Source organism: Pan paniscus, chromosome 8 (genome assembly GCF_029289425.2).
Source record: "Pan paniscus chromosome 8, NHGRI_mPanPan1-v2.0_pri, whole genome shotgun sequence".
Classification (NCBI taxonomy): domain Eukaryota; kingdom Metazoa; phylum Chordata; class Mammalia; order Primates; family Hominidae; genus Pan; species Pan paniscus.
This window is the reverse complement of record NC_073257.2, coordinates 41519722-41591810: the sequence shown is the minus strand read 5'-3', so window position 1 is coordinate 41591810 and position 72089 is coordinate 41519722. Positions and strand designations below refer to the sequence as shown.

General features: G+C 42.2%; 2 protein-coding genes across 2 annotated transcripts; one reads left to right on the top strand and one right to left on the bottom strand.

The window, feature by feature from the left end:
• Positions 1 to 15410: 15410 nt before the first annotated feature.
• On the top strand, positions 15411 to 15951 carry LOC100987807 (large ribosomal subunit protein eL21-like). The gene has a single exon (XM_034929793.3). The coding sequence runs from the start codon at positions 15479 to 15481 to the stop codon at positions 15920 to 15922; it is 444 nt and encodes a 147-aa protein (XP_034785684.2). The 5' UTR covers positions 15411 to 15478; the 3' UTR covers positions 15923 to 15951.
• Positions 15952 to 33570: 17619 nt separating this feature from the next.
• Positions 33571 to 69072, bottom strand: LOC130540520 (putative uncharacterized protein C10orf126). Its single transcript, XM_057298835.1, has 5 exons — positions 69017 to 69072; positions 68217 to 68361; positions 67114 to 67264; positions 42165 to 42200; positions 33571 to 35338 (listed from the first exon to the last, which is right to left on the bottom strand). Exons 2-5 carry the CDS (start codon positions 68237 to 68239, stop codon positions 35030 to 35032), a joined length of 519 nt encoding a protein of 172 aa, XP_057154818.1. The 5' UTR covers positions 68240 to 68361; positions 69017 to 69072; the 3' UTR covers positions 33571 to 35029.
• Between the last annotated feature and the right edge of the window lie 3017 nt (positions 69073 to 72089).

Below are 72089 nucleotides of genomic sequence, written 5' to 3'. Positions count from 1 at the left end.
GTACTTGTGTGTACATGTGAAAGTGGTATTTTTCCATGACTCTCGCCATGGGAGCTGATTAAAACAGAAGCACTCAGAATTAGCCCAGCAGTCCAAGCCAGCATCCAAACTATTTATTCCCTCTCTCCCACCCCCACCGTTTCAAGTGCCAGGCGTAATTGTTATTTGATATAATGGCTCATCAACCTACAGCTCTCACCCAACCCAAAAAGAGTTTGGTGGCTTAAGGTTTCGACCAAAGCTCCATTTCATCCTGTATAAAAGTGATTTGGAAATCCTTTTTATCCTGGATTTCTGACAAGAAAATCCAGCTAACAAGGTCATCTGAGATGCCACCAAAACAATATGCAAGGCTGGGTATGGTGGCTGATGCCTGTAATTCCAGCATTTGGGAAAGCTGAGGTAGGAGGATTGGTTGAGCTCAGTTCAAGACTAGCCTGAGCAACATAGCAAGACTCCATCTCTACAAAAAGTAGAAAAATTAGCTGAACGTGCTGGCAGCTGGTTTTTAGCATTTACAGGCCCAGCTACTCAGGAGGCTGAGGCAGGAGGATCACCTGAGCCCAGGAAGTCAGGGCTGCAGTGAGCTATAATTGCACCACTGCACTCCAGCCTGGGTGACAGACAAAGACCTTATCTCTTATAATAAAATTAAAAAATATATATATACACTATGTATCTCTTATCACAAAATTCAAAAAATATATATATATTTGCTTTATTGACTACTGTGTTCCAAGCTCTGCTGGGAGTAACTGGAGGCAAATTTTAATGCAACCCAAAGTCCCAATGCTTTATACTTGAGGATGCCTTCTCCAGTGCTTGCTGAGGAGACCTGTGAATCAGGAAAATGGCACCAGCATGCACAATCCCAAACTAAGACACTTCTGAAGATGCCAGGCCCAAAGCCATAAACATGGACCACCTTTGGTACCAAGTCATCCAGTCTTTCTTGGCATAAGCAAATGATGAGGTTTTGAATACAACTGAGCTGGCCATAAATGCTGGCTCTGCCAATGTCTAGTGATATGGACTTTGACAGTTGATTTAATACTGCTCGGAGCATCTGTGAAATGGTGACAATAATCCCTGTCCCCGTGGAGTTGTATGCAGATGAAAGGAAAGAGGATGTGAAGAGCTGCCACACAGTAGGCAAGCAGCGCTAGTTCTCCTTGCTTTCCTGTTTCACTTACTCATCATTAGACATCTGGGACAAGCAGTGACTTCTGCTGTCTTGAAGTTCACTTACTATTAATTCAAACAAGACTTCCTGACTGCAGTCTGCCCTCATTACTGGCAATGTCCTGCCTGATCTCTAAGGCAACAATCACTCATTTTGTAAATACAACCTTCTCATCTCTTAGAAATTAATGAAAATTCCATGAAAACGATTTTCAGGCACTGTAGTGACATGAAACTTCAGGAACTCATTACCTTAAATGTCTCACCCAAGGAGTTGAAATATTTCAAAATCCACATGCATATAATGTTAATGCAAGAGTGTATAATACGCATAGTCTTCTCCAGGGCAAGTAAGCTTTTAAAATATACTACCCCTAACTTTCTTTGAGTGTTCTTACTTGACAAGTTATTCTCTTTGCTTATTACTTTCTACCCGTGTCTTTTATCACTACTCTAGAAAAATCAAGAACAAACTATATTGGGTTGAACCCTATGAAATTCCTTATATTTGGTCATTTTTGACCTATGGGAATGACAATCTCATAAAGGTTTAACCTGCTAGAGCCAGGCCAAGGATAAAGGAAATCAGAGCAGTTCCTGAGAAAATGTGGTTGGGCTGCTCCCCTGCCCAAGGAGACCTTCGCTTTCCAAACACAAGGTCATCACATCATTGGTGATGTCTGCATTGGTTAGGTTGGGTAAACTTGACATTATTATTTGGGTTCTCTCTCCCCACTGGTAGGGCAGGTGCTAACTGAACAGATGAGTAATTATGACTGCAATAAAAGTCACTGTTGGAGGGGGTAAAACCATTATCTCCACACCCAGACTGAGGACAGCTCGCTTGGTTTGCACAGTTCTTACAACCCACACCACTGTGGGCGCCATACCCTCTTGGGGAGTTGCCATCACATTCTGAAGCTAATGACATTAATCATTAGCCAACTCAGAAAGGTTAATGGGCAGCTCGAGGGAGAGGAATGTTTTTATGGAGTTGATGTTCCTGGGAATTGGATCAGAAGAGCATAAGGGGGCCCTGGATGGGACATGAGCATTAACAAGTCCCTCCACCCACCTCATCCCACACAGCAGGACTCTTTAGGCTCAGCAAAGTGCTTCATCCAACACTTCATGAATGAGCCAGAGGACGGGAACCAGGCACGATTCCAGATCCAGCTTCATAATCCCTTCCCAGAATATAGTTTTCTCAAAGAGTGTCTTGTAAATTAAAAATGTGTTTGCATTATTTTTATGTATGTATGTATGTATTTATTTATCGAAGACAGGGTCTTGCAATGTCACTCAGGCTGGAGTGTTGTGGTGTAATCATAGCTCACTACAGCCCTGACCTCCTGGGCTCAAGTGATCCCATCTCAGCTTCCCAAGTAGCTGGAACCACAGGCATGCATTACCACGCCTGGCTAATTTTTCTACTTTTTGTAGAGACAGGGTCTCACTCTGTTGCCTGGGTCAGTCTCGCACTCCTGGGCTCAAGCAATCCTCCCACCTCGGCCTCCCAAAGTGCTGGGATTACAGGTGTAAGCCACCATACTGGCAGATTTGAGAAATCTTTAACTCACCAATGGATTAGCTGTTGGGGAGTGAGGAATATCAAGGTCAGAGTAAGAGGGATTATAGCAGAGAAAATCAAACCACTGGCTGAAAACTAAACATTTCAGTTACATTGTGACTATTTCACCTACGTACATAATGAGAACCTCTAAAGACATGTAAAATATGGAATTGTTTCAACTTTTAAGTTTGCTTTTTAAAAAATGGAAGGTATCTTATAGACATAGTAATGCTTTGCACTTATCCCAGTTAGAACTAGTAAGTCCCCAGACCTCACTCACCTGTAATTACCAAAAAGATCGTGGGGCTTCGAGGTGGGGAGGGGAGTTGTTTTGTTTTTTTGAGACAGGGTCTTGCTCTATTGTCCAGGCTGGCGTGCAGTGGTATAATCATAGCTCACTGCACTGCAGCCTTGAACTCCTGGGTTCAAGCAATCCTCCTTCTTCAGCCTCACGTGTAGCTGTGACTACATGCGAGCCACCACTCCTGGTTAATTTTAAAGACAATTTTTTATGTAAAAATTGAGTCTTACCATGTGGCCCAGGCTGGTCTCAAACTCCTGGGCTCAAGCAATCCTCCTGCCTCAGCCTCCCAAAGTGCTGGGATTACAGCTGTGAGCTACTGTACCCAGCCTGTGTTTTCTTATTATCCAAATAATCATGACTTTGAGGCCCAATTCCATAACTCAAGAAAGTTATGCTTCTCCCTGCTTCTCCTTCATGAACATGTTGGAGAATTCTGGAGAGATGCTGGATGTGCCACCCACCCATCCCAGTAGTCACTCATCCCTCCAGCCACCCTGACTCCAAGGCCGGTGCTGCAAAGCCCTGCAAGGAAATTCCCTTGAACAGGCTCAACACTGGCTTCCTCAGGCTGCTCTGCCATCCCCATGCAAGACACTCCAAGTGCAGACACAAGCTCTGCCTGTACTTCCACAATGCAAAGAGAGGAGCAGCCCAACTGTTTAATAAAATCGTACTGAAGGCATGGGGCTGACACAATTACAACTCCGAGAAACATTCCCATGCTTATCAAAAGGGGTTCCTCTAGAGGGTCCCGGCTCTGAAAGCCAGCCTTGGGCCTTTGGCCTAGCTCCTGGCTACCTTTTGCCTGGCTCAGCCTCCTCTCCACCAGGCTCCAGGTCTCTTTCCCACCTCCGAATCCAGCTGGAGCCTCTCAGTCCCAGAACTAAGTGGCAGCCTTGCTTATTCCCATCCCAAGATGACTGGGAGCTTCTCCTTCCTAAAAGGGGGACCCTTCAACCACCCACCAGCTGCAATGCAGCCTCCTTGGCCCCAAACATCAGCCCCAATCACCAATGATTCATTTCCATCTGCTGGTCTTCATAACACCACGCCTGGTGCTGTCGCCTAGATAGCCAGGGTCAAACCTGATTCCATTTCTTTTTATTTTATTTTATTTTGTTTTATTTTATTTTATTTTATTTTTTGAGACAGAGTTTCGCTCTTGTTGCCCAGGCTGGAGTGCAATGGCATGATCTCAGCTCACTGCAACCTCCGCCTCCTGGGTTCAAGCGATTCTCCTGCCTCAGTCTCCCAAGTAGCTGGGACTACAGGCCCCCACCACAATGCCCAGCTGATTGTTTTTGTATTTTTAGTAGAGACGGGGTTTTGCCATATTGGCCTGTCTGGACTTGAACTTCTGACCTCAAGTGATCCGCCTTTCTCGGCTTCCTAAAGTGCTGGGATTACAGGCGTGAGCCACTGTGCCCCGGCAAACCTGATTCAATTTCCTTTCCCAGTCTTTCATCCAGTGTGGAGTAAAGAGAGGGTCAAGATACTTTCTGGGTTAGCTCAGGGTTTGCACTGTCCTAAAACAAATATAATCAGACAAATAGACAAAATATACATGCATTTGTACATACAAAAAGATATGTACACACATGTGCATGCACACACACACACACACCTTCCCAAGACAGTTTCAGAGACAGTCACTAAAATCTAAATCCATATTCAAAGATGCAGCAAGGACAATGTCCCACTAAAAATGGACTCTATTTATGTTAAACAGAACACATTACTTCTCAGCCTACATTTAAAGTAACATTGAGGATGACGCTCGTTACACAAATTATTGTTCTTGGACAAACTGAAGTGTTTATTCTGCTAACTTTTCCCAAAACAAAGGAAGTCACAATCGTGAATTGGTTGCTCAGCCTCTCGTAACTATGAGTAACTTTTAAGGAACAGTTCTACTGCTTTAAAAAATATTTTTCCACTGGGCATCACTACACAATGATGCAGTCATAGCTCAAAATATTTTGGAAATTCCTCCTTTGGAATTGCCTCCAGAGCCAAGAGCACATTCCTTTAGAATAGTCTCAATGGTTATAAATCTTTATACCAAGAAGAAGGTGTATTTGATTCTTAAAATAAACCAAAAATTATTTTAAAACAGAGCTGGTGAATGTAGGTGATCAAATTGGGTGACACTGCTTTGGTATACAAAATGTGGCCCTAAAACATTAGGCAAGTTTTCCTGTGCGAGTCATAAATTATCTGTGAAGGCCATTCACTCAACACACTTTAAACATTTTTTAATGCAATACATTTTTACTCTGTACCAATCCTTGATGGGGCACAAACCCCGAAAACAACTAATTTCAATGTTAAATGGAAATATTTACAATCGTAATATGTATGAAACCTCAAGCGTCTCAGAAGAGCGGTGCACAGGAGGAGAAGAAGGGTTGGGAAGGGTCTCAGAAAAGGCTTAAGAAACATGTGTCATAATAATTAGAGTTTTCGTCATGGCCATCTTGAAGGCCACAGCATTTATTTAGATACATTCATTCAGATATATTTGTTGAAGCCATTACTCCATTGCTTTATAATCATGCTTCAGAATAAAGGAGCATGAACTTCATTTCACCCCCAGAGTTATTGTAGCAGGCCCCAACAAGACATTAATTTTGCCCGTGGTTTTTGACCTTTTTTTGCTTCCTAACACACTTTCAGTTATGATCTTGGGCTTTCTTTGAGCAAAAACCTCTTGGATTCCATGCACCATCGTTATTTAGGAAATCCCTTATGACTTCCAAAACATTCACATGTTTTTCCTGGAATAACATTGCACACATTTATATGCGATCACGTTTTCCTGCCCCATGTATGTTTATGAACCCCAGCGCATGTTAAGGCCAGCCCTTACCGTGTAGTGATATTGCAGAAGCTGCTGAACAGCACCCTGCTATTACAGCCCTGCATCCTGGTGAGGAAGGGAAGAACCCCAAGGATGGGCTGGGGAAGTGGAGGCACACAGGCAAAGTGGGGTTCCTCCAGATGGCGCTCCATCCCAGCTCTATGACTACCTGAGTAAAGAGTGTCTTGGGGCTTTGGGTGGCAGGTTTTACTAGTCAGGCCTCCATTTATATCTCCCCTAAAAGCCTGAAACACCAATGGCTACTCTTGAGTTTCTCAGTCACAGTGGAGAGTGGCTCCAAGGCCCTTTCCCAGGAAAATTCAGAAGGGGTAATGACCTCAGAGTTTTCACCTGTGGCACCGGCCTGAGTTTCTCATGAGGCACCGGACTGTCATTTCTCATCAAAATCGTCTCTTGAACTTCTAAAGTAAACACCAGGAGGAAAAGGAATGAAATGGCTTTGCAACTGTGGAAATTGTACTATGTCTGGTCTACAGGGTGAAATGAGTTGCTATTTCACCAGGCCAGGTACCTATACCCTTATGAATCAAACAGCAAAAGAGGTGAAAAGGAATTTTAGCCACGTCAAAATTTCACCTAGACCCACTGTTTTATACTTTTCTTTGACTTGCTCTATAAATATTTTACTACAAGTTTCAAAGTTTATAGGATCCTTAAGACTTGTAAAAAGGTTGAGTAACTAGAAACCAATGACTGATACCTACCACAGGGATCTTGGTTTTTTTTCTTCTTCTTCTTAAGATTCCATGGAACAGATTTCATTCTACCCAGGATTCCTTGAAAGGTGGCTTGAAACTCATCTCCCAATTGAAGTCATGAATCTGCAGGGGACAAAGAAAAATGGCATCCACATATCAACTCTAGTTGATTTGGGGGCACTCTCCAGAGAGTCAGGAATCTGGTTTAGGCCCCAGACCTATAGCTTCCAGGGCTCAGACTCCTCAGAAGCTAAGGGTATGTGCCCCAATGACCTGGATCCCTGGTGCTGGCATCACATCCAGATTCCCCAAAGCAGAGAGGGCCCAGTCACCTGGTCCTACTGCATTCTGGGAATGACAGACATGCCACTGGTTTTAAAAGGATGTATTTCCAATGGACCCTTCACCAAGTTGCAAATTTTAATTGTATAATAGAGCAATATGCATGAGTGTCTTCTGGTTTCCAGTGACTTGAGTTTTGTTGGTTATTGAACTAATTATCCTGATTCCTAAATCCCATAAAAGTACATAGGACTATAGTTATCAGTCTAGGCAAAATTAATTCACTTGTACATTTGGATACATTTGTTCTAATGACTGAATCTTGTATCTCTTTTCTTCAAAAATACAGAGTTTGGCCAGTGCACGGCAGCTCACACCTGTAATCCTGGCACTTTAGGAGGCTGAACTGAGAGGATCACTTGTGTCAAGGTGTTCCAGACCAGCCTGGGCAACATATCGAGACCTCGTCTCTGCAAAAAGTTTTAAACTTAGCTGGGCATGGTGGCGCACACTTGTAGTCTTATCTACTCTAGAGGCTAAGGCTGGAGGAACAGTTGAGCCCAGGAGGTTGAGGCTGCAATGAGCTATGATACCCCACTATGATTGCCCCACTGGGTGACAGAATGAAAGCCTGTCTAAAAAATTTTTTAGAAATAAGAATAATACAGGTTTATAGATCAAAATGTGGCTCCTGAAACATTAGTTTTGAGCTTCAATTCAATAAGAAAGCCATCGTATTAGTCCATTCTCTCACTGCTATAAAGAAGTACCTGAGACTGTGTAATTTATAAAGGAAAGAGGTCTGATTGACTCACAGTTCCAAAAGGCTGGGGAGGCCTCAGGAAACTTACAATCATGGTGGAAGGTGAAGGGAAAGCAAGGACCTTCTTCACATGGCAGCAGGAGAGAGAAGTCCAAGCTGAGGAGATGCCATATGCTTATAAAACCATCAGATCTCGTGAAGAGTCACTCCTGTCATAAGAACAGCATGGGGAAAACCACCCCCATGATCCAATCACCTCCTACCAGACCCCACCCTCCACACATGGGGATTATGGGAATTACAATTCTAGATGAGATTTGGGTGGGGACATGGGGCCAAACTATATCAGCCATACAGGAAGGGAGCGTGAGAAGCTGAAGGTTATGGTTCTTATGCTTTCTAAGTGTCTTCCAGGCCCTGAGCCCACTGTCTCATCTCCACAGTGCAGGGATGCCTTAAACACAATTAAAACTGAAACCAACATTAAACAGAACTAAATGTAAGAAATTAACAGAAATTAATTACCACATATCAGAGAGACAATCGCCTGTTTAAAGCTTTAATATGAAAGATACTTCTTTGAACATAAAAACCCCAACTCTCACATATTTTCAAGGTAGTTTTGTACATTAGAAAATAATTCTCTGTATTCCGTGATGAACGATTCATCGTGGAATGCCTTTTAAAAAACAAAGACATTGAAAATGTGGTTGCAGGCTGGGCACAGTGGCTCACGCCCATAATCCCAGCACTTTGGGAGACTGAGGCAGGCAGATCACTTGAGCCCAGGAGTTCGAGATCAGCCCGGGCAACATGGCAAAACCCTGTCTCTACAAAAAAAATTTTTTTAAAATTAGCTGGTCATGTTGGTACATACCTGTAGTCCTAGCTACTTGGTGAGGCTGAGGCCAGAGGATTGCTTGAGTCTGGGAGGGAGGCAGAGGTTGCAGTGAACTATGATCATGCCACTACACTCCTCACCCTGGTCAACAGAGTGAGACCCTGTCTCCAAAAACAAAAAAGAAAAACTGTGATTGCAGACACAAACACTTAAACATAACTCTGCAAACTTTTCTGTTACCTTTGAAAACCTATTTCCATACAGGGAGGAAAAAAACCCTCAGCCTTGTTTTGATAGGGAAATTTGATTACTCATTTGAATAGACTGAGTATGATAGTTATTTGACTTTTGAAAATGTTTCAGGTCTCCTTCCTCTCTGCTATCTTAGGATCTGAGCTTCCTGAAATTTTGAACCAAGGGCCATGAAATACATTTTCTTAGCCTTTGCTATAACATTCAGCATTAAACAGAAGACATGAAGTGTGGCCGGACATGGTGACTCATGCCTGTAATCCCAGCACTTTGGGAAGCCAAGGAAGGCAGATCACTATAGGCCAGGAGTTCCAGACCAGTCTGGGCAACATGAGGAAATACTGTCTCTACCAAAAGTGCAAAACATTAGCCAGGTGTGGTGGTGCGCGCCTGTGGTCCCAGCTACTCAGGAGGCTGAGGTGGGATGATTGCTTGAGCCTGGGAGGTGGAGGCTACAGTGAGCCAAGATTGATCGCCACTGCACTCCAGCCTGGGTGACAAAGTGAGACTCCATCTCAAGAAAAAGAAAAAAAAGAAGAAGAAGAAGAAGGCATGAGGTGAGAGGCAGGGAATATTCTTACAAATCCAGGATGGTTTCTTGGAGGAAATGGTCTTTCTGTTTTCAGTCCCTTATTTTATTCTTATTATGACTCAGGGACACGCTTTCCTTTGTATATTTGATCATCAAAAGATCCTTTCCATATTTGGAAAATTCTGTGCTTATGTTTGACTTTCTTGTTTTACATGGAGTGGGGGCGGGCGGGGAGGCAATTCCTGAAGTACAACGGGCCTCATCACAGAGGTTATACTTGCTCAGTGGAGTGTGATATTCATGTCTTTCTGTGATGGATGCGTTTTTTCTTTTTAATATAGACATAAGCACTTTGAATTTCCATATGCATTTTGACTAGGTAAGTAAGACATAAGATTGGCCACTTTCACATTTTTTCTGCTTCAAGCAACTTAATTGTACACGCTATACTGACGACAGGCACAGCTTGGCACCAAACTGGATGTGAGGGGAAGATTTGGGGTGTGTCAGAGAAGCATCCGCAGACTTCAGAGCCTGCTGGTTCTTTTGAAAATAATCGCCGAGTTTCATCTGCTATCACCTGCTTTGCCTGCGTTCCTTTTGATAACTGCCTTCCTTTCAGGGCTGACTGAATAAGAGTTATTGATTTAGTGCTTCAAGATCTCACAAGATTCAGTCATGAAAATGAGATCTGGCCTCGGGGGAGAAAGCCGCTTCCTGCCCAGCACAGAGCCCAAGCAGGGACAGTGGCCGGATCTGTTCAGTGCTCATTAACGAGGTAACTTTGCCATTTATCAAAGCGCAGGACCAGTCTGGTGAGCCAAAACCAGAATATGAAAATAGATCTTTCTTCTGAAGTTCAGATGTAAAATATTTTCCGTGTTTCCAAGAATTTTTTTTAAAGCCTCAACTTTTGTCCATACCATAATTTTCTGGGAGTTTTCCTAATTAAAAATGCTGATGGGTATGGACTGTGTCCTTTCATAGAGAAGGCATTTAAGGGCATCTACAACTCACAAGTTCAATAAGATCACCCAGCATTAACATGCCTTTGATGAGGCATTCGTTTATTATCTCTAGTTATTTCTCAATAATCACACAACTGGCCTAATGACACAATGGGCTTTATAATAATGAATTTTCAAAAGAAAGCAAACATTTCCTTTGAGGCTATATTCTCCAATGAATTTGGCATGCCCTGGTTTAAAGACTTTCATCTCCAAATAGGCTGGGGTTTCTCTTTTATCTAGCGGCCTGCCTTGCTGAAACCTTCTCCGACACACAAAGGAAAGTCTAAAAAATGTCCAGTTCTATCCAAGACTTCAAAAGTGCTCAGGGAGCCAGATAAAATCTGTCCCAGGATTTTTTCTCTCCCTGACAAACGTTTAGGAAAACCTTACTTCTGAGTCCAGGGCTAGTTGGCTAGGACTGAAGATGCTAATGAAAAAGTGTTTCACTTAGGAACCTTGAGTGAGTCAAAATTAGAGAAGGCTTGTTACCCAAAGGCCTGTGGTTTTATTATACAAGGCCCATATACTTCACCAAGGCTGGTAAAGTCATTCAAACAACGACATGTCAAAAGACAGAATATAGGCAAAAGTTCTGACCCATCTGGTTGGTTGTGGCATCTCCTAACTCAAACACCTTTGAAAAAACCCTCGTAAAAGGTGAATATAAGGCCTGTTAGGCCTCAGAACACAGTGGTTGTAGGACAGAAACCTTCGATCACAGGACACTAGAAACACTCTCCAGATCAAAGTCATTCTAGTAATTGTCATTGTGCATTATGGAAAACCGAGTCCTGGGTTTGTGCCTTCCTTCCCCAGAACATGATTATTACTGAAACAGATGCATGTTGGATTTCCAGATTGTGAAGCTAAGCTGTAAGGGTCTGCCTTGTCATGACCTTACTGGCTGTGCATGGTCTAAACTCAACTACCTCCCAGTCTCCAGACTGAACATCTTAATGTATTAACTTAGAATATACTTCTTGTAAGCTTTCTTCCAACCCGGGTTTTACTCATTTTGTTGGTCAAACAAACAAACAAAAAATTCAATCTAAAATCCACAGTTACACAAGGATATGAATGTAAGAAAGGCTGAACGTGAATGATTCCAGGATAGAAAAAGTTAATAAACCAATTAACAAAATCTGTGAGCATTGTTGACCTTCAAAAGAGGAGGATAAGGTTACATTTTGTTTAAAGACAAAAAAAAAAATCCTAATTAGTATCATGCTCTAAAATATACCTTTTATTGAAAGCTAAGTTTTTATTTTTAATTAGTTCAATAAATGGCAATGGGCAGCCTTCTCCTACTTAGCGAACTCACCAGGCTGTAGAATTGTTGTAGGAAATTAGCTCCATTTCAGTCTTTGATCCTTGAAGACCAAAGTGTGCAATTTTGCTGGAGTAGTGTCGGTCGTTTGCAAGACCTTAGTGAAAGAAAAGTCTTAGTGTCCCTTAAAACTCCTTTAAATATGTAAAAATGCACAATGTCAGGGACCAGGACCCCATCTACATTAAACAAAGAACAAAGTCGATCAATTCCCATAAAGGGAAGGATTTACATTAAACTTTCCCCAGCAGAAAAAGAAAACAGAAATTAAAAAGATCAGACTGTGTTTTCTAGGGAAATCTCTGCATCTCCTTTTGTGCCTAATAATCTTCATTTACTGGGACACCAAAGCTTCTTTGTGACTTTTCATCTAAATATATATCCAAAGTTGTCTTCGCTGCCTCATTAAAGTAAAATAATATCACAATGTAACAAGTGTTTACATTAAAAAAAGTTTGTTTGTTTTTTAATCCCAGGCAATGACTTTTTTTCAAGCTATGCAATAATAAGACACTCCCTGAAAGTTTGTTTTATTTGCCTCTGGGCTTGTCCTTTTCATTTTCCTGCCCTTTGCTTACTTTTCTGTTGCTACTAAAAGGTAAACTTATTCAGGCATCTCTGTGTGTGTGTGTGTGCACGCGCGCGTGTGTTTATATTATTTATTGATATACATCTTAAATAACGAACTTTGCAAAATAAAATCACATTATGATGAGTTTTTTTAATCCTATTCTTAATTCTCTAATGGCATTTCCTTGCTTTGCTTAAAATAAGTGGACCACTGTTTGCCTTTGAATTTCTTTTCCATGAAAATATTCTTTTAAATATATGCTTGCTTTAATAGCATTTAACCTGGTAATTTTGTTGTGACTGGTGCTAGCTAAAATTTGAGAACAGCCTCATGTCCACAAATGTTATATACCTTTATGCAGCTAGAATGGTTTGCCAAACATTTGCTCTATATTCCAGATTTATGATCTACCTTCATTCCTCTGTGGCCCCTAGTTTTCAGCCGTATTTTCACATCATCCTTCTCTCCTCCCCACACAGGTTCAAAGTTCCATTTTCCCAGGATTCTTCTCAAAGCTCAGCAAGTATATCAAATTTCCACTTCAGCATAGTGGGACTATCTCATACAATCTGCAACTTTCAATCTCATATACAATGATATTTTAATTGTGTGTCTTATTTGCAAGATATCTGATCATGCGGTATTAAGCAAGTCCCTATATTTACTTTGGAGCAATATTTCTTTCCTGGGGCTCATTTGGCCGGCTTCACGTGCTAGTGTAATAATATATCATACACAAACTTAGGGAAGAAATTAGAAAAACAGTCTATTCAGAAGAAGTATTTAAGAAGTCTACTGGGTTGGAAGACTTTCTCCCCTAGTTGAGATCATTTTATTTTTCTTAAAAAAAATTAATCTATAAATTATGTCCTAGGAAAAAACCTCACAGTGGATATTGTAAGCACCAAATCCCTTTGTACCCTTTATTTGTGTAGCAAACCATCTCCATGCCTTGTGAGAACCATATTGTTCTTCAAGATGGCAGGCTCTGGAGCAGAATTCCCTGCCTCTCAATGGCTGGGCCCTCCTCTGAGTTGGGACTAAGCCACCCTGCCTCCTGTAGTTCCATGGGCCTCACCTGGCCTGCACGCGGTATTCCTGGTTTGAATTCATCTGTGCCATTCTCCTCCCCTGCCAGATACTCAAGAGGATACCCATTCCCATAGTCCATATAGAAAACAGTTCTTAGCTGTTAGCTAAGAAACTGATCTCTATCTCTGCGTTTACAAAAACAGAATCCCCATCCCTGAACCTTCAGCTTTTATAAAGGTACTTTTGTTGAGGTGGCCACTGATTTGCTGGCATCGTATTTATGTTCAGACTCCCATAAATGGCTGCTTGGAGCAGTCGACCACAAGAATTCCTCCCTATCTCCTCCTCCTTCCATTGTAGCTGCATAAAGGAATATAACATTGGTGGATGTGAGGTGATTCTCCAGTTGCTTTTTTTCTTGGAGACGGGGTCTTGCTATGTTGCCCAGGCTGGTCTTGAACTCTTGGCTTCAAGCGATCCTCCTGCCTCAGCCTCCCAAGTGGCTGTGATCACAGATGTGAGCCACCATGACTGGCTGCAATTAGTTAACACCAATCACAAGAAAACTACCAGGTTAAATACATATCTTTATATTTAATATATATATTTATATACATATAAATATATAGATATTTCTATATATAAATATATCTATATATAGAAATATATATAGAAATTTATATATAGAAATATAGATATTTCTATATATAAATATAGCTATATTTATATATAAATATATAGATATTTCTATATATAAATATAGCTATATTTATATATAGAAATATAGATATATTTATATATAGATATATTTATATATAGAAATATATCTATATTTCTATATATAAATATAGCTATATTTATATATAAAAATATATTGATATTTCTATATATAAATATAGCTATATTTATATATAAAAATATATAGATATTTCTATATATAAATATAGCTATATTTATATATAAAAATATATAGATATTTCTATATATAAATATAGCTATATTTATATATAAAAATATATAGATATTCCTGCTTCACTCAATCCACTCGTTCAAATGTGAATTTCACCCAGAGACACCCTCCCAGACACACCCAGAAGAATGTCTAACCAAATATCTGGGACTTCATGTCTCAGTCAAGTTGACACATAACATTAACCATAACATTCACAAAGATATAGGAACCTATTCTCAAATTCATACATTTGTTCATTCACTAAACAAATATTTATTAATGTTTAATGTGCCAGGTATGGTGATATATAAGCTGAGAATACAATGAGAAAAAAAAAGCAAAGAAGTAATACAAGGACATATTTCCTATCTATATCAACCTATTTCATCTCTGATAAGTCTAGATTATAAAATAGTATAATAATAGTACAGTAATTAAAAGTGAAATTTTGTTCCTTTTAACCTGAAAATTGGGCCATCCTCTAAGTTGAAGAAAATATTTTTCTACCCCATGTTATCTGAGAAGTTACACAGCAGCTTCTATTTTGTACTATTAATCTGAAATTGGGAAAAATGTACACAAAATTCCCAAGTACATATTCATATTTAATTCACTCTCCACATGCCTATGTGCCATTAATGTCAAAGGTTTCATTTCATTTCAACTGGTAATAATTTAAAGCCCACCAAGAGATGGAATGGTTTGAGAAATACCATAAACAATGTACAATTATGACTGCCTATTTTTCCCCAATTTTATCATGCCATAATTGGCTAAAGACTTTTTTTTTTTTGAGATGGAGTCTCGCTCTGTTGCCCAGGCTGGAGTGCAGTGGTGTGATCTCGGCTCACTGCAAGCTCTGCCTCCATGGTTCACGCCATTCTCCTGCCTCAGCCTCCCGAGTAGCTGGGACTACAGGCAACCACCACTACACCTGGCTAATCTTTTTTGTATTTTTAGTAGAAACGGGGTTTCACCATGTTGGCCAGGATGGTCTTCATCTCCTGACCTCATGATCCGCCCACTTTGGCCCCCCAAAGTGCTGGGATTACAGGCGTGAGCCACCGAGCCCAGCCGCTAAAGACTTTTTAAGAATCAAATCTACAGTGAAAATTAAAATAAATGGGAATTTTTCTATTTTAAAAGCTCTCCTGTCACAGTTATTTTAACACATATAAAATGCAAGATAGAAATTTCTGCCTTTTGGCCGGAACCGCCATCTTCCAGTAATTCGCCAAAGTAACGAACACAAAGGGAAAGAGGAGAGGCACCCGATATATGTTCTCTAGGCCTTTTAGAAAACATGGAGTTGTTCCTTTGGCCACATATATGCGAATCTATAAGAAAGGTGATATTGTAGACATCAAGGGAATGGGTACTGTTCAAAAAGGAATGCCCCACAAGTGTTACCATGGCAAAACTGGAAGAGTCTACAATGTTACCCAGCATGCTGTTGGCATTGTTGTAAACAAACTAGTTAAGGACAAGATTCTTGCCGAGAGAATTAATGTGTGTATTGAGCACATTAAGCACTCTAAGAGCCGAGACAGCTTCCTGAAACGCGTGAAGGAAAATGATCAGAAAAAGAAAGAAGCCAAAGAGAAAGGTACCTGGGTTCAACTAAAGCGTCAGCCTGCTCCACCCAGAGAAGCACACTTTGTGAGAACCAATGGGAAGGAGCCTGAGCTGCTGGAACCTATTCCCTATGAATTCATGGCATAATAGGTGTTAAAAAAAAATAATAAAGGACCTCTGGGCTACAAAAAAAAAAAAAAAGAAATTTCTGCCTTTTAGATACCTCTTTAATGGTGTTACAGTCATCGTCACAGTTATAAGTATGTTGATATCAATAACAATCATTATTTGGATATTAATATGTATGGTGCTAAGTAACTATTTCCATTCTCATTCAATTCAGAAACATGAGTCAGGTTTTAAACGCATCTATATTTCTAACTGGTATGAGTATATAGGAAAAATATCTAATGCATCAATGTGTCCATAGAGCTTTATCATCTATCATATATTTATAAACATATAAATATCAATATATATGTACAGAGAGAAGGAAAGGGATTTTTAAGAACATAACTATATATATTACAATGCTTTGTAAAGGACATGATCCATCTGTTCATACATATTTGGGGTTGAATAACATTCTAAAGATTATATGAAGAATGTTCCCAATTTACAGTCAAGGCAGCTGAGGCCTTTAAAAGTTAAATTTCTACCCATGTTTTTTCTCATCTGCTGCTTTCCCCAACACTCCTCAATGTTTCTTTACAACTGTATGTTTTCATAAAAGCAAATAAAAAATATAAAATTTACATTTGCTTTAATCACAGTGTACAGTATACACAGTGAACGGTATTCTTCTAGCACTGAGTAACTTGGAGATCACCTTGCATCATTTCTAATTTCCCCAAATAGGCAAAGTCAACGTCAAGGTTAAAACTATCACGTATTGAACTTCCTTTCTGTGTTGAGTGAGTGCAAAACATGCTCCTTTTTGAGAATTCCCAGAGGTTATTCAGGGTTATTGAGGCATAAAGAAAACAGGGCTCACAACCCAAAGCCATTGTTTCCTTCCCTGAGCTTCATTAAGACTTTGCTGCCCATCAGCCCGGTACCAGAGAGCCAAACTCGAGAGCTCAGGCTCATAGATTTGGTATCAGTCCGGAAAGCACAAGTGTGAAATGGAAGCCACATTCACTTAGTTCCCTTTACAGAGGTGTCAGCTCCACTCAGAAACCGACTGTCTTCCCTGCCAGCGAAGGAGAGGAGAGTGCTTTGTCTCGTTCATTCCATCACACAAAACCATTTGATGAGCTTGACAGCATTGCTTGCTAATTACGGGGCAAGCTTCTCAGCACGAGGTTTGTTGCATCAACAGGTCCCCGAACAATCCAGCAATTGTCTGGGGGAAGCTTGGCCACTCGGGGTTGAGCACTTTTACGTCAATTATCCCCACCGGTTGTCATGACTTGGAGCCGCTCTAGTGGAATGAAGGGAACAAAACGATACGGAACGCTGAGGCCTGCACACAGCAAATTGGCTCCAGAAAACATTCCGGTTGTATCTATGTTTCTGGCTGTTGACGATATGATGAGAGGTCGCTGTCCCACACCACCCCTGCTCCAGGAAAACATGAAAGAGCGCCCATTTGGGAGAGTCTAGCATTTAGATAGAAAGGGCTCATTCCATAGAAATGTAATTATTTTCAACCCAGTCTATGTCTGCTAGGAGTTTGTGATTTTTGAAATATGAACAAAAAGGTTGAAAAAATAAATTCTCTTTCATTCTTGGCTTTTCTGTTTTTTGTTTGTTTCTTTCTTTCTTTTTGGAAAGAGAGGGAGGTAGAAGTAGGGGAAGATGGGAAACAATATACTATTGAGAGGTGACAGCGTGCTGGCAGTCCTCACAGCCCTCGCTCGCTCTCGGCGCCTCCTCTGCCTGGGCTCCCACTTTGGCGGCACTTGAGGAGCCCTTCAGCCCGTCGCTGCACTGTGGGAGCCCCTTTCTGTGCTGGCCAAGGCCGGAGCCGGCTCCCTCAGCTTGCGAGGAGGTGTGGAGGGAGAGGCGCGGGCGGGAACCGGAGCTGCGCGCCGTGCTTGCGGGCCAGCGCGAGTTCCGGGTGGGCGTGGGCTCGGCGGACCCCGCACTCGGAGCGGCCGGCAGGCCCCACCGGCCCGGGCAGTGAGGGGCTTAGCACCTGGGCCAGCAGCTGCTGTGCTCAATTTCTTGCTGGGCCTTAGCCGCCTTCCCGTCGGGCAGAGCTCGGGACCTGCAGCCCGCCATGCCTGAGCCTCCCCGCCCCTCCGTGGGCTCCTGTGCAGCCCGAGCCTCCCCGACGAGCACCGCCCCCTGCTCCACAGCGCCCAGTCCCATCGACCACCCAAGGGCTGAGGAGTGCGGGCGGATGGCGCGGGACTGGCAGGCAGCCCCATCTGCAGCCCTGGTGTGGGATCCACTGGGTGAAGCCAGCTGGGCTCCTGAGTCTGGTGGGGACGTGGAGAACCTTTGTGTCTAGCTCAGGGATTGTAATTACACCAATGGGCACTCTGTATCTAGCTCAAGGTTTGTAAACACACCAATCAGCACCCTGTGTCTAGCTCAGGGTTTGTGAATGCACCAATGGACACTCTATCTAGCTACTCTGGTGGGGCCTTGGAGAACCTTTGTGTGGACACTCTGTGTCTAGCTAATCTGGTGGGGAGGTGGAGAACCTTTGTGTCTACCTCAGGGATTGTAAACGCACCAGTCAGCGCCCGGTCAAAGCTGACCACCACTCGGCTCTACCAATCAGCAGGATGTGGGTGGGGCCAGATAAGAGAATAAAAGCAGGCTGCCTGAGCCAGCACTGGCAACTCGCTTGGGTCCCTTTCCACACTGTGGAAGCTTTGTTCTTTCGCTCTTTGCAATAAATCTTGCTGCTGCTCACTCTTTGGGTCCACACTGCCTTTATGAGCTGTAACACTCACTGCGAAGGTCTGCAGCTTCACTCCTGAAGCCAACGAGACCACAAACCCACGGGGAGGAATGAACAACTCCAGACGCGCCACCTTAAGAGCTGTAACACTCACCGCGAAGGTCCGCAGCTTCACTCCTGAGCCAGAGAGACCACGAACCCCCTCAGAAGGAAGAAACTCCGGACACGTCCAAACACCAGAAGGAACAAACTCCGGACACGCCACCTTTAAGAACTGTAACATTCACCGCGAGGGTCCGCGGCTTCATTCTTGAAGTCAGTGAGACCAAGAACCCACCAATTCCGGACACACTATCTTGATGGATATGGAGTCATAGCGTTTGAAAAGAAAAAAAATATTAAGAACTGAGAAAAGGCACTTTGGGAGGTCGAGGTGGGCGGATCACCTGAGGTCAGGAGTTCAAGACCAGCCTGGACAACATGGTAAAACCCCGTCTCTATTAAAAATACAAAAATTAGATGGGCGTGGTGGCAGGTGACTGTAATCCCAGCTACTTGGGAGGCTGAGACAGGAGGATGGCTGAACCCAGGAGGCAGAGGTTGCAGTGAGCCGAGACCATGCCATTGCCCTGCAGCCTGGCAACAAGGCATACCATTGCCCTGCAACAAGAGAGAAATCCCCCCGCCCGCTACCAAAAAAAAAAACTCAGAAAAGGAAAGGAAGGTATAGTGGAGAGTGCCGTTAGTTCACTGAAATTCATTTTCCATTTCTTCCTGAGCACAGTCTAGACTACATTTTCCAGCGACTTTTGCAATTAGGTATGGCGTCCAGTCCAGTGGATCATGAGCAAGCAATGAGGAACCCAGGCCTTCAGGGAGTGGGCATGTCTCGTCCATGCTCTTTCCCCTTCTCACAATGGAAACTCAGACATGCCTCTATAATCAGCTTCAGCCATGCAGAAGACAATTCTCCCAGAGAACAGGGGGCAGGGGAGGACAGAGCAATGACTCAAAAGAAACCTGTGTCCTTAAATAATGGTGGAACAGAACAGGCTGCACCTGGAACATTTATTTTGGATGGTTATACAAAAGAAACTTCTTCATCTTTTAAACTTCTATACTGTTGAGTCTGTGTTACGGCAGCTCAGCCTTTTACCCTACCTAATATAAAAATGATTCTCAAATCAGATCAGAAAGAGATTCTCCAGGTCCCATCTTTCCTTTACCAGCTCTCCATATGTCACATGTTGGCTGGGCAGGGTGACTCACGTCTATATCCCAACACTTTGGGAGGCAGGTATGGGAGGATCACTTGAGTTCAGGAGGTTGAGACCAGCCTGGGCAACATGGCGAAGCCCTGTCTCTACAAAAAATAAAAAAAAAATTAGCCAGGTATGATGAGGTGCACCTGTAGTCCCAGCTACTCAGGAGGCTGAGGTGAGCTGCACTCCAGCCTGGGCAACAGAATGAGACCCTGTCTCAAAAAAAAAAAAAAAAAGTCACACATCACTGTGCGGAAAGCCAAACCTTGGCCAAGAGGAGGGCCAATGATTCCCCCAGCCCCTCAACTCTTTCCTCAGGCAAGCAGCTCACTCGAGCAGCAGTGATGAACAGTGATGATCTTCAGCTCTCCCTTTGGAAGAGTTTGTTGCTGTCATCTTAAGGCGGCAGCCAAAGGTTCTCAGGCTCGCGAGGGCTGGGTGACCTTCCTTCTGAGCAGGGGCAACCCAGTCCATAGTTCACAGAATCTCTCTCCTACCCAGAGGCCAGCAAGGAATTGTGAATGCAGGAGTCAAGTGAAATATGTGGAAACAGCCCGAATGCCTGCGTCTTTTAAGACTCACATATGAGAAGGAAATAATCATTTTTCCAGAGAGAATTCTGTATGGAGGATTATTCAGAGTGAGGTGTTACCCTACTGCTCAGAAGCAGGCAATGAGTTTAACTCATTCCCTGAAGTGATTTTTACCTTTGATTTTAAAAAGTGATGGAGATCAAAGAACATGATATGTTTGGGTTGTGAGTAGATTTATACACAAGATTAATGTGTTACTGATTAATACACTAGATTTTCATTCATATGTAGGTTTAAAGTGAACTTTCTGTAATGGTGGATATGTTCTGTATCTGTGCTGACCTATATGGTAGCCACTATCCACATGCGGCTAATAAGCACCTGAAATGTAGCTAGTACAAATGAAGAAATGTGTGTGTGTGTGTGTGTGTGTGTGTGTGTGTGTGTGTGTGTGTGTGTGTGTATAAAATATATATAAATTTTTTCTGTTGCCCGGGCTACAGTGCAGTGCCATGATCTTGGCTCACTACAACCTCCGTCTCCCAGGTTCAAGCAATTCTCCCACCTCAGCCTCCCAAGTAGCTGTGATTACAGGCGCCTGCCACTACGCCTGGCTAATTTTTTGTATTTTTAGTAGCGACAGGGTTTCAGCATGTTGGCCAGGCTGGTCTCAAACTCCTGACCTCAGGTGATCTGCCCACCTTGGCCTCCAAAGTGCTGGGATTACATGTGTGAGCCACCGTGCCCGGCTGAAGAAACGTATTTTTAATTATATTTAATTTTAAGACATTTACATTTGAATAGCCACATGACACTAGTGGCTGCTGTACTGGATAGCATAACTATAGACAAAGGATCAGCAACTTTTTTTCTCTAGAGGACCAGATAATAAACATCTTAGGCCTTCTGAGAAGTGTGGTCTTCATCACGATGAGTCAGTTCTGCCGTTGTAGTGCCAACAGCAGCCATAGAAAATATATAAATGAATGGACATGGCTGTGTTCCAAAAAAAACTTTATTCACTAGAGTCACTGACAAATTTGTAAATACTTTCCATATTTTCAGCTACTAAGGCTAAGTAGATTTCCACCAGAGTGTTAGTGACAATATAATTCAGTATCTGGATTTTTTTTTCCTTCTTCGGTAAGAACCCAAGGAAAAGAGTGTTTTACGTGGAAGATTGAATCTCACATGTTAGCATTTCAGACCCTGTTGGACTTGATGGGAGAAAACTTTGGGGCAGAATGGTTTTCCTTCCTCGTGCTCCCACAAACCACATTCCAGAATGAACGGGCCCTTGTTCTGCCTCCTTGAGGAGCTCTGCTCTGTGCCCCAGGCCTTGTCATGAGTGTCAGCTCCTATCAGACCTGCATCTTTACACAGCTCAGAAATGTAGGAAAAATCGCCCTGGCCAGTTTCTCTTCCACAACCAAATCTGTCCTTTCAAAGCTCATTTTTCATGCCACCTTTATTTTGTGCCAAGATTTGAAGATTAAAAGGTAAATAAATCAAAAACCCTTTTTACCACATGGTAAAGACAAATCAATACACTCAATTTCTCAGAGTCTCAGAGAAGCCATGCATCATTTTTTTTACATTTCACCTCAAAAACCATTACCGGCAAATATAGGATACTTTACTTCCTGCACACTAGGGCTCAGCAAGGAAGAGAAATGGAAAAAAGAAAGTTTTGAGATGAAAGAGTCACAGCAATTAAGGAATCTGGATTAGCCTCAAAATGAAATGCTTTGCACAATCAGACATGTGGTTTAATATTAGTTAAAGAAACGTTTAATTTGAGTAAACATTTGTGCCCTAAAACATTGCTGTGTACCTTAGAGAAAAACCTTCTTCCCCCGGCCCAAGAGTGGTGATGATCATAGCCCTGAGAATAAATGCTGCTCGATCATTAGGAAAGCACGTAGTTAGATGTATAATATCATCAAAGTTATATCACTAATTGTTTCCAATTGTGGTCATTCTGCAGGAAAATGAGTTTTTCTATGCAGCCATAATATTGTCAACATTAAGTAGGAAATGCTTCCATACATATGACACCCAGCACAGAATACATAACAAAGTTGGGCAGGGCGCAGTGGCTCATACCTGTAATCCCAGCACTTTGGAAGGCTGCGGCAAGAGGATGGCTTGAGCCTAGGAGTTCAAGACCAGTCTGGGCAACATAGGGAGACCTCACCTTTACAACAAAATTTTTAAAAATTAGCCAGGCATCGTGATGCTTGCCTGTAGTTCCAGCTACTTGGAAGGCTAAGGTGGGAGGACTGCTTGAGCCCAGAACGTTGAGGTTGCAGTGAGCCATCATCGCGTTACTGCACTCCAGCCTGGGCCACAGAGCAAGACCCCATCTCAAAAAATAAATAAATAAATACAATTAAAAATCAAAAACAATAATCCCAGCACTTTGGGAAGCCAAGGCGGGCTGATCACCTGAGGTCAGGAGTTCAAGACCAGCCTGGCCAACATGGTGAAACCCCGTCTCTATTAAAAATACAAAAATTAGCTAGGTGTGGTGGCTAGCACCTGTAATCCTAGCTACTCAGGAGGCTAAGACAGGAGAATTGTTTGAACATGGGAGGTGGAGTTTGCAGTGAGCCAAGATTGCGCCACTGCACTCCAGCCTGGGTGGCAGAGTGAGACCCTGTCTCAAAAAAAATTTTTAAAAAAACAAAATAACCAATGTTGATGGAGGCAACTGTGTATATGCTTTTGCCTTTTCTCTGGTTTGTTGCGTCACCTTCTAAACTTAGCACTAAGTGTCAGCAGAGCATGGCCTAGTTGTGGTGCTTCTCGGAACACACGCAGAAGGGCCTGAGGATGACAGAACAGAGTTTAAATGAGGAACTGCTCATGTCTGCTTCTTCAGATTGTTTCCTAGTTCTTTGCCTCTGTTTCTCGGTACCTCTGGCTTTCCAGTGCTCCACACTAGCAATAGCAAAGGCCCTGCTAGCATCTACACCCCAAGCTTCACCTAGCCTTAGTCAGCAGCTGCCAGGCTCTGTGCACCATGTGGCTAATGACTGGGCTTGTCTATTAGAAGGGCCAGCTTCGGTGTCAGCCAGCCAGGGTGCACTAGAAGCCAACTGTGTAACTCTCCAGGATGAGTCAATAGGTGCAGGTAGAAGGGATGGGTGGGGAAAAGAGAGCCCTGAAGACACCACTCCCTTCTAACATTCTGGCAAAGAGAAAGAAGAGGAAGACCACAGAGGAAGGAAAGGAGAAACACCACGAAGAGGAGAATCCAGTGCCCAAAGGAGACCCAGATGGTTTTCTGCCCCCTGCAGACCCTCAGCTCTCAGGGCCCTGCCTCAGGAACTATCTGGGAATGTGGTCTCCAATGCAGGTCTCCTGTCAGGAGATTTGTCTGGAATATCCCACAAAGATTTTGAATGCACAGTTAAAACCATACCACCTCTGTTTGATGTAGGCAAGAGACTGCTCAAGCCCTCACTCCGAGGGTGAAGAAGGCTCTGGAAGTTTCTCATGCCCTGGTTATGACAGCTGCAAGGGCCTCTCCCAGAGCCACAATGTGCCCAACTGCATTCTGTAACCTGAGCAACAAAACATTTTCCCCAGCCCCCAGCCAGGGGAAACACATTCCCCACCTCAGGCTCCACAAGGGCTGCCTGGGGCTCTTGGCAAATCCTTAGGGTTGTCTTCAGGAGGAGAGTCCCAGTCCCCCGATTCTAGAGGATATGAGGAGTGAGAGAGTCCTATAAACTCAGACCTGGTCAGGTCTGCTCTCAACTGGAGTGACCAAAACCTCATTAGATATCTACCTACTCTTAAGGCCTATGACAGCCTTTTACTCATTTAGAGTTTACAGTGTGTGATAATCCCCATTCCCCTCATCCAAACCCCACCCACCAAAAAAACCCAGCTGAGATAATAACCACATTTACTCAACACTGACCAAAAGAACCTGCATCTCCTTTTATGGTAACTGTTCTCCAATTTCTGACTCAGAAACTTAGGTCACCATAAGTGAAGTGGGGCAGCACTGGCCTTGAATAAGGTGATCTGAGTTCTAATCCATCCTCAGGAGATTCATTTAATCACATAGTGACATGGTTTGGCTATGCACCCCACCCAAATCTCATCTCCAACTGTAATCCCCACATGTCGAGGGAAGGATGTGGTGGGGAATGATTGGATGATGGGGGCACTTTCCCCCAGGCTGTTCTTGTGATACGAAGTGAATTCTCATGAGATCTGATGGTTTTATAAGGGGCTCTTCCCGCTTCGCTCCTGTCTCTCCTGCCACCTTGTGAAGAAGGTGCTTCCTTCCTTCACCTTCCGCCATGATTGCAAGTTTCCTGAGGCCTCCCCAGCCACGTGGAATTGTGAATCAATTACACTTCTTTCCTTTATACATTACCCAGTCTTGGGTATCATCATTAGAGTAGTGTGAAAATGGACTAATACACACAGGTTTTTAAATGTATATTAAATGACAGCTGAAAGAATGACCATCTCTCAAATTCTATGGTTCTCTAAAATAAATGACCAAATCTAGGATGCTAGAAAGTATTTTACATAGATTGACAAAGCCCTGAGGAAGAGGGATAAAAGCAAATGAAACCATCCTAATTACAACTGAGGACAAATGGCCAAATTTGCTACTTTATTAGTATTCCTGATAATTAAAGGAGTTAAAGATACCTAAGAAAGTCAAGGGTCTTAACAAGGAGTTCTAGACACCTGGAAGGATAGGATGTTAACCTCTGCAGTTAACTCAGATCTACCATATAAAGAAGTCTAGCTTATTCTTTATAGTGATATAAGAAAAGTGTTTTAGAAAACTACTTTAATAAAGGGTCCAGCTAGGGGGAAAATCGTTCATTGGATGAGAGATAAAATTTTAGCAAAAGTTGAAAATATGGAGAATTTCTGGTGTGAAGCTGTGGAGCCAAAACCCATGATTTTCCACAGAAATGTGAATCCAAAGGAAGCCAAAGATCTTAATGCACATTTCAATGAAACCACAGGTAGAGAAACCACTGATGCTGCTACTGAACTATTCACAAACTGGATGGGGAAGATTAAAAACCAGTTTTCTTAGCATAATGTAAAATATCTACAAGAGAGCCGGGCATGGTGACTCGCATCTGTAATACCAGCACTGAGGGAGGCCAAGGCAGCAGATCACTTGAGGTCAGGAGTTTGAGACCAGCCTGGGCAACACAGGGAGACCCCATATCTACAAGAATTACAAAAAAAAAAAAAAATATATATATATATATATATATATGTATATTAGCTGAGCAGGGTGGCAAGCATCTGAAGTCCTAGCTGCTTATGAGGCCAAGGTGGGAGGATTGCTTAAGTCTGAAAGTTCAAGGCTGCAGTGAGCCATGATCACACCACTGCATTCTCTCTCTCTATATATATATATATATTTGATTATATATAATTAAATATATATATTTGATTATATATAATTAAATATATATATTTGATTATATATAAATATATAATTAATTATATCATTAATTATATATAAATATATAATTAATTATATCATTATATATATAAATATATAATTAATTATATCATTATATATAAATATATAATTAATTATATCATTATATATAAATATATAATTAATTATATCATTATATATAAATATATAATTAATTATATCATTATATATAAATATATAATTAATTATATCATTATATATAAATATATAATTAATTATATCATTATATATAAATATATAATTAATTATATCATTATATATAAATATATAATTAATTATATATTATTATATATAAATATATAATTAATTATATATTTAATTATATATAAATATATAATTAATTATATATTATTATATATAAATATATAATTAATTATATATTATTATATATAAATATATAATTAATTATATATTTAATTATATATAAATATATAATTAATTATATATAAATATATAATTAAATATATAAATATATAATTAAATATATAAATATTAAAAATATATATTTAATAATATATTTATATATAATTTAATTATATATATAATTTATATATATAAATTATATATAATTTAATTATATATATATTTATATTTATATTTATATTTATTATTATATTTATTATATATTATATTTATATTTATATTATATTATATTTATATATAATTTAATTTATATATAATTTAATTATATATTTATATTTATATATTTAATTATATATAAATATATAATTAAATTATATATAAATATATTATTAAATATATAATGATATATTATATATTATTAAATATATAATTAATTATATATTATATATTATTAAATATATAAATGTATTATTAAATATATAATTAATTATATATAGAGAGATACATATCTAGATATATAAGATCACAGAGTGAGACCCTGTCTCTCTCTTTATATATGGATCACACCACTATAGATAGATAGATAGATATAGATATGCCTATATCTGTCACACCACTATAGACAGATAGACCACTAAATATATATATATATATATATATATATATATGGTGGTATAATCTATATATAGAGAGAGCTATATATCTCTATATATAGATATAGATATAATGGTATGATCTCTCTCTCTCTCTCTATATATATATAGATAAAGAGGGAGAGACAGGGTCTCACTGTGTGTGTGTGTGTGTGTGTGTGTGTGTGTGTGTGTGTGTGTGTATACATCCACAGGAAGCAATCGGGTTTTTCTCTCTAGCCGCAATGGTTTACATAGGAGGAAGGTCGCTGGCCAGTGTTCAGGGGTGACTAAAACTGGAATATTAAAGGAAATGTCCTTCCCAGGTCATTTTTCTCCTCAAAGCAAAAGAAACCAGTGAGCATTTTATCAAGGAAGAGGGACTTGCCCTCACTGGGGTGATATGACCTCACATTGGGCCAGATGCGCTGTATCCTCCAATGAACCCCAGGACATTAAGGGGCAAGAATTTTTTTAAAAAATCAAACACCACCTGTATAGGCAATTTTCTTTTTTTTGTTTTGTTTTGTTTTGTTTTTGAGATGGAGTCTTGCTCTGTCACCCAGGCTGGAGTGCAGTGGTGCAATCTCAGCTCACCACAACCTCCACCCCACTGGGTTCAAGTGATTCTCCTGCCTCAGCCTCCTAAGTAGCTGAGATTACAGGCATGTGCCACCACGTCTGGCTAATTTTTTGTATTTTTAGTGGAGACAGGGTTTCACCGTGTTAGCCAGGATGGTCTTGATCTCCTGATCTTGTGATCCGCCTGCCTTGGCCTCCCAAAGTGCTGGGATTACAGGCGTGAGCCACCACGCCCAGCCTTGTATAGGCAATTTTCTAAAGTTCTAATTGTGTTTCTCTAATACTGGAAGTTGAGAACAGGCGAAACAGACATCAATCAGTTTGTACTACAAAAAAATCTAATCACGATAGGACACTAGGGAGATGATTGAATATTATAGGGTACATCCATAATATAGGATACCATGCAACCGTTTTGAAAGAATAAAGCACAACCTTTGTATTGAACTGAAAAAAGTCTCTAAAATATATTGTTATATTTTTCTTAAAATGTTAGTTACAGATTAAAACATATGATGTGATATGGTTTATATTTTTCAAATCTCACAGAAGGAAATCATGTTATATATACACATACCACAAATGCATAAAAACAAAGATCTGGGAATCTCCTAAGAACTTTGGGAGATGACTGATATAAGACAGGGGAGTTAAGGGGGTTATCAGCTGCATTTCTATCGCATGAACATTTTTCCAACTAGGATACATTGTACATTACATATGATAAAATGATTAAGATCAGGATCTTTGATATAAGACTTGCTGTTTCAAATTTCAGTTTCACTGCTTAGTAACTGAGGTAAATGACTTACACTCTTTTAGCCTCACTTTCCTCATCAATAAAATGGAGAAAACAATAGTTCCTAACTCACAGAGTTGTTATAAGAGTTAAATGGCCAGTACACTTACTAGTTACCCACAAAGTTAAAAATTTAAAATTAGAAAAAAGACAACAGGCGTGGTGGCTCACACCTGTAATCCCAGCACTTTGGGAGGTTAAGGCAGGCAGATCATGAGGTCAGGAGTTTGAGACCAGCCTGGCCAACATGGTGAAACCCCATCTCTACTAAAAACACAAAAATTAGCCAGGCCTGGTGGAGAGCACCTGTAATCCCAGCTATTAGGGAGGCTGAGGCAGGAGAATTGCTTGAGCCCAGGAGGCAGAGGTTGCAGTGAGTTGAAATCGCACCACTGCACTCCAGCCTGGGCAACAGAGCAAGACTCCGTCTCAAAAAAAAAAAATTAAAAAAATTAGAAAAAAGAATTAAATGACCATATGATATGCACTTAATACTATGGCACTTAACACAAATTAAATGCTCAATTAATGTTAACTATTATTATTATTGCTATTACTACTTCTAAGATTATGCTTAACTCAGTACTGATCAGGAGAGCATGCCACCAGTGATCACGCCCCCATTTCAGAAACTTACTGAAAATGAGCAAATGGGATATAAGTTCCCACTAATCAATTAACAGTCACTAGAGGGGTGTCCCCTCTCCCCAAAAGGAACAAGCTTACTCTCAATCAAAACTAGAGGCTATGAGTGGAGAAACACACGGCCAAGAAATCACAAAGAAGGCAGAACCCCAGTCAAAGGGTAGGGCCACTTTGATGCATATCTTGAATGCTCAAATTAATTTCTAGAACCTAACTCATTCCTGAACAATTTTTTCTTTTTCTTTTTTCTTTTTTTAGCATTGGAGTTGGGGTCTTACTCTGTCACCCAGGCTAGAGTGCAGTGGTACAATCACCGCTCACTGCAGCCTCAAACTCCTGGGCTCAAGCTATCCTCCCACCTCAGCCTCCCAATAGCTGGAACTACAGGCATATTCCACCATGCTCAGCTAAGTTGCTGGGGGTTTTGTTGGTTTTGTTTTACTTTTAGAGAAGGGATCTAAACAAAGGATTTAAAATGTGTGCTCGGGACAGACAATTCACAGCCCAAAGGGCACAGACACCTCAAGTGTCAAGGCCCCTCCATCCTAGGGAAGAAATGCTCAGGCCATAAGAATAGGGAGGGCCGGGAGACAGGGGTGAATCAGGATTTTTCCTTCTTTTTCTCTTATACATAGGCCTCACTTCTGTTTTAAGGAACCTGGAGCTCAGCATGCTTCATTAGGTTACATAAATTAATCTTTAATATCTCAAACAAATCCAGAAGCTGTTATACAACAAAGTCATTTATTTTAACATGTTGAAACACATACCCACACTGCACCCAGAAGAACCACAATTTTTTCAAGCTATCAATTATAGCCATTAGAAACCAGATAATTCAGAGTTAGTCCTTGATGCAAGCCAAGTGGTTTAAAGTCTATTTAGAGATGTAATATACACTTTCATTACTTATAAAACAAACTTTTAGGGTTTTTTTTTGTTTTTTGTTTGTTTGTTTGTTTCTGAGATAGAGTCTTGCTCTGTCGCGGAGTGCAGTGGCGCAATCTCGGCTCACTGCAACCTCTGCCTCCTGGGTTCAAGTGATTCTCCTGCCTCAGCCTCCTGAGTAGCTGGGATTACAGGTGTGCACCCCCACCCCTGGCTAATTTGTCTGTATTTTTAGTAGAGACGGGGTTTCACCATGTTGGCCAGGCTGGTCTCCAACTCTTGACCTCAAGTGCCTTGGCTTCTCAAAGTACTGGGATTACATGCATGAGCCACCGTGCCCAGCCAAACTTTTAGGTTTTTTGTTTTTTGTTTTCAAAGCTCATGTGTGGCAGGCAGCACTCTTCCTAACTGGCTCAAGACTGACTTTGGCCGGGCGCAGTGGCTCATGCCTATAATCCCAGCACTCTGGGAGACCAAGGTGGGAGGATTGCTTGAGCCCACAAGTTTGAGACCAGCCTGGACTACATAGTGAGACCCTAACTCTACAAAACAAAAACACAAAAATTAGCTGAATGTGGTGGCACATGCCCATAGTCCCTGCTCCTCGGGAGGCTGAGGCAAGAGGATGGCTTGAGCTCAGGAGATCGAGGCTACAGTGAGCCAAGATTGCGCCACTGCACTCCAGCCTGGGCTACAGAGCAAGACTGTCTCAAAAAAAAAAGAGAGAGAGAGAGACTGATTTTGTGCTATAGTAATAATGTTACTAAACTTAGATTTTTGAAAGTCTTCAGACAGATCCTTGAGACAACCAGGGACCAAGGGCCTACTTGAGTCAAGGTGTTAAGTGTTAGAAGAGGTTCAAACTAAACACTTATTAACTAAATTGTTAACTTGGGGGATAAGATCCCACTTAAAGAGGCAGTACTTTGTTTGAGCACCAACAAGGAAATGCTGTAATACCTTAGTCATATTTGCTATCTGGGAAAATAATAACTGAATATATGTTTACTGATAGAAGTAAGTTCTCTGAAGAATGACAGAGTGAGTGTCATTTTCTAAATATTAAACTCCTTCGGCCTGGGGGAGTGTTTCTCATGACAAAGGACTTGCTGTTTGTTTAGTATTAGTATGTATTAATAATGAGTTTTCAAAGAGTGGAAGGGTTGAGGACTGTTTGACTAAACTCTTTCAGAGAGTTCAGTGTACATAAACTGTTCATTAACAAGAGCAGAAAGATCCCTGGAGGTAAAATTTGGATTTCAGAAATGTGATTTTTATTATATTTGGAGCCAAAGCACAGTAGGAATGCATATCAGATTATAATAGAGAGATAAGATTTGAAATTCAATTACTTGCCATAAACAGTTCATGGGTACACGCTCCAAGGATCAATCAAACGAATAAAATGACGACAACTTGGAATCATGCTATTATCAGAACAGGATATCTGAGGAACATTGCACTCTAACTGAGTGCTTCAATGGAAGATTAATTATTCTGAATATAAGTAATTCTAGAAATAGTGTTTAAAGAAAGCTGGGCCTATGGTGGAAGACGGCTTGTCATTCCCGACCACTCTGAATGTTTCTCAAACTCCCCTTTGTACAACAATGTGGCAAACACTGAAGAAATATGGCCAGGAAGTTTTATAATTTATACTCTCAAGGAGTCTGCGTTAGTAATGGAAAACAGGACAAACAGACATAGAGATGACACATAGATAAGTGATATACACAGAGAGACCTCACTGCCTGGAGCACAGCGAGGATGCCAAAATTATAAGAACTCTCAAGAAACTTACAATCATGCTCAGAAAATAAAATATACATAGGCGATAACTAGTTTTCTAATAATCAAAGAACAATATATCAGAATCTAAGCATCTTAGAGGCAGTTGAGAAATTAGAGTTGATAGACTAACTCTTTGATAGATGAAGAAGAGATAAAGATATGAAAAAATAAGGCAGAAACTAATAATTAATGAGTGACTATGGGTAAGACAGACCCCAGGCTGGTCGCCTTATACATTATCTCATGGAATACTCATGACAGCTCTGTGAGGCATGGGGATTACCCTCCTTTGACAAAGGAAAGGACAGAGGATTTGAGAGTTGAAGGAAAATCACACGGCTAAGAAGATGGATCAGGGACCAGACCCAGGTTATTTTGTCTATGTCTGTGGTCTTTCCCCAGACAATGCAGGGAGGGGCTAAGTGCCAGATCTAATGCCTGGTAACAACATGGATATGTATATTTGAACCCAGAGGAGACAAATCTGGGAAATCTTCACAAGAAAGCTGGAACTGAACTAAGATGTAAAAAGAACATAAACCAGAAACGTCTAAAGAACAAAGTAGCTCAGATGGTTTCTACCTCCAGTGTGCGTCTTTCTCACCCATAAAAGAGAAATCTTCGCCAGGGCTAGGCATAGGTCTTACTCTCCATGAAATTTTCAGTGCCAGCCCTCATATCTGGACCTCGGTACCCTGAGTAAGTGTGTGTTGAACTATTAAACGCGGAGAGACTTGGGGATGATAGTGGTAATAGGCTGTGAATTGTAAATTCACAATTGTGAATAGGCTGAGAAACAGAGAGCAGATGTTGCCTAAATGAACAGCAAATAAATGGGGAATATGAAAATTTAACAGATTTATCCAATTATGGTGTCCATTCTGCTGCCCTCCTGTCCCCCATGGGTAGCTGACCTCTGACCTTGGCTAGAAGAGTATTTGCGGTTTTAGAGTCGCTGAGCAAGGGTCACATCATTAGCCCCAAGGTTGAGGGTATTTCTCCCTCCTAAGTCCTAAGAAAGTCAGTGTGAAGGTGGACCCAGGGTCTGAGTCCACACTAGCGGGCGGGAGCAGAAAAATACCCCAGACCCACCATTACCAACAAACCTGTCAATTGCAGAACTTTGGCTGGCAACATTCTTGGCTTGGGGGTGAGGAGAGAGTTGGAAGGGACAGACAGAAAGGTGCCAGTGAATCAATTTTAGTTTTGGCAAACACTGGATGGAGACACATCAATAACGGTAGGGCTGGAGATTAATTAAGAAAAAACTTTAAATGGAAGAGATAATCTATTATATCAGATAATCTATTATAGCAGTGGCACGATCTTAGCTCACTGCAATCTCTGCCTCCCAGGTTCAGGCAATTCTCCTGCCTCAGCCTCCCAAGTAGCTGGGATTACAGGCACGTGCCACCATGCCCAGCTAATTTTTGTATTTTTAGTAGAAACATTCATTTAGTGCATAAATTAATATAAATGAAATATATCAATAGAACAGTGCTGGATATAATCTAAGTTCCAGATTTTGCCCTTTTCTCTTTTTTTCTCAAATATGTTTAGTTGTGTAATATCTCAGCAATTCAGAAGAAATGAAAACAATGACAATGACCAAGGGGTTCATCCACTAGATCTAAGAAGTGTTATCCTTAACACAATCTTTCCTTTAGTTACCTTTTTATTTTTTGAGAAAGTAAATATTTTAGTGTCAGCTAAAGCATCCCCATTTCATTGTTTACTCTCCATCACCAGAGATAGACAGTAATTGACTATATTTTTATATTTTACAGACATAAAACGGTAAGCAATATATAGTAACATTTGAACATCTTTAAACGTACAGATGTGGTGAATTACATTAAAAAGATTTCCTAATGTAAACCATCCTGCCACATTAGGATAAACACTAACTGGTCAAAAATGTATTATTTAAATATTTTGATAGATTTGGTTTACTAATATTTTATTTAAGATCATTACACTCATTTCGTAATTAACAATGACCTATAATTTTGCTACACTCTATTTTATTTGTTCAGTTTTATTATCAAGGTTATGCATACAAAATGATGTGGGAAGTTGTCCTTTTTCTATTCTTTGAAAAAGTTTATACAAAGTAGTGCTTATCTGTTCTTTGAAGATTTTGTAAACTTGGCTGTGTCTGGCCTGTTTTTTGGAGAGGGAGGCATCCGGGGAAGGAAGGCTGTAGATTATTAACTTGATTCACTTCTTTTGTTGATTATAGGTATATTCCAGCTTTTTCTTTCATCAGTTTTTGTAATTAATATTTTTCTAGGAGATCGTCTGATTTCTCTGTTTCCAAATGTATTGTCAGGAACTTGTCCATAGTATTCTCTTACAGGCTTTAAAATCTCCATCAGTAGTTATGCTCTGTTTCTTTTTCATGCTTTTTCTTCTCTCGTCCTTGGTCATTCTTGCCAGAGATGGCTTTATCACTCTTTTCAAGGAACCGGCTTTTAGTTGGGTTGATTTCTGCATTATTACTTTGTTTTCTAGCTCATTAATTGCTCTCCTTATCTTTATGGTTTCCTTCCTTCTTCTGCCTTCTTTCTGCTTGCTTTGCTGTTGTTTTTCTATTGTACTGTGTCAAGCAAGTAGCTGGCAAATTTTTCAGTCTTTTTCATTTTCTAATATATGTGACTGAGGCTGTAAATGTTTATTTGAACCAGAGGTGGCCAGTCTTTTGGCTTCCCTGGGCCACATCAGAAGAAGAAGAATTGTCTTGGGCCACACGTAAAATACACTAACACTAATGATAGCTGATGAGCTAAAAAAAAAAAAAAAAAAAAAAGTCTCACAATATTTTAAGAAAGTTTACGAATTTGTGTTGGGCCGCATTCAAATATGTCCTAGGCCACATTGTGGCCTACAAGACACGGGTTGGATAAGCTTGATTTAAAGTATCATTTATTTAGGCTGCATCCTACAGGTTTTTTCTCTGCTTCATTTTAATTACTTCATAATCCGTATTATTATTTATTTTGCTCTTACAGTTTTTCAATTTTGTTATGGAGCATTTCAAACATACAAAAGCAAACACTGCTTCACGTGGAATCCTTCTGGAATGTTCCCAGTTCAACATCACTGCAAGTGAGCTAATATATGCTCTTGGGTAATAACATTCTCTCGTTATTTTTACTCTAAAAATCCATGCGTGTGTCTTATTTCTTCTCTTTGAAGACAAAACTATACCTTAAATAACCTCATGTCATACCATGCAAGGGCTTTGCAAAATCCAGCTGAATTAAATCTTTTTTTAAATCCCACATGACCAGATTAAAAGCAGCCCATTTTGCCAAAATGTAGACTTGCTTCATAGACAGTTAAAAGTAATTTTTAAAACACAGCTCTCATTTCATCACTACAATTTCCAAGTTTGAACTTCTACAAAAGTTCAGGATAGTTGAACAAGCACCGTTTTTGGAACTGTAAATAAAGCAGTTGCCTATGGAACCCGGGTCCTGCTTTTTTTGCCTCTTTGCCTGCCACTGATCCTTGTCCTGCTGCTGCCTTTCCAAAGGGCTCAGTGTGTGCACTCCCAGGGAATGAGCCATCCAAGCCGCAATCCTGAGCCCAAGAAAAGCACCACCGAGCCTCCGCAGGAAAAATAAGTTGCTGCCACACGAAGGAAAAGATTCCAGAGCCTTCAGACTCTACCGCCACTGGCTCAACTGTTTCTAAGAATAGCGTAAACTGTGGGGAAAAAAAAAAAAATACTGGCACCAGACATTGGTCTTTAATTGTCTCCAGGCATTAAAATAGAAACAAGCTGAAACGGAAGTGCCCCTGGAAACCCTCTCCCAGCCTCACTCAGTGTGGACCAGGAAGCGGGATGTGGATGCGGCTTCCAGAGACATGGACTCCAGAAGGCCAACCCTGCGCCGTGGTGTCACCACGGAGCACGTTTCCAGGACAGGATGGTCTCTCCCAAAGTGGAAGAAGGCCAGGGGCCAGGAGCAGTCTCCAGGGGCCCAGGCCTCACCCACTCTCAGGCTTCCTAGCGATTCTCTCGAGGCCTCTGATTGGAGGCCCCATGGGATGTGAGGGGTCCGCCTCCCAATAGCCGAAGTTGTTTATGAGAGGCTTCTCTTTCTGGTTCATTTTCATAATCTTAAATTTAGCTAATTGGTTCCTAAATCAAATTTTGCAAATAGTTTCTTGTCATAAAAAACAACATCAGCCTTATAACTGGGAGGCCCCTCAGCATAAAGGGGTGTGTGCAGTTAGATCCTATATTCATAGGCTGGAGAGCCCATCACATCCCCTACAACATAGAGGCAACTCTTCAGTTCAGAAGGCACAAAATTGTGTTTTGTTTTGTTTAATGAAGATGTGACAGTCATCTGAATACTGGGTTTCATAACCTAAACAGATTTCCAAACTTTGGGGATTGCTTCCAAATAAAAAAAAGTGCTGCATGCAGAAAAAGATCAAGGAGCCCAATTCTAGTTTCCACTCATTCAAATTTCTCTTGCCTAGTGCCTCATTCAAATTTCCCTTGCCTAGTGCATTCATCATTTTATGAAAATAGGTTTTTTCCCTGCAAGGTTTCTAGTATTTATGAAATTACTCTTAGTTGGAAACATAAGATAAACCAACACTCAAGCTTTTCTCAATTCCTAGACAAACACACTAAATAAAAGAGGTGGTTAGGACTATGTTTTCCAGAAACCCAGTGCCAATTCCTGATGGGATTATTTCAGCTCTACTTTTTCTAACATGGTTAATTGTTGATGAAGTATGGAAAAAACCAGAAAATAAAATGAAGCTCTTTTCTCTTATGTGCATAATATTCCATAATATATGGAAGTCAAAAGCTGCTTCACAGGTGGGGAACAGGGCTGGTGCAAGGGGAGATACACACTTCAAAAGAATGCAACTTAATAGGGCTGGCAGGCCCCACGTGGCTCCAAACCCTACACAGCATGGCCCTCCCAACTCAAACTCCAGTTGAAGACCTCAGAGGGAATTGACCGGATTCTGTTTTAGAAACACGTAAAACCAAAAAAATCTAGCACCAGAGGGAGACAGATACAAATGGGAACAGCCCAACCAGATGGAACATTTACAACGCAGGTCTCTCAGAAGCCCTGTCTTTGGTTGCAACCATCAGCACATGCAGAAATGTGTCACCCCCCACTCTACACCCTCCCCCAACACAGTGCTCACTGTGATCCTTATCTACCCAAACCAGATTACTCAAGCCAGAGCAGAGATTGATTGTCTTTGCCCAAGGTCGGCAATCAGCCATCAATTATACTTGCCACATGCTAGGCTGTTCCTAACTCAGAAATCTTAGAGCATTTAGTTGCACATAGAAAGGACTCCATAAATGTTTGTTGAATTGAATGGAATGATTGTGCTCAACTAATAGCCATTGCTCAACTGTTTCCCAATATCCACTGGTCCTTAACATCAACTCTCATCACTTGGACCTTCTCTTGCCTGTGTTTGTCAACAAGGTTTATATTTCAGGACACCAGACCAACTCACCTTCTAGACCCTGAACCTACCTATGTTCTCCACCAACACCTCACCCTCATCTCCGCCTTAACTCAAGATTCACCTGTCTCCACTGTCTGACATCTCTTGATCTATTCACAGCTACCAGTACTCAGCTGTGACATTTAGAAGTGGAATCAAGGAGGAGAAGGATTGTGAGGAAAGAGGAAAGAGTTTACATTTGCTCTCCCCACTGCTGTGTGCCAGGCACTGCATATATTATCTCTTGTAATTCTGTTTTTAAAGAATGCTGGAGACTAGGGAAATGATACTTCCACTGTCTGAGCCTTTGGGTCAGGAAACTAACTCAAACGCCAAGATCCCAAATGCCTTCCACAATGGAGACATTAAACCCTTTTAAATTAGTGATTTTTAATTTACGATTTTAAATTATGAGAATTGATGAACACCCATAATGAAATTTTCATCCACCCCCTATAAAATGAAGTACTAAAATGTGATTCCCTAAGGCTGAAATATACTATTCAAAGAACTATCCTTTGTTCTGAGACTATAGGGGAATCCTATCTTAGGAAGGAGTAAAATAATCTCTCATTGCAAAAATTCACATGCTCAAAATTGCTCTACAAAATCTTTCAAGGAGGTACCAAAATCAAGTCCAATAAACCTTCTTCTTTTTTTTTTTTTGAGATGGAGTTTTGCTCTTGTTGCCCAGGCTGGCATGCAATGGCACGATCTTGGCTCACTGCAACCTCCACCTCCTGGGTTCCAGCAATTCTCCTGCCTCAGCCTCCCGAGTAGCTGGGATTACAGGTATGCGCCACCACGCCAGCTAATTTGGCATTTTTAGTAGAGATGGGGTTTCACCATGTTGGCCAGGCTGGTCTCAAACTCCTGACCTCAGGTAATCTACCTGCCTCGGCCTCCCAAAGTGCTGGGATTACAGGTGTGAGCCACTGTGCCCAGCCCCAGTAAACCATTATTACTTAACAAGTTTAATCACAGCCTATTTTTCTTACAGCATTGGACAAGATCACTAGTTCTACAGCTGACTATACCTGGTGAAATATTTGGCTCACTTTAAGTGCCAGGCTGTTTTAAAAAGAAAAAAAAAAAAACAAGCAGAACAAAAACCTTCTCTTAAAGACTAGAATCACACTCAGCTGAGGAACACGGAACTGTGTGGTAGTCACGTGGTTGTAAGCATATGTATAAAAGTCATCACATTTTTTGCCTTAGATTTTTTCACTTTACTATATTTAAATTTACCTCCATAAAGTGTTGTAAGAAAGTCTTATAGTGATTATCAAATGATTTTGCAGGGAATTCTCAAACAAGAATTCTCCCTTCTCTCACAACTGAATTTTAATCAATGCACTTAAATCCTTAAGTTTTTGAGTTTTAAGCTCCCTCCTTGGGAGGAAGTTCAGTACCTAAGGAACCTTCGTAATTCTTTCATATATTGAGTAAAGATGCCAAAGTCACTGATTAAAGCTCCCTAACCTCTTAACTCATTACCACAAAACCACCCTGGGGGCCAGGGATCCTGGGTTTTCACTGCCTTCTTTATGAAACTTTCTTTCATCTTAGCTGAAATAATAACTCAAAATCAGTATGTTAGTCAGTCAAAGCATTGTTAATCCAATAGCAAATGTCTTGACTTTTTAGATTACAGGCAACTAGGGAAATACTTATAATAGTTAAGGTTTTTTTAAAAACAAACAAACAAATCTTCCATGAAGTCTATATGAATTATTTTTTTGTTGTTGCTTTACAGAGCAAAAATTGTCTTAAATCTTCTCAATTAAAAAAAAAAATCAAAGTGATGCTTCCTTGTTAGCTTGCAAAACCCAGAAAATGATACTGTCGGAAAACACTAGTGATTTAATTAGCTATTAAATAGACAACTTCCTTTCACCCTCTCGATTCATAGCTCCCATGGGAGAATTTATTAACTTTAGTGGCTAAGTTCACATTAATTAAGCCTAACTGCCCTTGACCAGTTAAATAGCTAATCTGTAAAAATGCAGCTGATTTTGGATGTGTGTGTGTATAAAATTATTGATAATTTTTTATGTATTTTAATATCGCCATTGCTTCAGGATACTGCTTTACAAGCATGCATCATTAGAAGATAAATCCATAATGATAAAGCATTTCCATTCACACATGCGATCTTTCGCATCAGCCTTGTAAATGTCAGCATTGCCCCCGAACATTTCTTCACGTGTTTTCAAAGCTAAGTCTCTGGAATCCCTGACTTTAAACTGTTGAGTAAGTTCAAGTTGAGTTTCATGCTGGCAAAGAGAGTGCCTAACTACAAAGAAATACCTACCGTGTAATCGCTGTTTCATGTCCGCTCGGACCGCCCATTCTGTTTCATTATTCCTCTTTCAGCCACCTCCAGGCCGAACACTCAGACAAAATCACTCTGGCAACTTGTGAATGCCTTCTGCTCATGTAGGACGGCTGTTTTGCCCCCTGTGCTTTCTTTACTGAGCTGTTTAATAAACAGCAGGGTAGCTGGGAATTTCTTGAAAGGAGCCTGGCAGGGAGAGGGCACCGTGGTGCCGACTTTCCAGGCTGACTCGCCGTTGCATTTGCAAACCTGGGGCTCCCCAGCCATCCCCACAGAGCTGCTGAATAGGTTGCTAAGGGCTTGGCAATGTTCTGCACAGCCACTGCTGATACTAAAGAGGCCGCAACAGGCTGGATCCCAGAAGAAAGGAAGTGCTAACAGGTTGAGTCACCATGAATGCGGGACTCCTTCGTTTAATAATCTCAGACAATTCTGTCTGGGCTTAAACGCCCCACAGTCCTGTGACAATGTCCCAGAGATTCAAAGGTAAGTTACCTGATGCCTTCAGAACACATTTCCTTTTATTCACAAGATAGTAAAGCTTCTCCCTCATGCATATTCACTGGGGTTTTTTTTTGTTTTGTTTTGCTTTGTTTTGACGGAGTCTCACTCTGTCACCCAGGCTGGAGTACAATGGCACGATCTCTGCTCACTGCAACATCCATCTCCCAGGTTCAAGTGATTCTCCTGCCTCAGCCTCCCCAGTAGCTGGGACTACAGGTGCCTGCCACCACGCCTGGCTAATTTTTGTATTTTTAGTAGAGACAGGGTTTCGCCATGTGGTCAAGGCTGGTCTCGAACCCCTGACCTCAGGTGATCCTCCTGCCTCGGCCTCCCAAAGTGCTGGGATTACAGGCATAAGCCACTGTGCCACATATTCACTGTTAACCAGCCCTCTTCATTCATGGCATCTGGCCTTAAACAAGGGAATGAAAGTTTTTTGTTTTTGTTTTTGTTTTTACATGAAAAAGGGAGGGGAATAGATGAGAAGGAACATTAATATCAGCTTAACTGACCTGAAACAGCAAGTGCAAAGTTGAGGGGGATGTTGGGGTCCAAAGGTGTGTGGAGTTTCAGCAGGCAATCTTTCCCCACACACACACATCCTCCAAGTAGGGGAAGTGGAGATCGGAAGGAGACATTGCTCTTATTTTGGTTGTTAACTGGACACAGGTATGTAGTCATGCCTCGATGACAGTCACAAAGTCCTGGACAAGGTAACATTGGAGTCCAGAATAGATGCCCATTTTATTTCCACCTGCTATAGAATGCTGAGTGCTTAGGAAACAGGAGAGCTTTTGTAGTAGTATTTATCTCCACCCATCTCATTTTTCTGTCACTCTAGGGTGGTTGAACCATGGCATTATGTTCTCTATCTCATTCCTACTATGGGATGAGGCAATGCTTGACAGAGAAAAATTGGGATTTGGACAAGATCTATTCAATGTCCCTGCACATTGTGTAGAAGCTAGAATTGATGGTGCAAATATTACATCTTGAAGATAATGCACCTGATCTCATCCAAACTCAGAAGCTAAGCAGGTTTGGGCCTGGTTAGTATTTGGATGGGAGACCACCTGGAAATACTGGGTGCTGTAAGCTTGGCCGGGCACAGTGGCTGATATGGTTTGGCTGTGTCCCTACCCAAATCCCATCTTAAATTGTAGTTCTCATCATCCCCACATGTCATGGGAGGGACCTGATGGGAGGTAATTGAATAATGGGGATGGGTTTTTCTCATACTGTTCTTGTGATAGTGAACAAGTCTCATGAGATCTGATGGTTTTATAAAGGGGAGTTCCCCTGCACCCCCTCTCCTGCCTGCTGCCATGTAAGACATGACTTTGCTCCTCTTTCACCTTCCCCCATGATTATGAGGCCTCCCCAGCCATGTGGAGCTGTGAGTCCATTAAACCTCTTTTTTTTTCCTGTGAATTACCCAGTCTCAGGTATTTCTTCATAGCAGTATGAAAAAGGATTAGTACAGTGGCCCATGCCTGTCGTCCCAGCTACTGTCATCTCAGCCTGAGGATCACTTGAGACTAGGGGATCATTTGAGCCCAGGAGGTCGAGGCCAGCCTGCACAACACAGGGAAACTTCCTTTCAAGAAGTAATAATTAACTTAAAATTTAAAAGGTGAGACTGCTCCAGGACCTAGCCAGTCTCTGCAGTCACCCTGGGTACGTCACAAGCCACAGGCACACAAGTGCAAACTCCCCCGGGGGACAAGGCCACCTCCTTCCTTGGTGACTTCCTAGCATGTACAGGGTGTTAGCTTAAACTATAACCTGTCCTCCCCAGGCCACAGGACCTTTGTCCTGGCCCCTCCCTAAGACTCACCAATCACCTCCCTAGGGAAGCAGAAGAAACACATAGGGTGCAAAGTGCCAGAGTGGCACACACCACAGTCCCAAATAATTCACCCAGGTGGCCAGGGGCTCATCTGTTCCCAATTAAAAATACATCTACAAGCCAGAAATCTTGATTTCAAACAGATCCAAGAGTGCAAAAAGGCACTTTGAGCACATAAGGTATAGTATATAATAAGGAACATAAAGTTTCGTTAGAATAAGTTAAGTGTTAAGTACACGTGTGTGTGTATGTGTGTGTATATATATATACTAGAAAACTTTTTCAGTTAATAAAAATATATCATATATCATGCAAATACACTGTGGTGTGTAGTAAGTACTTACCGTCATTGAGTTCCAATAGTACAATTCTAGGCTTACCTGAAAATGAAAAAAAAAAAATCACAACATTAATTAAACCTTAAATAATAGAGACTAAACATAATTCAAGCTGTGTACTTATCCAGCATAACCTGAAAGGAATAGAAATTTCCATTACACATTCATTGCCTTAAAAGATCTTCAAAACCATCATTCATAATCATAAATAAAAATGATTGTAAATCAAAATTTCTCTGATCTACAGGGAGCAGTATGACAAAATCATGTAGAAGGATTTGTTGTGATATCATCCAGTTAAACCCCAGGAAACAGTGATGCAACAGCTCTTGGGAAAGATCCTGCGGTGTTATCAGTTCTTTCTTTCAAATTCTTTTCAAGCTTGTACATCTAGAGTATCTCCTGCTAAATGGCAAATAAGCATTGTTTCATAATGCTTATAAGGCATTCACAAAATAAAATACGGACATTTTTTGACTCTTTTTCTTATCCATATAATGTGGATTAGTCTCCATGACAACACCAACTGTCGCATCACATTATCACGAACACCTCCCAACAACTGCTGTGCTGCTGTGACCCACAGTAACCCATTGTTCGATTTTTATTTTATTTTTCGAGACAGGGGCTCACTCCATCACTCAGGCTAGAGTGCAGTGGCACAATCCTAGCTCACTGCAGCCTCAAAGTCCCGGGCTCAGGCTATCCTCCCACAACAGCCTCCCATGTAGCAGCGACTACAGGCACACACCACCATGCCTAGCTATTTTTTTTTTTATCTTTAGTAGAGATGGGGTCTTGCTATATTACCCAGGCTAGTCTCGAACTCCTAGGCTCAAGCGATCTTCCCGCCGTGAGTGCTGAGATTACAGGTGTGAGCTAGCACACCCGGTCCATCATTCCATTTTTAAATAGATGACCATGTATTGAAAAATCTTGGGGAAATTATTTGGCTGCTTATGTGTGTCTAGTATTTAAACACCCGGAGAAATGGGTTTCTCGTATATGTTGTAATTTAGCGTGGATGAGTGTGATTAGGAGGCTGTGGGCCCTGGAAGTCATTCCTAGTGTCTTGGTGACATCAATTCCACTGGAACTGGCTCCCTGGGAACTTTTCCACACACAATGGGACTTTCCCAGCCTCCAGAGTCCTCATGTCCACACAAATTTAGACACATGCATCACAGAGAGAACATTCTTGAGGCTGTGTGGCAACGAAAACTTCATTTGTTAAAGGTTAATCTATGGGGGCAGCAGAAATACTCAATAAGGGGTTATTAAATTTTCTTATTAAATGTGATCAGGGAGCTTTGTTGTCTGGATGTCAAGTTAAAGCCACAACTGGGCAAAACTCTTCTGAAGACAGTCAAGCACAGTGTAATGCCCCTAACCGTAGGTCAACATACTCTGTCACTTGCACTTGAGAGTCCTTTCATCGTAATGAAATGTATCAAGTGTTGAGTGTGTGTTTTACAGCTTACATGGAGCCATAAGCCAAAGGAGTGGGTTTCAGTATTTCAGAAATTCCCTAGGCTTCAGGTTTGACAGGAGGGAAATAGGCCATTATCCCCCATGTCAGGCAAGGGTCCTGCTAGATAGAGTACGCTCCCCACCAGCCCTATACCCTTCAACTAAGGGACACATAACATGCAGACACGTTTCAGAATAAATTCACAATAACCACATACAGTCCACGACCTCACAACTCATCTGTCCAGATAATGTATTTTACAAATAAGGACGCTGACACTCTGAAAAGTGAGAAGAATTCAGAAAAGTGAGAGACTTCAAAAGAAGGCTGAGCTCTAATCAGAAACCAGGTTTCCAAATTTTGGCTTGTTGCAGGAAACAAGGAGGCATTTGGGCACCAAAGGACAAATGTATAATGGAGCTTTTGATCCCCAAACTAGGGCAGTGATGGCCTCTGGCACAGTCCACAGAGGCCTGGACCATGAGTGTAAGAGCAGAGCACTGGAAGTTCTGGAACAATCCCAAAGCTAAGGCTGAGTGCACCACGCAGGTAACAGAAAGGCTGGCCGAGGAATGAGTCAAACTGAGAACCCCCAGAAGGAGGGACCCTAGTGGGCCCCAACTGGCTATTGCTCTTTGGGAATGAGCCCAATGACGTCAAAAGAAGCCAGAAATCCAGATGATTTAATATAAAATCTCCCAATTTCTTAATGCCGGCAACCTGTTCAAAACATTTTTTAGGCTGGGCGCAGTGGCTCATGCCTGTAATCCTAACACTCTGGGAGGCCAACGCAGGCGGATCACTTGAGGTCAGGAGTTCGAGACCAGCCTGGCCAACATGGTGAAGCCTCATCTCTACTAAAAATACAAAAATTAGCCAGGCATGGTGGCGGGCACCTGTAATCCCAGCTACTCGGGAGGCTGAGGCAGGAGAATCACTTGAACCCAGGAGGCGGAGGTTGCAGTGAGCTGAGACTGCACCACTGCACTCCAGCCTGGGCAACAGAGTGAAAAAAACAAAAAACAAAAAAACATTTTTTTAGAAAACTTGCCTGCAGGCATAATTCACTTCCCAGGCCTCCAGCTTTCCATTTCTGTCCTGAAGCAGTTCATACCGAATTTTTTTTTCAGACAACCATGCATATACTGCTGGGTTGCCCTATTCATTCCTCCATCAAATTGTAGTGCATGTCTTCTGTATCCAGCTCAAAGGTCAAAGGGTGTGCAACCCAAAGATGCAGAGATATCAGGAATATCCAGGAAACCAGAAGAATGAGAGCACCATATTGCTTACGTTTGTAAGGAAGGAACTTGGAAGGATCTTGGAAGGGACTTAACCTACAAGGAGAGAGTGCTGAGGAATAAGACTGTCTTGTAGCAGAGGAGTGGGAAGTCTCAGGATAGCACAGTTAGAATGTCTTGGCAAGAATCCAGTGAAGGTATTATAAGGGGGTAAACAAAGGCAGACTCTCTGGGAATGGAGAGAAAAGATTCAAGAGATATTCAAAAACTAGTTTCAAAATGTGATCCATCAAGAGTGACACTGCCTTCAACATTAGTGGCTTCACACAACCTGCCTCTACCCTGAGGCCCGAGGCCACAGAGCAAACCTCTCCCCGGTACCCTCCCCACAGCATCAGTCACATGTAGCCAGCAAATACTTACTGGGCCCCTGATACACACAACACCTCAAAAGTTGATCAGACTAATTTTAACAAAAAGTCTTACTGACAAACACACTCATTATACCAAATGGCATTTAGATTTATTGAAACATAAGTATTTATTATTTAAGGATGTATTGCAACATATTGTGACATCTTTTCAAGGTGTGCATGTACACAGCTTTCTGAAGAGCAATATTTCAGGACTTATCAGTATCAGTAGGATGTTTTCAGGTGCGAGTAACAGGAAATCACAACTAAAAGTGGCTGTAAAGTAAGGAAATTTGTTAGCTCACATCACAAAAAGCCTAAAGAGAAGGTTTGCCTTAGGCGTGATATGTCAGGCTCCGGGTCCACTTCTTTGCATTTCTTTCCACTTTGATCTCCATGTGTATTAGCCTTGGTCACAGACTGGAGATAAGATGGCTGAATCAGCACCAGGCCTCACAATTAAAAGCATCTAGAGAAAGAAGAGGAGGAATCATCTCTTCTTCAATGGTTTGTAAAGGAATTTAGAACTTTTCCCTGAAGTCTCCCTCAAGCCAGCTCTCCACCTTTGTGTTAGAATTCTTTTCATATCCATCAACTAAAGTGAGGTCACTCGTGTATTCCAAAACCCATCGTTGGCATGAGTTGCACAGTCACCATGATTGGCTTAGGTTAATCCATTGTAGTGGAGTGAATATTGAGGAGTTGATGACATTAGCCACAATAATATCAAAAACCTTGGCCGTGCAGTAGCTCACACCTGTAATCCCAGCACTTTGAGAGTCGTGGCAGATGGATCGCTTGAGCCCAGGAGTTCAAGCTCAGCCTGGGCAATGTAGTGAGATCCTGTCTCAAAAAATATATATATAGAAAAGATTAGCTGGGCATGGTGGTGTGCACCTATAGTCCCAGCTATTCAGGGAGCTAAGGTGGGAGGATCGGTTAAGTGAAGGCATTCAAGGCTGCAGTGAGCTACGGTCCCACCACTGCACTCTAGCCTGGGTGAGAAAGCGAGCCCCTGTCTCTAAAAAAACAAAACAAAACCAGAAAAACAGGCTGCAACTTTTTACCGTCTTTAAAAAAAAAAAAAATCCCTTAACTCCAAGTCCCTCAATGCACCTCCTATATTCTGTTCCCTTTTGTAATAAAACTTCTCTAAAGAATTATCTGTGTTGACCATCTTTCTTTTCTCCTTTCTTATCCTTTCATGAAAATACTCCATTTAGCCAGGGCGCAATGGCTCATGCCTATAATCCCAGCACTTTGGTAGGCCCAGGAGACAGGATCACTTGAGCCCAGGAGGTGGAGGCTACAGTGGGCTGCATTCATGCCACTGCACTCCAGTCTGGGTGACAGAGTGAGACCTTGTCTCAAAATATAAAAATTAAAAAATATATACTACATTTAGACTTTCATCTTCACTAATCTGCAGAAACCGCCCTTGTCAAGATCAAAACGACCTCCCCATTGACAAAATGAATGCCCAATGTTGTGTTACTTGTTGCATCCACTGTGCTTGGCACTGCTGAACAATCTCCCTTTCCTGAACACTTCCTAAGTTTGGCTTCCAAGGCTATATGATTTTAAACTTCTGTGCAGCCAGAAAGGGAGCCCTGCTCTACACTCTGGCATCGCTAGACTACAGTTCTCAGACCTCAGCTTTTCTTTTCCATCCATTTTCACACCCCAGATGACTGATTCTATGCTGGGGACTCCCAAAGTAACATCCTCACCTTACCTTTCTCCCAAACTCCATACTTTGCCTATTAGACAAAACCTCTTTTGTCTAATAATGAAAGACAGTTCCCCAAAAGCCCTTTTACAAGAATTTCCATTATTCTAAAAGTTCTTTAAATATCTGCAGTTCATTCTCGGTTCTTTGCCAACTTGTTTTCAGCATATGCTCAATAAATGATGGTGAGTGATAAATTATTCATTGATCATAGTAGCAACTTAGGACTCCCCTCAGATGGAAATATAATACAGATGAAAAGAACCAGGCAATTCCACAGATAGGACATAAAAGGGCACCTAGATTTTATATATTAAAATGAAGAATTAGGGCCAGGCATGGTGGCTCATTCCTATAATCTCAGAGCTTTGGGAGGCCATGGCAGGAGAATTGCTTGAGATAAAAAACTCAACACCAGCCTTGGCAACATAGCAAGGTCCTGAATCTACAAAGAAAAACAAAAATTAGCCAGGCATGGTGGTGCACACCTATAGTCCCAGCTACTCGGGAGGCCAAGGTCAGTGATCACTTAAGCCTAGGAGGTGGAGGCTGCAGTGAGCTATGATTGCACCACTGTACTCCAGCCTGGGCAACAGAGCAAGACCCTGTCTGTCTCTAAAAAATGTTGTAATTAAAAAAAAAATAAAGTTAAGTGAAGATTTATAGTGCATTCATTCACTACAGAATGGCAAGGAGTGAGGATGCATTATTTTTTTTAACCTGAAACTAGGCCAATAATTTTTTTCTTTTTTTTTTTTTGAGACAAGAGTCTTGCTCTTTCACCCAGGCTGGAGTGCAGTGGCACAATCTCGGCTCACTGCAACCTCCGTCTGCCAGGTTCACACCATTCCCCTGCCTCAGTCTCCTGAGTAGCTGGGACTACAGGTGCCCGCCGCCACACCCGGCTAATTTTTTGTATTTTTAGTAGAGACAAGGTTTCACCGTGTTAGCCAGGATGGTCTCGATCTCCTGACCTTGTGATCTGCCCACCTTGGCCTCCCAAAGTGCTGGGATTACAGGCATGAGCCACCAAGCCCGGCCCTGGCCAAGAATATTTTTAAAGCTTTAGGTCTCATTCAAGAGCAACCCAGAAGCAAAAGTATCTTATTCTATCACCAAAACACAGTAGGCACCGATCCAGAGGAAGGAGGAGCTGGCTACTCACTCCAGCGGTTCTCAGCTTTAGGCAAGCCAAAAGCTTACATTTCTTAAATCTGCAAAAAAGGAAATATGTCTGCCCTGCAAGTCTTTATAGGGTCCTGTGTTGGTAAAACTAAATATCTGGGATAATAGTCTTTCGAAGATTATTTAAAGTGATACTACATTTATTCTTATTGTACAACCCAGGGCCATATTTAATAACCAATTATTTAAGGAGTGCTATATTAACAGTTTATCACAGAAACCTATAAAAAGAAATGTTTAAATTTAGACTGTCTGATATTCGAGGTTACAATTTTCCCCATAATCATTACAAGAACGATTTTTTAATAAACCCGTGTCCATGATCATAAGACCGCCAAGAAATACGTTGAACTTGCTCGTTTTAACATCATTCCAGCATATCTTCCTTCTGCCAATATATTATGTCATCATTAGTGGCAACGTTTTAATTCTAAAGATTCTTTTAAAGGAAAGTCCAATTTGGCAAAGTTTTTTCCTGCCCTACTCCCACCAAACTGTTACAAATCTTACTTACTTGTCAAATTTTTGTGTAAACTAAGGTTTTCATTAAATTTTTAAATAATCTTTCAAAAATCACATTATTTTAAGATGTAGTGAAAATTTCAATGACACTCATTTTTGGATCCCTTTTAGCCCAAGTGCTACCTTCTTCCTGCCGGCTTCCATGGCAGTTCCCACTTTCAGATTCTATATCTGTAGCTAACGTTACACACCAATTCTGGGTCATAGCACATATTCTTAAAATTAACTGTTTGACTTTGCTGTCTAATCATCAGTTGCTTCTTTGGGAAAACATTGGAGATTAACCACATTAAAGAAATAGCTGACATTTTTAATGGGGAAAATAAAACATGTCCCTAAACATTTCATGGAAACTCAGTATTTGTTAATTCATACCTCCAAAAAATCCTAACATTTAACATTGTTTCACAGTGAAAAGTGGGAATTAGGCAGAATAATGAACCTATTACTTCAACTATGTTCAAACTCGCCCCATAAACTGGAGCTTTGATTTTACAATGGAGACACTGAATGCTTTTGTGTTTAATCTGTCTTCATTGTGGTTCCACAGGGAGTCCCTATATTTCAAACATGTCTGGCTTAATGAATTTTTTTTCTTATTATTGCTGCAATCTGTTTTGTTGTCAGATTTACTCCAGCTTGGAGGGCTTTGTTATTCTCTTTTCAGGCATCAGACCCTTTCAGTTTCTGGATATGTTGACTGAGGATGCAAAACAACTGGTCTAAGTGGACCTGCAATGCCACCATGGTAGAAACCAGACGAAACCTTCAAAACAACTCCCGCCTCCTTTTGATCAGTGAAGCAACCGCAGCCTAATATTTTGAAGTGTATTTTTCTTATCTTTAGATCAACTCAAATGCATGCAGTCATGAGAACAGACCTCCCTAGAACCTCTGAGGTCCACAGCAGCCTGGCTCTCATCATTTTATTTGTATTGAGGCCATCGTTCATCGTTAGGTGCCATGTTTTCATAATTTATAAGGATACTAATCCACTAAGAAATGGTTTCACCAAGGAAGATCTCAAAGATCTGCTCAAAGAGTCTGAAAATCTCCATGACCCCTCAAGACGATATCGTCTATATCATTTTACCACAAGCAAAGGGCAAAGTGATGTCCAGGTAAGATACAGTCACATACGCACAGCTATGTAATTTCTCCATTCCCTGATTTCTATTTGAAAACTCTGCGTGCCATACTCTGGAAAATAGGAAAGTGTCGTATGACAACACAATGCCCCTGTCCTCTGATGGGGGTGTCTGCCTTTTGTGTGGCCATCGGGCTTGCTCTGCTAGAGTCTGATGCTGGCCCTACTGAGGACTTGGAATAAGAGTGGTCGAAGTTCAGGGTGGAAGTTAGCCCCTCCCTGCAGGGAGTGGACATCCCAGCATCAGAGAGGAGGAAGGATCTTAGAAGCAAAATGGAACCCTGAAGATGTCCCGAGATAGGAATGAGAGGGGGCATGGTGAGGTGGCTCACACCTGTAATCCCAACACTTTGGGAGGCCCAGGTGGGAGGATCACTTGAGGTCAGGAGTTCAAGACCAGCCTGGGCAATATAGTGAGACTCCCATCTCTACAACAAATTTAAAAATAAGCCAGGCATCATGATGCATGCCTGTGGTCCAACTACTTTGAGAGATCAAGGTGGGAGGATTGCTTGAGCCTGGGTGTTTGAGGCTGCAATAAGCAGTGACTGCACCACTATACTCTGATCTGGGCAACAGAGTGAGACCCTGTCTTAAAAAAAAAAGGGGGGGGGAATGAGAAGGAATACCTCTGTCTTTATGGGCTTCTGTCTTTTGCTTCTCTTGCAGGCCCTCCCAGGAGGTAGGATCAAGCATGCCCACTGTCCTGTGAACACAGGGGTAAAGCCATGTGGGAAGGTGACCAAGAAGAGACAGTAATTGGAAAATGCAGTGATATGATTTTATAAGCCAGATTATTTAACATCATGTTCCTCTTTAGAATTATATCCTTGCAATTGTCCCTTTCCATTTGTTGAACTCAAGTTTAAGTGTTTAGCCTGAACACAATGGTGGCAAAGACTCAACGAGCAAGACTACAAGTCCTGCCATTTTTGCCCACAGGAAGAATCTCCCTTTTTAGAAACCCTGGCATATCTGGGTTTTATATTATTCACAGTGGGGCCGGGCACAGTGGCTCACACCTGTAATCTCAGCACTTTGGGAGGCTGAAGTGGACAGATCACTTGAGGCCAGGAGTTTGAGACCAGTCTGGGCAACATGGCAAAACCCCATCTCTCCCTAAAAATACAAAAATTAGCTGAACGTGGTGGCACATGCCTGTAGTCCTAGCTGCTTGGGAGACTGAGGCATGAGAATCACTTGAACCTGAGAGGTGGAGGTTGCAGTGAGCCGAGATCACACCATTACACTCCAGCCTGGGCAACAGAGCCAGACTGAATATATATATATATATACCTCACAGTTTAGTGAATAATGCTCTCACTTTTGATTGGGTAAAGATGGAGAGAAATAGAGGTAAACAGCACACTATTTGGATTCCATTTAACCCCTGTAGATGAGAAAGAGGTATAAATAATATTAATATTACCGCCCAAACCTGCAAGTCTCAAGCCTTTGAAGACCCCTTAGCTCTGGACAAACCATGAGAGTTGGTCACTATCCAGGATAGATTCACAAACACAATGAAGTGGCCAAAAGGCCAAGTTCCATCACGAAGGCTGACCACAGCCCCCGAATCAACCTTGGTCTTCTGGAGCGATAGACCCATGATGAACACTCACATCAAGTACTGGAGCACAGAGGGTGGCTGCCTCTGGAGAAGGAGATTCTCCCACATTCTGATAGTTTCAGCCTTGCTGTCTACACAGCATATATAAATTAAAAAACAAAAAGGAAGGAGGAAGGAAGAAAGGAAAGACAGAATGAAGGAAAGACTCATTCTTCATCCCAAATTGCCTTCCTTAGCTTAGGCTCAACCTCCGTTGGTATCACAGGTTGGTCCATTCTCTAACCTTGGCCACTACTGAAGACAAGCTGCCTTGAAAACACAGTCTCATTGCAAGTATACACACCCACACACACACACACATACATATACGCACACATATACACATATACACACACACAAACACACATATACATATATGCACACAAATACACATATACACACATACATATATGCACACATACACATATACGCACACACACATATACGCACACATATACACACACAAACACACATATACGCACACATAAACACATATACACACACACAAACATATACATATATGCACACATATACACATATACACACACACATATATATATGTATGTATGTAAGCCTGGCATGGAGGTTCACATCTATAATCCCAACACTTTGGGAGGCCAAAGTGGGCGGATCACTGACTCCAGGAGTTCAAGACCAGTGTGGGCAACATGGCAAAACCTGGTCTCTACCAAAAACACAAAAAATACAAAAAATTAGCCAAGCATGGTGGCATATACCTGTAGTCCCAGATACCCTGGAAGCTGAGGCAGGAGGTTCACTTGAGCTCAGGAGGTGGAGGCTGCAGTGAGCCATGATCTCACCCCCACACTCCAGCCTGGGCGACAGAGTGAGACCCTGTCTTGAAAACTATATATATGTATATATATATTCCACCTGTCCTCCCTTTCTCTCATTCTTCTCCACCCTAATTAGTAAAATGATTGTGAACATGGTTCATTCCGCACGGGAAGAAAACTCAAACCTGACATCATCAGTGTTTCCCTAGTTGCTTTTTGGTTTTGATTCATTCAGACTTAAATTCCAGGTGACCAACTCTCCTGTTTGCCCAGAACTAAGGGGTTTTCCAGAGCTTGAGACTTTCCCTTTTAAACCCAGAATAGTCCCCAGCAAACTGGAACCATTGCTCTCCCTAAGTCAGCTGGGCGAGGCTGGATCCTGGTGCTCCTGAGGCTCTTGACGACTTCTGTACCAAAGCTTACGTGAGTTCATCATTTCAAACGCAATAATCCCACATCACTGCTTCATCAAGTCAGGTTCTTGGTCACAAAAGGCCAAACTAGCAATCTTGTCAGCAGCCCCTTGGTCCCAGCTACAATTTTCAATTATAGCCCAAGGAATAAAGTAAACTCCTTCAAATCAGGTTCCAACTTAATTCTACATCTAACCAGACCTGAATGAAACTCCTCAAAAGACAACAATTAAAACTCAGAAACAGACAAACCCTTAGGCTAAGGATTAAAGACAAGAGAAGTAAACATTCCGAGTTATTGCCTGGACTATAGGACCAAAAAGGGACTTTGGACATATTACAGCCGGTGGCTTAAGACTGGACCAGGAACCATCTCCTTTATGCTAAGTCCTTTGGGATTTTCTCCTGTTTTCAATTAAATGTGAAATTATTCCTGTAGATCCTATAGTTTTTGTGTTTTAAAAGTCAACCATTAGAACTCAATGACTGCCTGTGTGGGAGTAGAAAGTCCCTTTGACTGGAAAAAAAATATACGGTTGACCCTTGAACTGCAAGTTTCCACTTATATGTGGATTTTCTTCCACCCCTGCCACACCCGAGACAGCAAAACCAACCTCTCCTCTCTCTCCTCCTCCCCAGCCTACTCAACACAGAGAAAACTAGAATGAAGACCTTTATGACGATCCACTCCCACTTAATGAATAACAAATACATTTTCTCTTCCTTATAATTTGCTTAATAACATTTCCTTTTCTCTAGCTTACTTTATTGTAAGAATACAGTACAAAATACATAGAACATACAAAATACATGTTAATCAATGGTTTATCTTATGGATAAGGTTTCCCGTCAATAGTGGTCTATGAGTCGTTAAGTTTTTGGGAAGGCAAAAGTTATACACAGAATTTGGAGTATGGAGGAGTATGCATACCACCCTAACCTTCAAGTTGTTCAAGGGTTAATTGTACCTCAAAACATAAAATGGCAATGCTCTGAACATGGGGTATGACTCTTATTTTCAGCCATTGGCTACCTTTGTTAAAACAGAAAGGTATCATCTAGTGAGGTGGTCCTAGGAAGGAAATTAAGTTGCCCATGTTTCTCTTAGATATTTAAAGATGTCTCAGTACAAAGCTCTCAGGAAATCCTCAGAATTTTCTATCATCTCAAATTCTCTGACTTGGAAGAGAAGCTGTATGAGTAAAGAAGAGGGGAGAAAGCTATGAATCCCCCACACACTAGTAGGGTTTATTTCATGACGACGCCATCTTGTTTTTGGCTTCCGCCAGCTGGGTGGTGCTCCGGCACTGGAAACTCTAAAGCTTGCCACAGGAGCATGGGAAAATTCTGAACTTCCGAAGAGCACTATATGAGGATCATCTCAGCACAGAGAGAAAACAAAAGGAAGAGATGAGTCTTGGTGAGATCTGCGTGAACTTCATCGTGATTGCAAAAGGGTTGACTAGGGTAGAAAAAAAAGCTGAGTTGGAGAGAGGTTAGAGTTTGCAAGCAGCTTCCCTGCAACACTGCCTGCATTAGGAAGGCTCCATTCAGAAACATCTAAATACCCATTATGGAAAAATAGACTTGCATTGTAGAATAAGGGGAAAAGGTCGCTGCTTGGTGGTCTTAGCTTTTTATACTTTCCAATTCTTCTGCACCCTCAAAATGATAGCCACATTCAGGGCATGTGGAGTAAATGAATGCTCTTTACCCAGGCTGCCCCCCACAAAGGACGAGGGCATTTGCCCAGAGAGAGGCCTCTGCTGGGGCTGCTGCTCCTGGTGTAGGGGCTAATTAGGACACGCAAGGTCCCCAACACTTCTGTGGTGTGGGTTGGCCCGTGGATGGATTTTCCATTCGATCTTTATTTTTTTTCCCCTTCACATTTTCCACACGGCACTAAAATTACTCTTCAGAAAAGCATTTATCTTCCTATTGCTGCTTCACAGCCTGTCGCCGTTAGAGGATTTTCAGGAAGGACTAGCTGGTACCTGTAAAAATATCCACTGACTTTTATGAGTGGAACATCACCAAAAACTCCTATTTCCTTTCCTCCCCGTTCCCTCCCAACCCATCCTTTCCCTGCTACCCACTCAACTCATAAACTCAGTAAAAAGATTTCACCATTTCTCATCCTTTTTCTCACTTTTTTTCTTCAATTTTTTTTGTTGTTTTCAGAAAATTTATTTTGAGAAGCTTCATTTCCAGTACCTGCAGCTGACTTCCAGAAACATGTGAGAAAATGCACAATGAGATATCCCAGTGTGTCTCGTTTTATTAATATCAAAGTGTGATGTGTGTTTGCATTGCTCAACAGGGATTTTTGTTTGTTTTCATTTGTTTTAATCGTGTGTGTGTGTGTGTGTGTGTGTGTGTGTGCGTTTGTGTGTGTGTGTAAGAACTATTTCCTCCAGGTTTTTTTTTTACTTTTTTATCATAAAAAAGCTAACTATTTTTATAATTCATGCTGGAAGATTTGGAAATACCAAAATAGGGAAGAAAAAAAAACTTCCACCAAGCTAAAAGCCAGGAATGCTAATATTAATAATTTAGCATATTTTTCCATTCTATTTCCTGAAGTTATTGTTTTTATGCGATGGTTTAGATTTACGGGGAGGTTCATCAACTCAATTCAACTGTTCCTTCCCTGAGAAGCCTTTCCTTGGCTTCCCCTCGTGTTCACCCCATCAAAATGAATTGTAAATATTCTCTGTGTACACATTTGTGTCACTTACTTGACTGACAGCTCCTGTTTGATGGAAGCTTTCTTTAGTTCATCTTAGTTACTCTAGGATCTAACACATGGCAATAAATTCAACAATCAAAACAAATATTAATTTGCACAGTCTCTGCACTGGGGCAGTTACCAGAGACTGAGCATTAATCAGTGAAACAGACAGATATGAGGAGGGCCAGCCACGGGTTGTGGAAAGAGGAGGGGCAGAGACATGGTGAGAGAAGGAGGGCTTATAGAAAGGCAGGGGCCAAACCAAGTAGGGCCATATGAGCTGGGCAATGGGGAGCCACTGAAAGATTTATACAGGCATCATACTTTCCCTGGATGCTGCGTAGGAAGAAATTGAAGCCTTCCACAAGTGGAACCAGGTAAACCACTTAAGAAACTTACGGTGAGCTGGGCACAGTGGCTGACACCTGTAATCTCAGCATTTTGGGTGGCCGAGGCAGGAAGATCACTTAAGGACAGTAGTTTGAGACCAGCCTGGGCAACATAGCAAGACCTTGTCTCTACAAAAAAAAAAAAATTAAAGATTAACTGAGCATAGTAGTTAACTGGCCTGTAGTCCTAGCTTCCTGGGAGGCTGAGGTGGGAGGATCGCTTGAGCCCAGGAGGTGGAGGCTACGGTGAGCTATGATTGTACCACTGCACTCCAGCCTGGACAACAGAGCAAAACCATGCCCCCACCCCCCACCCCCACCCCCGCCCCCCACCCCCCCCAAAAAAAAGAAGAAGAAGAAGGAGAAGAAAAAACTGGTGGTGGCTTGGACTATAGTGAAAGAAGAGGTAATAGGTGGACGGATTCAAGATGTGTTTTAGAGGTAGAATAGTCCGGAATTTCTGACAAATCGGCTATGAAGGTAAGTATAGGGAAAAGACACGTAGGCCATCCAGGTTTCTGAATGGAGCCACAGGTGGATGAAGGTGTGATTTATTGAGACAGGGAAGACAGGAGATAAATAGATTGAAGTGGCAGGAATTAAGAGTTCATTCTGGGACATACTAACTTTGGGTTGCTTGTGAAATTGCTACATGGGAGTAGAGAGTGGGCAGTTGGATACACAAGTCTGAAGTTCAGAGGAACAGTGGTCTAAGCTGAGGCTATAAATTCAGGAATCACCAGCAAATAAATGCTATTTAAAGCCATGGGTCAAGTTGGGACCACCCACAGAGAGTGTGGCAAGAGCAGTGGAGGGCTCAGGAACACAGTCATACAGCTGTGTTAGGAGGGGAGGAAGAGCCAGCGAGGGAACTGGGAAAGACAAAGAAACCCAGGGGAGGTGGTGACTGCCCTTGAGCAAGGAGCAAGATGAAGGCAGAAAGCTGAGGCTGGGCACAGTGGCTCATGCCTGTAATCCCAGCACTTTGGAAGGCCAAGACGGGCAGATGACTTGAGGTCAGGAGTTCGAGACCAGCCTGGCCAAAATGGCAAACCCCAACTTTACTAAAAATACAAAAATTAGCAGGCATGGTGGTACACGCCTGTAATCCCAGCTACTTGGCAGGCTGAGGCAGGAGGATCACTTGAACCCGGAAGGTGCAGCTTGCAGTGAGCCAAGATAGCACCACTGCACTCCAGCCTGGGCAACAGAGTGAAACTTTGTCTCAAAAAAAAAAAAAAAAGAAAGAAAGAAAAGAAAAAAGAAAGCTGAGCCCTGAGTGTGGCAAGGAGGAGGTCACTGCTCACCTGGAGCAGGAGTCACCATCAAGCAGCAGAAGTGGGAGCCCGACTGGCATGGAGAAGAGGTGAGGTGGTGAGATGGCATGCCCAGCTGACTCTTCCATGAATTTTAGGCATAAAAAGCAGACAAATGGAATGATAGCTGGACATCCTCTAAAGGATCAAGGAAAAACATTCAGAATGTTTGCATGCTGATGGGAATAATCCAGGAGAAAGGGGAAGCTTGATGAGGTTAGAGATAGAGGTGATAATAAAAGGAGGAAGTCCCTGAGATGGTGCAGGGATTGTGTGCAAGGCATGAGCATAGGAATTGGCCTTGGACAGGGGAGGGATGCATTACAATTGTACCTGGAGGGAAGAAAGGGGAACAGTGGAGGGAGATGATTATAGATTTAGTAGGAGATGGGCCGGGCACAGTGGCTCACACCTGTAATCCCATCACTTTGGGAGGCCGAGGCAGGTGAATCACTTGAGATCAGGAGTTCGAGACCAGCCTGGCCAAAACAGCGAAACCCTGTCCCTACTAAAAATAGAAAAATTAGATGGGTGTGGTGGCGGGCGTCTGTAGTCCCAGCTACTTGGGAGGCTGAGGCACGAGAATTGAGAATCACTTGAACCTGACAGGTGGAGGTTGCAGTCAGCTGAGATCGTGACACTGTACTCCAGCCTAGGTGACAGAGCAAGACTCCAGCTCAAAGAGAAAAAAAAGACACATGGTTGATGTCTAGTGGGGGTATGTGATAATTCTTTTCCATATCCTCTTCCCCCTTCTTGTCCAAGCTTCAAGTCAGCAGTTTTGATGAGAAGATTTAGTGGGAGTCTGACAGAGTTCTTCTTCAAAGAAGTGTGATGGGAGGCCACCAAGTGAGATCAAGGAGGGAAGGTGGGTGAGCATGCCCACTGAGCACACAGGAGCAACCTAGTCCAGTCTAGGGGAGGCTGGAAAACTGAGTTCCATAGAGAAGGAGGAGGAATGGGGAAATACTGGAAGATGCTAAGCAGGGAAGTGACAGGATCTGACTAGAGGCAGAGAAGATGCGGGGTGGGCATGGACAGTAGGTTGCTGGGGGAAAGAGATTGGAACAAAAGAGACCAAGTGGGAGGCTGAGAGTTTAATGGACATGGGAGGTGAGGCAGGCCTGGAATAAAGGTGTGGTGGTGATGGAGAGAAGTGGGCAGATTTCAGAAATACTTAGAAGAAGGGGCCAAAAAGATGAACTTGAATCAAAAACACATTTATTTATAATTTTCTTAAACAAAAATGACTTCATTTTGAACTGCTGGGTAGCTATGTTATCAAATATATTAACCTGAGGGTCCTTTGGTAAGTCTGATGGTACTCCCAGGCATTGGTTTGTAAATGCCCTGGTTGAGACGTCTCTCTGTTTCCCCCAGCTTCTCAGCACAGTCTAGGCACACAACCTTGGGTAAGTGATTTTTTTTTTCCAGCCAAGTGAAGCTACCCAGGGGTAGGACTGCAGCTTGCTCTGGCCTTCCTCTGCAGCAGGGAGCTGGCCAGTAGCACTCACAGTGCCTGGTGACCGTGCAACTGGGTCACACATCATAGTAAAACCTCAGTGATACCTTGCACTAGTGTGTAAGGCTATGTGTCACAACATGCTGTCATCTGTATCACTTGATCCTTTCCAACCCTGAGAGGTGAGCAGAACAGAATTAATCATCTCAGTGTTACAGATCACAACACTGGTAGCCCAGAGAGGCTAAGTGAATCCCCTAAGGTCCCAAAGCCAAGAAAAAAGGAAAGGGTCAAAACATCTTGCCCCATATATCACAAGGAGCAAGTTTCTTCCTTTTATTTTTATTATTTTTATGTTTTTGAGAGAAGGTCTTGCTCTGCTGCCCAGCTTAGAGTGCAGTGGCACAAACGCCGCTCACTGCAGCCTCAACCTCCTGGGCTCAAACCATCCTCCTGCCTCAGCCTCCCATGTAGCTGGGACTACAGGCATGCGCCATCATATCTGGCTAATTGTTTTATTTTTTGTAAAGACAGGGGTCTCATTTTTCTCATTTTGTTGTGCAGACTGGTCTCGAATTCCTGGACTCAAGTGATCCTCCCGCCTCAGCCTCCCAAAGTGCTGGAATTATAGGCATAAACCACTGCACCAGGCCATTCTTCATTCTAGAGCCATACCCTTTAATGTCTTCCTTTAGGGTGACAAGAAGTGACTGTGTGGACTCTCAGAACATGTGTTCCTAATTAAGAACTCTTGAACTCTACCGCTGGAAAGGCCTCAAAACATCAGTGCAGTGGCTTCTGGTTGCATCCACATCATCAGAAAGCATTTATTCAGGACCTTCTTAGGCCCTTTCGCTATTGTCCAACAGAAAGAATTAATTTTCAAAGGATAAATTGATTATTTTCCCCAACTTGCCCAACCTAGTGGGCAAGTCAGGGAATGATTCTATAACTTGCATCTATGGCCTACAATTCCAGCATCATTTAAGCAAATAGGTCACCCAAGAAGAAATCACAAGCCCTGCCTCCCGCCTTCCCTCTAAGGTTTGGCTCATGGGCTCACTCAACTCCAGGCCTCAAAAGATCTTTTCTTTCACCTTGATTCTCTTCTGGTTGCATTAGAAAGTAATAGTTTTGGGCCTCTCTTTCTCCTACTATTTTCTTGTTTCTTCTTCCCACTTCTCAATCTAGTGTTGGTGAGGTATTTAGAAGGATTCAGAATTGAGAAGATAGCGATTCAAAGAGGTGAGTGGGCCAGGTGCGGTGGCTGACACCTGTCATCTCAGCACACTTTGGGAGGCTGAGTTAGAAGGATCATTTGAGGCCAAGAGTTGCAGACCTGCCTGGCCAACGTAGTGAAACCTCATCTCTAGCAAAAATTTAAAAATTAGCCTGGCATGGTAGTGCGTGTCTGTGGTCCCAGCTAGTCAGGAGGCTGAGGTGGGAGGATCACCTGAGCCTAGGAGTTCAAGGCTGCAGTGAGCTATGATTGCACCACTGCACTCCAGCTCAGGTGACAGAGCAAGACCCTGTCTCAAAAAAAGAGATGAAGAAGCAAAGGAGGGCCATAAGCTGGAGGAGGGTCTAGAATAAGGGGCCAGAGTAAGACAAGGAGCACAGAGAGGGGGCAAGCATAAAACACACTCAGCATTTACAGCCCATGAGAAAAGAATGCCACACAGGGGTTTTTTAAATTAAAAGTATCCTAAAATATATTAAAGAAAAAAAAATTTTTTTAAGTTATTATTTTAAGGGGAATGGCTTACGAAGACCAAAATCACCACCTGCGCAGTTCAAGGATAGAGAATTTATTCTAGAGAATCACAGAGGTGCAATGCCAGGTAGAAGGATAAGGAGGAAGGAGACGGGGAACCCCAGCCCAGGACCACATGTTGGAGAGCACACGGCAAGCCAGCCTGGAGGGCCAGGGCGGAAGGGAGGCCAGGGCCCATGACCAAGACCAGAGCAGAGCAACCCAGAACGGGGTGAGGCAGAGACAAGACCAGGAACTGGTGAAGCCTGTGGGAGTGGAGCGGGGGCCCTGAAAACCACTTCAGTCTTACAGGTACAGGATCCTGGCACCAACCTTCACTGACTTTGCCCCATTGCCTAAACTGGGTTAAATGCCACCCTGTTACATATGCATGCAGCAATGAGTGCTTTGTATAATTTCTACCAAAAAATTTATTTTAAGCCATAAACCATGGAAAAAGACACTACACACACACATACACGCCCACACACCCACACACCAGTGCTTACCAAACATTGAGAAAAAATAAAAGTAATGTCCTTAATATTCCATTTAACTTTCCAGCCCTTCCATTTATTCTCAGTTTATGTTCTGTCTGCATATTTGGAGTTTAAATGTCCCTTTTCTTTCTGAAGTAGTAGTGATAGTTTTCCCACCTGCTCATCTCTCATTGAACTTCTCATCGTTCAAGTCACTTTAGATGTATCTCTGTTCACTCTATTTAAGTACATTTCCCCCACACCTATCCCATTGTTTTGTTATTGCACCCTGTGGGTTTGCTTTATCAGACTCAAGGAAACTTTCCGATGGCCATGGTTGCTCACGCCTGCGATTCCAATATTTTGGGAGGCAGAAGCAGGAGGACTGCTTGAGACCATGAATTTGAGACCAGCCTGGGCAACATAGCGAGATCCCTCTTCATAAAACTTTTTTTATATTAGCTGGGTCTGGCAGTACATGCCTATAGTCCCAACTACTGGGGAAGTTGAGGTAGGAAAATCACTTGAGCCCAGGAGTTTGAGGCTGCAGTGAGCTTTGATCACCCCACTGCACTCCAACCTGGGTGCAGAGCAAGACCCCATCTCAAAAAGGTGAGAGAGAAATTGTTCAGCTTCACAGAACACAAGACTGTTGCTCAAAGTGACATAAAGCATCAGGAATGTGTACTAGATCATAGAGCACACTGTCCCCTTTCAGGGCACCTCCAAAATTGATTCATTCAAAGGCACAGTGGCCTCAAGGACACACTCCCCTTCCATTTTTTGACTCTGCTAGCCACAACATGTTGGTCTCTCTCATCTGGATCCCTTCATTGTTCAAAATGGCTGCCTCCAAGGTCCCAGGGTCACCTGCTGACACAATGACCTCCAGTACAAGAGAGACTGTGTCTTCCTCCTCTGTGAGTCTTTTCAAGAACCATTCCTCGAAGCCCCCTATATCAGTCAAGGTTTGAGCAGGGAAGAGCTTGCACTCTTAGAGAATTTAATAGAAGTGAATTTAATGGAGGGGCTGTTTAAAGACTGCAAGCGAGCAAAGTTAAGAGAACCAAGGAGAAAAGGTGAAGTGCCAAGGATTATAGCAGGAAGTCCACCCTGCTTCTGGTCCTGAAGGAGAAAGGAGAAAGGAAGTTTCCACCCTTCATAAAGAGAGCTGTAGCTGAGGAAGAAAGCTTGCCCGACACGGGAGCTGTGCCTTAGAGGAATGTGGCTACTGTCTGGATCGCAGCCAGAAGGAAGGGAGTCTGAGGTCGAATTATGAATACTCTGCCCTCCTAGTAATGCCTCCATTAGCCAAATCCAGTGGAATGCCAGAGGACAAGGAAGACTTCACAGTGCAATCCTTAGAGGTCAACCTCCTGGGGCACAGAGAAAAGCAGAAAAAGACAGATGAGTTCTGGATGGAGCGGGACAAATGGAAACAGACCAGCATAAACCCCTAACAGACCTTCCCATGTACATAGTAGTCCAGAAAAGGATCTCATGCCTCCCCTTAAGCCAATCACTGTCAAGGATATTGACTTAGAGGCTTCGACTTGTCAAGATTTAACTTTAACTCATATGGGAAAGGGATAAACTCCCACATGAAATTGAAGTTTTGCCAAAAAGGGAGGAGAGAGGAATATCTGCTACAGTAAATATTTCTGGGAAAAAAAAATCTGTTTGACAATCTCTTTTAAAAAACTATTTTTACCTGAGAAAATAAAAATATTAAAAACTTTAAGCAAGGCTTCAAAAATATCTTTTGGAAATTTACTAGTCAATGAAATCTAAAAAGCTTTGGAATAGCTTCTACACACGTATAAAAACAAAAGACTATTTAGTCTCATTAGGATTTAGGGGTAGATGGTGGGGAGGCAGATTGCCAGTTAAAACAATTCTCTGGGGGACACTCTCCAGTGCTCTGTCTACTAGAGTTTTAAGTGGCTCACAGAGGTGATCCTGGGGAAGACCAACACATTTCCTCTCCTGTTCTGAAGCAGATCACAATGCACATATCACATTTAATCCTTACCCAATGCAACAATTATTACAAGAGACACAAAGGCAAAGGTAACCGTTTATTACTTAGACTAAAAGTCACTCCCATTGTGACCTCTTTATTGAAAGAAGAACAAGCTAGGAAATGAAATGTGTGAATTGCAGACATACATCCCTGAACTGTCTCATGATAAGTAGCTGATCATTTTGTTTAACTGCAGTTGGCAAAACATTTAAAACGTTTGTCTTCTGTTCCTGAAATGCAGATGTTAGAACTATGAGGAATATACTGTGATCTCGATTTCCTTTATCTCTGTTAAACTTCCAGTTGCCTTCCAGACAATTCTGGTGTGAAGAACTAAAGTATTAAATGAAACAAAAGCTAAGAATTAAAATCAAGAAATAAACATTTATCAAATGTCAACAGTACCAAGACCTAGAAACAAAAAGACAACAAAGATGTCAGATGTCTGGCTCAATGGATGATAAGCAAACAGGTATACATAAATAGCTTGATGTCAGTTACATTTTGAGAGATTTCCTTCTGTGTGTTCTCATAGGTGTGTTCTCATAGTTATGTTCTAACTCAAGGGGAAACCAGCTAATACCAGGAAAAGTATTAGCACGTCTTTGGCTCAGCATTTTTGTTACTTATAGCATAGTTATTTGTTAACTCCAGTAAAATCCTTAGCTCTGACAGCAAACAACTATATAAAAATCAGAGGTGGGGTGCGGTGGCTCACACCTGTAATCCCAGCACTTTGGGAGGCCGAGGTAGACGGATCACGAGGTCAAGAGATCAAGACCATCCGGGCTAACACAGTGAAACCCCGTCTCTACTAAAAATACAAAAAATTAGCCGGGTGTGGTATTGTGCACCTGTAGTCCCAGCTACTCGGGAAGCTGAGGCAGGAGAATCATTTGAACCCGGGAGGCGGAGGTTTCAGTGAACCAAGATCGCACCACTGCACTCCAGCCTGGAGGACAGAACGAGACTCCATCCCAAAAAATAATAATAATAATAAAACAATTACAAAGTAGCCAAATTAGTCCCTCAATCCTCAAATTTCAGATGGTGATTTTGAATATTCTCCTTTATTCTTTTTTTTTTTTTGAGACGAGGTTTCACTGTCACCCAGGCTGGGGTGCAGCGATGCAATCAGGGCTCACTGAAGCCTCTACCTCCTGGACTCAGGTGATCCTCCCACTTCAGCCTCCTGAGTAGCTGGGACCACAGGCATGCACCACCATGCCAGGCTAATTTTTAGTATTTTTTGTAGAGACAGGGTTTCGCCATGTTGCCCAGGCTGGTCTCAAACTCCTGGGCTCAAGGGATCCTCCCACCTCAGCCTCCCAAAATGCCAAGATTACAGGCATGTTCGGCCTCTCCTTCATTCTCACACATTTGTGATTGTAATGAAGGCGGAGTAGTTTGACCACAGTTCTATAAGAGAGAAGAAATTGGCAAATATGCCCGTTTGTATCTTTCAAGCACAGGCATTCTGCCAGTCACCATTTATCTTTACACTTGTACAAACAAGCTCATGGCTAAGGAAGCATTAAGATAATGACGAAGAAGAAGAAATCATTTGGAGGCAGTTAGAATAGACCTTTAGAAGGAAATGGTTAAGAAGGAATCTCAAGATTGAAGGAGATATTGATAAAATGAGAATGGCTGGAAAATGGTCTAGTAACAGTCAGCATCCGAAGAAGAAAAATGGGCCGCGTGTATTGAAGGTGTTGGCTTGGATGGAATTTAAGTTCTGAGAAGACTGGTTATTAAAGGGAGGAGATTTGTGGATAAAGATGCAACAAATCTCAAAGTCCATGGGCTTTGAGCTTTAAAAGAGAAAAAAGGAAAAGACTGGATGATGGAAAACCAAATAAAGAATCTTAGGTAAAAGATTATGTTCTTTGTATAAAAGCTATTTTGAGGAACTGGTTTTATTTATTAAGTGCCTGGATGAAGAAACGGAAAGACCTTCCCACTCCCACCCTTGTCTCAGCCATTGTGAGAAGCCGTGTGACCTCTTCCTAAGTCCAAGGAATTGAGCTGTTGTCAAGAATCTCAAATATTTTTTTTAAAGTGGCAGCCAAGATGTTGTTGTTGTCTAAACCTAGTAAACATATATGATTGCGGTGCCACAAATAGCACTAGGTAATAAGAAAGGCAAGAGAGTGTTGAAACAGAAGGCGAAGAATGTATCCACCACTGTCCTTAATTTTGGGTGACTATCAAATATTCAAGAGGAAGTGGCTCAGCCATAGAAGGTGCTTAATCTAAATGTGAGACCAGTTTGGTTTTGTTGCCCAGAATGTAGTTGCTTCCGAAATACAAAAAGCAAATTCCATAACAAGCAAGAAACGTCTGTGTGCAATTCACAGAACCCCAGCCTAACTCTGGTTGAAGGAAGTAGGGTAGATGCTTACACTTAAAACAAAAATTTTGCATCTGTAATTAACTTAGATTTATCTTCAATGTAGTTTTCCTACTTAACTTCCAGAATATTTTAACTGTAAGAGCCCCTGCATTAAAATACTGTAATGAGAAAATCTGGTACTACTTTGTGAATCAACTTTTTAAATGTGCATAAACATTTCCATGTGTTAGCAAGCCTCTGCAAAGCCATTGACCGCACCCGACTGCCTTATCTGTGGCTAAACAGACTACAACCCAGCAGACCAGAGCATCATGTCAGTTGCATCCTAAGGAAAGTAGACAATGAGGTTGATTTAGAAGTGCAAGAGATTTGGGGTGGGGGGTAATATTTGTAAAAAGCGTAAGAGGAAATATCAAGATTGCCCAAGCATGGAAAGCCTTCAGATCACGATGCAGATTTGACACTTACAAAAGGAAAAAGGGTAGAAAACAAGATAGACAAGAGAGAGCCTCAGATTTTGGTGGGTCAGACACGGATTTGACCAACATGATGGGAAACTCTGGAACAAAGAGGATTCCTGTGTTGGACAGACACGGCCTTGGTACCGCCATGGTGCCGGTATTGGCTGGGAGCTGCCCAGGAAAAGTGTGGTCTTGGTTGAAAAGCTGAAGCAGATCCTCCAGGTGCTGCAGCTGGAAGCTGTCGGCTGCCTACACTCCTTGCAGCTGCCAGGTAAGTCCTTTCTCCAGTGAAGATCTGAATCACTGCACACCTCAATGCCTACCTCCATCCATCCCTGCAGGGCATCCAGTAATCTTCAAAACATCTGGGAGTTTTTCCCCAGAGTAGAGTCACTTGAATAAATGTCTTTTGGGGAAGGACAAAAGGAATTATACCCATAGACTTGGTGTGGTGTTGCTGGGTCCTTCATCCTGGGAACATGGCCACCCTTTCTATTGGGGGATTCCAGGTCTGAAAACTGCCTCAGGTTCCAGGTACTAGACAAGGAATTGCAAATGTTTGATAGAGCAAACACCCTCAGCCTCCTGGGCATCCTTGTTGGATTTTTTTTTTTTAATACAAGGTCTCACTCTGTTGCCCAGGCTGGAGTGAAGTGGCACGACTTCAGCTCACTGCAACCTCTACCTTCTGGGTTCAAATGATTCTCCTGCCTCAGCCTCCAAGTAGCTGGGACCACAGGTGCACACCATCGCATCCAGCTGATTTTTGTATTTTTAGTAGAGACAGGGTTTCACCATGTTGGCCAGGCTAGTCTTGAATTCCTGACCTCAAGTGATCCACCCACCTCGGCCTCCCAAAGTGCTGGGATTACAGGTGGGAGCCACTGTGCCTGGCCTGTGTTGGCTTTTGATTAGATGTATTAAGAAGTATCCTCACAAGATTCCCATCTGTTTCACCCCATCATCACTACTCTCTGTGGATTCAACTCCACAACAGCCTTTCACACCACCAGTTGTGGTCTGCAGAGGAAAGCCTTCAGCTAATTTCCCAATGGCTTGGTGAATGCTGTGTTCTCCAGACCTCCCTGGGCATCATAATCCTCTGATGGGTCTTCTGATCGCCATAATATACCAGCATGTTCACTTCCCTGAGCCTTTAAAAATCTGTTTCAGCTCCGCTCAGCATGGACCTATCTCCAGGCTTGTTGAACCACCCAAGCAGCAAGTCTGCACCATCCTCTAAGGTCTTTGCCAAGCATTAAGTCCCATATCCTGAGAAAATGCCCTCACATTCCTGTATTCTCCTTTATCCTGCCTCCTTGATCAAGCGCCTTCAAAATCCAGTTCCTTCCTTCTAGTACATGGGGGTGAATTTTTCACAGTTTGGGGGAGGTACAGTCTCTTTCTAGCTCATCAATGTTGCCATAATATTCTTGGCTTGGTGATGTTGCGACTTACCTCTAGTGATTGGTCTGGCAACCAGGCAAGAAGTTGAGGATCCTGAGAAGCCCTCCTTGGCCCGTGGGGACAGAACTCTGTGGTGTTGGCCCATATGGGGAGTTTCAGATCATAACAGGGAAGGATGAGCCACCTCTGCAGGCTCTGAGGGCTTAGAAGAGTTTGAGAGCTCAAAATATTTGGAGGCATCCACCCAAATGTCCCCATCCCATGCACAAGAGCTCCATGTTTTCCCAACCAGTGCTCTGATCTTTGTGTAATGATAATCATCTTTGAAGCTAGGCAAGCCTATTAAATCCATAGTTTGGTCTTCTGCTTTTTCTACACTGAATGGAGTGAATATGGGCCCCATTCCTGGAGGCCCTCAGGCCTTCACAAGTGGCTTTCAATTGCTCCCTAACTGCCTACAGCTTTTCATTATCCTAATGTAGAGCCTCAATTCAATTGAGCAACAAGCAGCCAATTCCATTGTCCTTGGATACCTTGCTTCTCTCTGACCTCTCAAATGCCTGAATCCTCTCTCCATCCAGGGCTTTCCCGTCCACCAGAACATTCTTCCAAGTCACTGACATTGAACGTTTTAGGCAGGGCTCAGTGGCCCGTGCCTGTAATCCCAACACTTTGGGAGGACAAGGCAAGAGGATCACTAAAGGCCAGGAGTTCAAGACCAGCCTGAGCCTTGCTCTGTTGCCCAGGCTGGAGTGCAGTGGCATGATCATAGCTCACTGCAGCCTCGAGCTCCTGCGCTCAAGCAATCCTCCCGCCTCAACCTCCTGAGTAGTTGGGACTCCAGGCATGAGCCACCATGCCTGGCCGCAACATTCAGATGGATTTTTAAACTACCTGAGCTAAGTTAATTTCCTCATAGATTGGATGTGGGTGTGAGAGCAAAAGAAGAGTCAAGGATGACCCAAGGGTTTGCTTTGAGCACATTCCTCAGTGCTTCCAGGGCATATGGCCTCTGAATGGTGCCCATGGGCTTATAAATCCATCTCCTCCCAAGAGATAACACATTTATTTTGTCCCTGGACCTTATGAAAGTTGTCAGAATCAAAATAGAATCACTAGTGTTTTTTAAGGAAAACAACAAACAAACAAAAAACCTGAACTGGATGCAGTGGTTCATGGCTGTAGTCGCAACTCAGGAAGCTGAGGCAGGAGGACTACTTGAGCTCAGGAGGTTGAGGCTGCAGTGAGCTATGATCACACCATTGCACTCCAGCCTGGGCGACAGAAAGAGGCCCATCTCTAAAAAACAAACATAAAAAGACTTCACTCTCATCACTCTTGAGATTAAGGATTTACCTAAGTAGTAAAATATGTCAGATCAGATTCTGGCCTCAGGAACTCTGAATCTGGGATGTGAAAAGGTTTCTGGAGAGGCGTTCTGTTTCCCATATCATTAACCACAGGAAGATATTATTTGGTATACAAGAGGACATTGCTTAAAGAGGTGAGTAACAGAAACTATCTCTCCCTTATATTTCTCCAAATACCTTGTAAAGTTGTGAGTTAAAGAAAAAAGAATGATGTTCACTCAAAGGGGAGATGCAAAAATAAAAAGGTAAAACCTTTTCCCTTACCCTAAGGAGATAATGTGTGCATTTAAAAAAAGTTCTAATATTGTTTTTGCAAGTCAATATATAAGCATTATTGAAAAGTCCAATCTTGCCTGTGTTTTACAGCTCTCAGCTCCTTTCAGGAAGCAACTAAATCAGAAAACAGTGTTCTCTCTTCCTTGGAGCTGGCACAGGTTTTGATAACATCGATTGAATGCCAAGCGTAAGTACAGATTGGAAGTTAGAAGTATTGCTATTGACCGTTTTCTAATATGTCCTTCAGCTCAGTAATTAATCGATTTGTGACAAAATGAATAAGAAGCTGAGGTCTTCTAAGAGCTTACCATGTGGCAGACGCGAGCTCAGTGCTGTACATTCGCATTCATGCTCTTCATCCCTGTCTCTCAAGCCACTCGTCACACCCACGCTCTCCGGGCCAGGAGGCTTGCACAACCCGCACTGGGAAACTTTCTCCCACCTGTTCTTGACTCCTGAAACCCCTCCACGGTGCCATCAGCCTGATCTACTAATAGCAAAACGCCTCACATCCCAAATCTAACTTCCAAATAGTCCCTCCTTGTTCTGACAAAAACTGACTCTTCCCTGAGGACGATGCTCACATCTTCTCTCATGCGCTGGCTGTTTTTCTTTTTCTTTTTTTGAGATGGAGTCTCCCTCTGTCGCCAGGCTGGAGTGCAGTGGTGCAGTCTCAGCTCACTGCAACCTCCACCTCCTGGGTTCAAGTGGTTCTCCTACCTCAGCCTCCCAAGTAGCTGGGATTACAGGCACACACCACCACACCCAGCTAATTTTTGTATTTTTAGTGGAGACGGGGTTTCACCATGTTGACCAGGATGGTCTCAATCTCTTGACCTCGTGATCTGCCCGTCTCAGCCCCGCAAAGTGCTGGGATTACAGGCGTGAGCCACTGCGCCCGGCCACTGGCTGTTTTTCATTCCAGGCCCTCCTGCCACCTCCTGCAGACCTGGAGGTGATGGAGGGACCCTGCTGGTCCTCTGTTCCCCTTCCAGAGCCTTCTCCTTCCCTTCTACTGCAAATCTCGTACCATCATCATCTATCACCCCTGAAACTGTCCCTAGAAACCTTATACAATTAATCAGAAGAGAAGGGAGGGAGAGAAAACAAAAATAAGCCAAGCTTGCACATACTCAGTGTTAGTCATGGGGTCAGCTGTTCTCTGATCCTTCCTCATAGTGTTTTGCTACCTATTGCTCCAGAATCACACAGACCCTGTCACAAGATTAGAGTCCCCCTTCACTGCTCTACAGATAACAACTGAACATTGTGAAATGTTGCTTTCCATTTGAGATATTCTTGTGGGTCGTGCATACTGATGAAACTACTGACGCCAGCTGGTCTGAAGGACCCCACGAGAAGCTGACTCACTGAAGAATGCAGTTTCTACATCCTGATGATTTCATCCCCCTTTCCCCAACCAATCAATGACTACAGTTTTTCAGCCCCTCACCCCCCACAATCCCCTTGGAAACCTCAGCCTAGAACTCTTCGGGGAGATGGATTTGAGGGTCTTCTCCCATCTGCTCACTCGGCCTCCCTGCTGTCATCAAACTCTCTCTCTGCTGCAAAGCCTGCTGTCTTGGTGTATTGGTCTGTTTCTGCACAACAGGCATACAAACATGTTGGTCCTGTAATACCCCTGCCCAACATTGTTCACCACCTTTTTCAACAACATCAGTTCTCAGCCCATTGGCATCCTCCCCAATACTTCTCCTCTCTTTTCTGAGCATGTTCAATGCATACATAATAATCTTTCCAAAACTCCACCATCACAGGTCATTAAACTTCTCTCCTCCTTCAGGCATCTTGACCTCTACCCTCCTAGAAACAGTCACTCACTTTGATGGCAATACATGGATCTTGTCATGCACATTCATTGCAGTCCTTAGCCCCTTTTAACTTCTAATTACTCTGGGGCTCAGTCGTTGCTGTTGTTTTCATCTCTGTCTCTACTTACTCCGTTGGAGATCTCATGTGGTTCCATAGCTTTAAATACTACCCACACACTGATAACTCCCAAATGAATATCTCCAGTCCAGTCCTCTGTCCTGAACTCCAAACCTGCATATCCAATAGCGTACTCATCATTTTCACTTGAATATCTAATATACTTCTCTAACTCACACGTCCACTACTAAACTGATTTTCCCTACCTATCCCACTGCACCCACAACCTTCCCCATGTTAGTTAGTTGATGACAATTTCGTCCTCGTGGCCTAAAACAGAACACTTCTTGGATTCATCCTTGACTCCTCTCTTTCTCCCCTATCCTACATCCAATTCATCAAGAATATCCCTTGTCTCTTTCTTCAAAACACATTCAGATTCTGACAACTTCTCACTGCCTTTGCTGCTCTTATTCTGATCCCAATACCATCTGGAGGACTGCTCTAGCCTCCTGGAGGCTGCCTTTACTGCTCTTGTTCTGATCCCAATACCATCTGGAGGACTGCTCTAGCCTCCTGGAGGCTGCCTTTACTGCTCTTGTTCTGATCCCAATACCATCTGGAGGACTGCTCTGGCCTCCTGAAAGGCCCCCCTGCTCCTATACCTTGCCCCTTATCATCTATTCCATGTGATTCAGGCTTCTGTGACCTCCCTAGTCTCAGCTCCTACCATCCCAGCTCCAGCACAGCAATTCCCTTCTGCTCCTCAGTCAACCTCCAGGCTCCTTCCTTTCCTCAGCCTGAACATCATGCCGTCAAAGATCCACATGGCTCACTTCCTCTCCCTGTCTAAGACTTTATTCAAATCTCATGATCTCACATTGTCACAAGCCAGTTCTCATCATCCTATTTAAACTCACAACTTTAGCTCCTTCCTCAAACACACTATTCCTTTATCCTGCCCTACACTCTTCCTTTTCTTTTTTATTTCTTTCATTTTGGACAGCATGGCATTTATTATCTTCTGACAGTCTACATAATTTACTTTATTATTATGTTTATTATTGATTATATTTATAGTGAATTCCTTTCATCCTCTTCTTGGTAGAGATAGAGTCATTGAGCACGATAATACAGAAGCTGTTGTGTTGCAGATTACCATGGCAATAACGACAACAAAAAAAAGTGCAGTCATTTTTTTTTTTAGGCTCCAACTTGAAGACTGCAAGAATCTATCGATAGAGACAAGAACAGGTCTCAACCACAAGAAGCTGCAGCAATATGAAGGAAGGATAGATGGGCAAGGAGAAAAAGGGCAGAAATGGAAGAGAGAAGGGGCTTTTGAATGTCAGTTCAAAGTGGGTTATGTTCAGAATAAAATATGACCTAATTAGAATGGAGAAGAAGCATTTGGACTCTCTGAACCCCAGCCACTGAGGAATAGGGGCCTCTTTCTGTTAATGCACCCTTTCCAATGTGATAAGGCATCAA

Coding starts and splice junctions, on each gene's coding strand:
- LOC100987807 (XM_034929793.3), top strand. CDS start 15,479: ATGTTCTCTAGGCCTTTTAGAAAACATGGAGTTGTTCCTTTGGCCACA.
- LOC130540520 (XM_057298835.1), bottom strand. CDS start 68,239: ATGAACCACTGCATCCAGTTCAG. Junction 42,201..67,113: donor TGCCAGACCAATCACTAGAG/GTAAGTCGCAAC, acceptor TTTCATTTTCAG/GTAAGCCTAGAATTGTACTA. Junction 35,339..42,164: donor ACTATTGGAACTCAATGACG/GTAAGTACTTAC, acceptor TTTTCCCCACAG/TTTACGCTATTCTTAGAAAC.